Below are 72,089 nucleotides of genomic sequence, written 5' to 3'. Positions count from 1 at the left end.
AAGAAAGATGGAAGGATAGAAGCAAGTAAGAGAGTGGAGCAGATACATTGAATCCAATTGTGTTCCCATTGTTGAAACCAATTCTATAACCCACTCCATTTTCAACAGAGTTTTATGATTCTTAGCTTTATTCTCTGTACACCTTGTTAACTTATCTAATATGTATAATCAAGCTTGGTAGCATTGTTAGACAAAGATAAACCAAAAAGAGGACTCTCTCTCTCTCTCTCTCTCTCTCTCTCTCTCTCTCTCTCTCTCTCTCTCTCTCTCTAATAAAGGTAGAGCACTCCTAAGTTTGTTGAATAAGGGCTAGCACCTCATGAAAAATGACATCTATAAGAAACTCCCAAGCTTGGTATCAAAGAATGATTTGCAACATCTGTTTGTTCCAATCGCACAAATTTCGTGCGAGTCAAAGTATCTTATATATATTCGTGCTTGTTAGAATCTATCCGGAGATTGGGTCATGCATCACTTCTAGAAATGCAATAGACTATGCATGTAGGATGAGAGTATTAATAGTGTTCTACTTGAAAGATAAGATAGCCCTATGAGAATAGATGCGATGTTTCTTTGGGTGCAGCAGCGCGTAGGACGCATACTAGTTATAGCATACAGAGCTTGATATGGTGTAAAATTCTCCTAAAAACAAGGACCTTTTCATACTAGAGTTGAGAAGTAAAGCATGAGAGGAATAAGGAAGAATCTATTAGACATATGGTGTAGTAACAAGTCATGCCTTCAGAATCTATGTACAAATAGACATCATACTTTTCTAGCACTTTCTCATTACTTTCCTTTGTTGAAGAGGCACAAAGTATTGTTGGCCATATTTCTGGCAAATCTCACAATATGTGAGAGGATATATTTAATTAAAAGAGAACATTACAACAGCACCATGCTCCAAGCGAGCCATGGCTAAAAAAATACCATCAAAATCAAACATCTTGGCTTTTACAAGGAGCCACAACCTTCCATACATCATAAGTGGCCTCTACACAATGCTTGTGTTGTAGCCTCACCGAGTTGTCTTCCTTATGCACAACGGGGGTGCACAATCCTTCTGAGTAGATGAAAGTGAGGATGAGGGAAACACTCTTATGATATGAGAATTTTGAAATGATGCCTACTCAAAATACTGTCAATGGCTGTAATGGTGCATGTAGAAGCAAGTGTGTGAGAGAGAGATTTGGGGGGGGGGAGGAGAGGGGAGAAGAGAGAGAAGGAAAATGGAAAGAGAGACAGGAAGAGAAGTGGGGAGGAAAGGGGAAAATGTGACTAGGAGTGGGAGAGAGGAAGGAAAGAGATGAATAATAGAGATGCACCATTAAATTAATCTAGATTACACCTCCACAACATTCAGCATTCACAATCACTCTCCTCAATTACACACACACCAACATCCAAGAGATTAAGAAATTAACACTCCTTAAGATGGAATGGAGTGGAAAAACATTGCAATCGCACACAAAGCCAACAAAGCTACCCACACAAGCACATGAACAATCCTACCGCAACACTATACAAGCGGTAATTTAGTGTTGCATAGGGCATAACTAAGGCCCCACTAAGGCATACTACCAAGGAGAGGGGCTGAGTCCCTCTTGCGCAAGGTGGGGGGCTCTTTGTATAGCATCTCCCACTTTATTACATTTACGGCTGATTACAATTAAGGGCCAAAATGGGGGGATAGATTGAGATGCATCTAGGACCGCCGCCTTGACCTCCTTGATGCTTCACCTTGGCACTTGAATTGGTGATCTTTCACCACTTACTTGCAAAGATTGACCTTCAACCTTGAGTATCTTAGAAGATATTGGACATTTATCTCACTTTTTGTGGTAGAGAGGAGAGATGAACACGCCATGCTAGAGAAGTAGATGCATGGGTGTGAGGAAGAGTGAGACTTGGGAAGAATTGAAAAGATGGTGGATTTTTTGTGTTTTTGTGGCTGATTTTAATGGGATAATGTAGATCTTGTAATGGATTGTGGGGATGTACAATGATCTCATGTTATTATGCGATTTTAGGCATAGATAATGTATGGTTTATTAGTGCACTCACTCACAAGCAAGAGAAGAGGAAGAGGTGCAGCCATGGAAGCTTGAGAGGTCTGATTAGGAGTGGGAAATGAGAGAAATTTTTGCAAGGCTAAGTGTGTGTGAGAAAGATGGTAACTAGGGCAAAGTGAGAGAAGACTAGGTGATAGAAAAACACCAAAAATATGAGGTTCTTCCACCACAAATGGCTCCAAAGTGAGGTCCCACTTGGTTTCCACAAAAATTGAGGGTAGGTGGCAAGGGGAAGTCATGGAGGAGGGTCTAGGGGGTCTAGATATTATGGGGGAATCCTTTCTCTCAAAAACAATGGAAAAAATGATGAAAAAGGCTTGATTCTTCCCCATTTTCAATATGAGCCAAGAGCAGAATGGCCCACATCACATGGTCCATTGCTTGGACTTCTTCATTATGCCTTACATGAAGTGGGGCATATCAAAATGATCTCTATCTACATGATGTCATGAGGGCATCTTTTACGCATACTAGTAGGATATCATGTACACTACTAGTAGGAAATACACAAATGGCGGCCCCCATCACTTGACCATTCTAGATTCACTTATCCCATAGGAAAATAAATTTTTTATTTCCCCTCCATGAGTATTTTATTTCCAATCCCTCATTCTCTTGTAGATACTATGCTCCTAGCAAAACACTCGCTGGGTTGGTTCTCTTCTCGTGGGCGGAAGAAGAAAACTTTGAGGCTCCCCATTAAGCGCACCTTGTCATTGGTTCACACCCAAAGACTACCTTCTTGACAGTGTCCTCCCACAGCATCAATTGTATTCCAAGGGTGCACCCTATTTAACATAAACAAAACTTCGCCGGTCATTTCATCCGAAGCTCCTTGTATCATACTAGACATCCATACTAGCATCACACATAGTGCCTTATAGCTCCAAGATACAAGATAAAGGAAAAAAATAAAATACAATATGTTTTTCTTTATTTTCCTTCTACTATGTACAAGTGACGGGTTCTAGGGAGGTGGTGAAAGCATGCATCAAGAAGATACCTTCGGCATCAAGGAAAGAGGGCTTCCGCTTCTGAGAACTTCTATGTGTATCTTGAAAGTGAGGGGAGAGGGGGCTTTATATAAGCTCTCAAGCTAAGAGAGAGTGCTAAGAATAGTGAAAAGCAAGAAGAAAAGCTCGCACGTGTTTTTTTTAACAAGTGCACGCATCTTGATGCGTGATTTTGAGACTCTAATTTTAAGAGAAGCTTGTCTAATTTGAGAAACAAAAGAAAAGAAGCTTTAATCTTGACTTACTTCTTTAAAACTCTTTCTTTCCTAAAAATACTCCTTCCTTCCTTAAACTTAGCCAAAAATTTATCCTTCTTTCTTAAGGGTCAACTCTTATCTTCAATTATAGATTCTAACCTTAGCAACTTACTCTTTCCAAGTGAGTAAAGGGCAATAACTAATAGTCCTGGAGTTTGATTTTTGAACCGACCGTTCCGTTAAAACTCTCTATGACTTAACAAAAATGTGACCTCAAATAGTTTTGCAAAATACTAAAAGAGTTTTTATTGATAAATCTCGGGTATGTTACACTAACTTCCCTAACATTGGTAGGTCTAAGCATTATAGTAATCACCGTCACTTTCTCTATATTAGTAGCAATCCCATTCTTGGAAACAATGTGTCTGAGAATTTTTCCTTGCCTAAGCATAAATACATATTTTTTAGGATTTAAACAAGTCCTATATAGACAACATTTTTCAAAGACACTCTTGAGGTGCTCAAAATGGTATACTCATTTGGACGAGTGTACGCATAGGTCATCCATATAAAGCTCTAGGAAGTTTTACAAGTATTTCTTGAAATCGTGGCTTGTCAACCTTTAGAATGTTGTTGCATCATTTCTCAACCCAAAAGGCATGATTCTATATGTAAATATTTCCCATTCCTAGCAAAGGCCATTTTATGATGGTCCTTTGGGTCAATGGCTAGTTAGTTGTAGCCCACGAATCCATTTAGAAAGTTGTGAGCCTCCTTTCTAGACACTCTTTCTAGGATATGATCGGTGATAGGAAGAGGATAGTTGTCCCTTATAGCTGTTGCATTCACCTTTTTGAGATTAACACACACTCTTAGCTTTTTGTTTTTCTTTCGTACCACCAAGATTGGGGACATCCAATCAGTGTGCTTGATTTCATAGATGAATTCTTCTTCTTTGAGTTTTTCAATCTCTTCCTTGATATTTTTTGCAACAAAGGTCTCATTATAAGTATAGGGTCCCTGTCTGCTTGGCTTAGCATCATCTCACATGGGTATAGTATACTAACAGATGTGAGATTTATTCCTTTGAGATCTTTATAAGACCATGCAAAGACATCCCTATATTCTTTTAAGTTTCTAATGAGGATCTTCTCTTCTTCTTGAGACAGGTCAATGGCCATGTTTGTAGGTTTTGGTTCCTCCCTAGGTTCTACTAGGTCAATCCTCTTGGTGTGTTTAGGCCCTTCATAAGATTTTCTAGATTCCCTAGGCTATCACATGGGTTGTTCCATGATTATTCTTCTATCATGTAAAGTGTATTTCTTGTTATTCGATGGAACACTCATAGCCTCCTATTTGTTGCTTTTTGATCCATCTCAGTTGTCCAAACTTCTTTCAAGGTTCATTTCAATTCCCAATATTTGGCCCTTCTTTTTATTTTAGTCATCAAAGGTTCTTTTTCTTTGGCTAAGTCAATTTTTTGAGCTTTTTGTTTCATTTTAGATTGTCGTTTTGAGTTTCTCTCTTTATCTAAGATGGGGAATTTGTCGATGATTTTGTCTTTGATACAATCTTCCACATCAACCATCATCAAAAACTACGTTTCATGCATAAATTTGTTTCTCCTTCTTTTTGGAGTGTTTTTCTCTCTGTTATACACGAGCCACAAAATATTCAACACCCACTTTCCTAAAAGTAAGGCCTTTAGAACCTTCTCTTTATTCCTTAAGATATAAAACATAGAATTAGCATAACTTTCACATAGAATGTTCGATTTTAGAACCAATTATTTTAAACAAGTCCTTAATTATTAATACACTTAAGTATGATCCTATACTTAGAATAAGGGCCTTGAGTGGAAGCAAAATTTATTGATGAAATTTTAGGTACATTATAGACTCCCCAACTTAGATCTCGAGAACAAGGGACGAACTCTAAGGTGGCTTCATCCTCCCACATTGTATCTTCTTCAGGATAGTCCTGCCACTGAACAAGGTGTTCTTTGAGAATTCTATTTTGAGGTACTTTCTCTCCAAAATTCTAGAGGGTTGGAGCTCCAAGATGTTTTTGGTGGGCATAAAAAATTGTTCATCATCAAGGAGCTGGTTATCACTAAGTAAGTAGGGTATCAAAAAGCTTACCATAATAGCATGGGCTAAGCTTCTTGTAATTTTCCCAAGTAGAAGCTCCTTCACTTTGGGTGAATCCAAAGAAAAATTTTGTCTCCTTCCTTGAATCTTCTTACAGATCTCTTACCATCAACATACTGCTTTTAGCAATCTTGAGCTACTTGAATATCCTTTGATGGACTTTGTTTGGTTCTCCATCTCTTTGAGCATCCTCTTAGATGCATCAATTCTTTTGGTAGGATCTAAAAAATTGAGTGGGGAGATACATTATTGACCATATAAGGCATAAAATGGGGTCATACCAATGCTTTGATGGTGTGAAGCATTGTAAGCATACTCCACTAGAGGTAAAAAATTAAATCCAGTGCTTAGGCTCCCTACTGCAATAAGATTTGAGAATATCTTCAATGACTTGTGTGACTCGTTCCATTTGCCTATCTGATGGGGGATGGTATGCGGTACTAAAGTTTAATTATGTTCGAACAAAGTCCTTAGAGAGAGAGAGCTCCAAAAATTTCAAGTGAACTTCACATATCGATCGCTTACAATTTGTTAGGGCGATCCATGGAATCTAAAAATCTATTCAATAAATAGTCATGCAATATCGGAGGCGATCAAGTTTGTCTTGACTGAAATGAGGTGTGCAACCTTAGTAAGTAGGTCAACGACCACCATAAGTGAATTATATCCCCCTTGTACCATAGGCAATCCAATGACAAAGTCCATACTCATATACTCCCACTTCATTTGGAGACTGGAGTTTATCGAGGAGCTTAACTCTCTCTGCCTTGATCATGTGGCATGTCAAGCATTGACAGGCATAGCGTAGCACTTTTGCCTTTTGCCCCATCCAATAGAAGATTTTGCACATTGCATTGAGGGTCTTTGCATACCCTGGGTGTCTTGAAGTAGGACTATCATGGGTGTCAACCAAGATAGCCTTTTTAAAGTTAGGATCCTTTGGTACACATATCCTATCTCTATAATAGAGACAACAATCATCATATGAGAAGTGCTCCATTGAAGGTATATTCTTTGATTCTCCAATTTGAATGAGGGTAAGCTACCATTAATAGTCTAGATCAGCTAATGCAACTTCCTTAATCCTTTCAATGATGGGATTGTTTGGTATAGATATGAGACTCAAAAAAGGTTTTTGACTGAGTGAGTCTGCAACAAAGATTTCCTTTCTAGGGCAATAGATAATGTCAAAGTCATATCCTTGCAGAAGTTCTACCCGGTGCCTTTGTTGCATATTCAAGATTTCTTGTGGGAAGATCCACTTTAAGCTCTTATGGTCAATTATAAGTCGAAACTTCCTTCTCAATAAGTAATGCCTCCATAGTTTCAGAGCATGAATGACTGCCAATAGCTCGATGATCACATTAGTGAAGGCATCAAAGGTTTGGTTTAAATATAGTACCTTTAAGCAAGGTGCAATAGTGACATATTGCATAGGTTTGTCAAGACTTTCTTGGTGTTGTGGCTCCCAATTTATCCTCACCCCTTTCTTCAAAAGGTCGGTCAAAGGCAAAGTAATCACCGCATAATCTTTCATAAAGATTCTATACCAGCGTGTGATTCCCAAGAATCCTCTGAGCTCACTTACATTAGATGGTTGGGGCCATTCAACAATATCTTGAACTTTAACAGGGCCCATTGAGATGCCTTCTTGCAAAAGAATAAATCCCAAGTATTCAATTCTTGGAGAGAAGAATGAACACTTGCTCATCTTTGCATATAGCTTGTGTTGTCAAAGAATATCTAGCACCTTTCTCATGTGGGCTTCGTGTTCTTCCTCATTCCTTAAGTAGATTGGAATATCCTCAAAGACGACAAGGACAAATCGTCTAGGTAGTGCCTGAAGATCATCTTGCATCAATCTATTGATTGTAGCCGGTTCATTGGCTAGACCAAATGACAATACTATAAATTCAAAATGTCCATATCTTTGGAATATCTAATTTTTCATCTGGTAGTAACCACATCTTAGATCTAGTTTTTAGAAGACCCTTGGATTTGTGTGGCATGTCTAGCAATTCATTGATTCATGGTATAGGATAGTTGTTCTTAATGGTTACTTGGTTTAGTCCTCTATAGTCACTGCAGAGTCAAAGAGTTCCATCTTTCTTCTTTTGGAAGAGTATTGGTTCTCCCCAAATTGAATTGCTTGGTCTAATAAATCCTTGTTCTAAAAGTTAACAAAGTTGCTCCTTCAATTCCATGGCCTCTGGTAGAATCATTTCATAAGGTCTCTTTGATACACGTTCAGTTCTTGGGAGAATCTCTATCTCATGGTCAATTTCTTGACTAGGAGGAAGAGTGATGAGGTCTTTGGGAAAGACATTTGAACATTCATGAAGCCACAAGGGTTTTGTATTGCTTAATTCTAGATCAACCTTATCCAGTTTGACCATATGTTTTCCAGCTCTCATACCTTTGAGTAGATGGTTTGCTTTAACTAAATGAATCCTTGGAATCCCATTCCTCCCCTGCACTTCAACTTGCCTTGCCTAATTATATATAAAGCTCAAACTGCCTTAGCCACATTGGATGCTAGCTTGATTTCTAGATAACCATTCCATCCCAAGAATCCCATCATACATCCGAACTAGGAGGGTTCAAAAGAAAGTTGAGGTATTGTGTCCCCTAGTTCACAATTAAGGGTTCCCACATAATGTTGAGATACCATGGTTTCCCCATTAGCCAATTCTATTGTCATAGGTCTAGCTTGTTTTTTATTCAAGTTCAACTTTTGGAAGCATTTTGGGGATAGAAAGAATGTAGGATCAAGGTGGGTGCAAGAGAGTGGCATTCATGGTTGGTTGGTGTGTGTGTGCATGCGCACACATATATATATATACTTAAAGAGCTCTAGAGAGAGAGAGAGAGAGAGAGAGAGACTCAATGAGAACTTCAAAATGATAACTAAATTATGCTTAACTTGAACCTTACAATGAGTGTGTACAGTGCCTCTTATATAGGGACCTCATGGGTGACTTCATCAGATAATACATCATCCACTGTGTCAACATTCCTAGGTGGAAAGTGGCCACATGCTACCACATGGGATACACATGCCAAATGCCATGTAGGCATCCTATTAGACTAGAGAAGATTCACACAAAGAATCATAAGCGTAGGTCAAAGCCCATAAATCCCAACAATCCTCCCCTTGGGTTTGAGCTACGACAAATGGCACAATAAAACTCATAACACTCCAATCTAGGAGCACAATAATTTAACATCCCCAATCCAAGAGACACACTCCAATCGAGGAGCTAAAGAATATCTCCAATCCAGGAGACCACTGCAAGTCTCTAATCCAAGATCTTGCTACACACCTCTAGTCCAAGAGACAAAACAAAAAAATCTCCCCTCAAACCAATGTCTACAATTCTAAGATCAAGCTGAGTCCTTCGCTTGAAGCTATCTAAAAGGGTGTAATACTAGAATCAATTGGAACCACACGGATGTTAGTTATAATGAGAAGATATACTTATAAACCATTTGTAAATTACATAAGAGTATGAATCTAGTGCAAGTTTTATACATCCATTTATTTAGGAACATCTCCTACCGCTTACACGACCTTATGTAGGAAGGAAACCATGCTTCACACCCCACATCCAAGTGATCAAAAAAAGGGTATTTAAGGAGGAGTAATAAAAACATGGAGAGCGATTGAGGTAGAGAAAATTCCTCAAAAATAGTGGATTCTACTCCCTAATTATTAGAGCATGTACCCATAATACACCCACATACATGCATGATCAGCTAATTCTATATGTTCCTTTATGTGCTTATTTTTCACATGGTTTAGCTTAGGTAGATGAAAAGCTCAAAATTAACCCCATATACTTTTGAGGATATCAACAACAAAGAGGTTTAACTCAATGGTTAGTTACTACCCTGCAATTAAGTGCTCTCTGGTTTGAGCAGTACTAAGATGGGTGACCTCCCAGGAAGTTTTGCGCATAGCCAACGGTGCCAATGAAGCCTTCGTAGCCTCGTGTGCTAAGTATACAAAGGACTGTGGATTGATCGCTGCCTTGGAGGGAATTAGAATATGGAGCGAGCTTGTTGGAGTGGTGTCCTCTGCCCGTTGCATACCTCTCCTACTCTCTCCCTCCCTTGACCTCCATGTGTCTTTTTAACTTCTTTCCTCTCTCTCTCACCCATTTTCTCTCTCCCCCCTCCTTGCCTCTGTGTGTGTGTGTGTGTGCGCGTGCGTGTGTGTGTGTGCGCGCGAGCATCTTACCTAGTTGCATCCCTCTCCCACAGCTTTACTCATTGTTTCTTCCTTCATCCCTTTCTCTAGAAAGATCCGACTCCCATGATGTCTCCCTCGCTCCCTCCTTCCATTCCTCCCACGCTCTATCTCTCTAGCCATAGATAGATAGAGAGAGAGAGAGAGAGAGAGAGGGAGAGAGCAGGAGAGGCAATTAGGTTAAGCAAAACATTATGCTTCTGCAATTGAATTTTGCAAAAGCATTTGACACAGTACAATGGGACTTTATATCCAAAGTCTTAGCTAAAATGGGCTTTGGCTCTAAGATGAGCACATGTGTCTTTATGTTGGGTCATGAAGAACATTCTTATCAATGAAAAGCTTACCAATTCTATTCACATTGCTAGATCAATTAGGCAAGGATGCCCATTGAGTGCCCCTCCTCCCCCTCGCCCCCCCATGTTTCTTGTAACCACCCATTCATTGTTCACATATCTACATATCTTGTCTCATGAGCATCATCTGCAAGGGTCGCACATGGGCTATATACAAATGCTAGGCTAGGGTTTTTCTCTTAACACCTTTTTTCTTGTAAGTGGTCTATGTGAGGATTTAATATGAGCACTCTCGTGAAGCATAACATCAGTGTAGTTGTCCCTTGAAGAACGAGATAAATAAAGTGTGGGTCTTGAACCAACACCATAGAAAAGCTGGTTTACACTTCCTTGTTGTCCTAGAGGAGCCTCTTCAATCATCCCACTAGCTCTTTAAGCCAAATATATCCATATCCCCACTAGAATATCAATTCAATGAATGGCTTAGCACTAAGAATGTGAAAACCACAAGCCTTCCATACTTATATGCATACATACATATATATACATATATTTATACATACACACACACACACACACACACACACACACACATACACATATGTATATATATATATATATATATATATATATATATATATATATATATATATATATATATATACATATGTGTATGTGTGTGTGTGTGTGTGTGTGTGTGTGTGTGTGTGTTATCTCCCAGTTAGTATACTTGCAATGCACACCTGTTAGTTTTGCCACCACAATGTATGTTGCACAATTTGTAAGGCCCCCATATGAGGAGACGCCAATAGTGCACATATATTTGGTGGATTCTAGCTTTCATGCTGATGAGATCTTTATTTGAGATTGTGGATGGTACGAAGCAAATTTATGACCACCTTTTGGGGACAAAATATTAGCCAAAATACATTGGCTTGATGGTGGCCGGGAAGTGATAAAAAAATATAAGGAGGCCTTCTCTATGAGCCATTATAGACACATACACACATCCTTATTGAAGGATATCCAACCCCTTATATTCCTACTTGCTCTAGTTGTCTAAATCACCATCTAAACCCTATCTTGAGAGTGCATGGGTGGATGATTCCATCACTTTGTAATAGTGTGTTAATCTAAATTTTGAATTGCCACTAATCTACTTTGCATCGTATCTCTCTCTCTTCTCTCCTTGCTACAAGATCCTATTGTATTCCGCATTTCTTACACTCCTCACTAGTGATATCGCTAATGCGGAAATTCAATGAACATAGACCTGGGGTGGGGGGGCATGGGGTTGGAGGGGGTCAAAGAGAGAGAAGGTGGTGGGCAAGGTGAGGGTGAGAGAGAGAGAGAGAGAGAGGCGTTGGAAGGGATATTTTCTAATTTTAGCTGATTAAAAATACATCAAACCTTGGTTTTCACACACTGTGTGTGTGTGTGTGTGTGTATGAGAGAGAGAGAGAGAGAGAGAGAGAGAGAGAGAGAGAATTTATAAGCAAATCCCACTTTCCTTTCAACATTAAGGAAAGTGAGGCTGATCCGATTGGCTGTGAGATAGTGTATATAACTGACAAGGGGATAAGCTCAAGCAAATAAGGGTGAACATGATTTCCCTTTTTATCAAAGTACATGGTTTAGTAGTTGGGGGCAATAAGGGTGGTGAGAGAGAGAGAGAGAGAGAGAGAGAGAGAGAGAGAGAGAGAGAGAGACGTTTCATAGTATGGAGAGACATGGAGATGGATAAATGGAGACTATGCTCAATACATACGAAGAGAGAGAGAGAGAGAGAGAGAGAGAGAGAGAGAGAGAGAGAGAGAGAGAGAGAGAGAGAGAGAGAGGGAAGAGGGTGGGGGGAGGAGTGAGAAAGGAGGAAAACAGAAAGGAAAGGGAGGAAAGAGAAATAAATAGAGAGAGAGAGAGAGACCTACTAGGAAAACTAGGGGGAGAGATGTGGATTGATAGATAGAGACGATGCTACCTATGATAGGTATGTATAGAGATATGGGGGGGGAGAGGGAGAGAGAGGGGGGGGGGGGGGGGGGGGGAAGGAAAATAAAATCAAGAGAGATTGTGTGAGAGATGGAGAGGAAGAGGGGGGGGGAGAAAGAGAGAGAGAGAGAGGGGAGGGGGGGTTGAAGACTGAGAGAAGAGGGGGTTGGAAGTTAGTGGTGCAATGTGGAGGAGCAACAGGAGTTGCGATGGCTCAAAAATAGTGTCACTTGCCACCGGTGGTAGAGGCGGCAATGGGAAACATTTGGTGGTAGTGAGTTGTAGGAGAGGGGCGGGGGTGGGTGGGGGGGGGGGGGGGGGGGGGGGGGAGCTCATTTCACCAAGCTCGCTTACTATCCTTCCCCCTTGGAGGGAGTCAAGGACGAGGAAGTGAAGGGGCCAGTGCCGGGATGGCGTGCTCTCACTGTCGCGCGAAAATTTTGTTGCAAAGTTCTATTGCTCTTGCTCTTTGTCCATTTTGTGCTCACTCTCTACCTGTTTCTATAGGCTTCTAGGGTGGGCGCATGCTTTTTGGATCCTTGCCTCGCGTATTACTATTTTCGATCGCAAGTCTCTAGTGTCACTACATTTTGTATAGTCAATATGGGCAACCTCTGCTTTTCACGTCGGTCTCAGTTTTTGGAGTCCTTTCTTTCAGTTATCTAGGAGCCACAAAATAACTTTCTTAAAAGAAAGGCCTTCAGAACCTTCTCTTTATTCCTTAAGATATAACATAGAATTAACATAACTTGCGTGTATGATGACTTATTTTTTAATCGATTGTCTTGAACAAATCCCTAATTATTAATACACTTAAGAATGCTCCTAAACTTAAAATAAGAGCTTTGAGTGGAAGCAAAATTTATTGATAAAAATTCAAGTACATTACTGCCAATAGAGGATTTCATTCAACCCTTGCTATCATGTGCCAAAAACAATAACGTAAGCTCACATAACATTTATGACACACTATTACCTCTTTTTAATGGTGGAAACTTGAATGTACATTCCAATGAGGCAAATGTACAGTCTAAGGGGGTTTCCAAAAATGTCATGGATCAGTCTATTACTCATGTTGTAGATGTACTTGATATGAAAAGGGCTGAGAATAAATGCATCAGATTGTTATGTGATGGAGAGGGAAGAGCACTCTTTCTTTTGATAAACCACAAAATTCAAAAAATTGGATGGCTACAATGCAAATATAATATGATGCATTATAGAAAGTGAAACATGGACTTTATGTGACCTAGAAAAAATATCATTGATATGAAGTGGGTTTACAAGGTAAAAGTTAGGTTGAGAATGAGATTGATCACTACAAGGTGAGACTTGTTGCAAAAGGTTTTGTGCAATAGAAAGGCATTGACTATGAAGAGACTTTTGCTCCCAAAATGTTTTGAATTACAGAAAGGCATTCACTGTGAAGAGATTTTTGCTTTTGTAACAGTCCAAATGAAAGCACTTTGTATGTCAAATGCGAGGGTGATGTATATCTCATTGTCATTTTGTATGTAGATGATTTGTTGATTATTGGTCCGAATGAGACACACATTGTAGAATTCAAAGCTGAATTGAATGATACCTTCAAAATGAAAAAGTTGGGGCTTTTGCATCATTAATTGGTCATATACTTTAAGCAATGTGATGGAAAGTTTCATTCATGTATATCATGCTTGAGCAAGAAGCAACCTACTATGGCCACTTCCAATTCTGAGACTGAGTGCAGGGCGATATGATTGAGTATGTATGACTTAGACACCTTAAGACTGATTTGGGTATAGGACATGACACTGCCAACATCATCTACCTGACAAAGAGCGCATTGGCAATTGCAAGGAACCAGTCTTCCATGTTGCACAAAGCACATTGAGGTGCATTATAACTATTTCAGGGAAAGACTCTCAGCAAGATAGATGAACTTGAATTATGTGTCGACACAAGACAGCCTTGTAGATCTATTCATGAAGGCATTGCCACATGAGAAGTTAGACAACTTTTGGAAAGCTTTGGACTTGTTTCCCTTTGTGGATTGATCATGTCCTTAGGGCATGGCACTTCTCTATAAAATATGTATCATCTCTCATCCACCGCATCACTCATGAGGGGATTTGTTACCATATATGTGGTACGTGTGTGAACACACTTAGGATTCCCAGGACACTTTTTCCCTCACTAGGAGGGTTTTTCTCCCACGCATTGTATATACATCCATCAGTCTAGGGCTACCTTGTCATTTTGGTTGTGCACCATGTTAGGAAACAGGGCGTAGCTAAGTAGAAATTATAGTAGTTTACTTAATGGAGAGAGATAATTTTCACACATGAGAGATTAGAGAGAAAGAGAGAGAGAGAGCGAACACACAAGATATATGTGGTTCACCCAATGTGGGATATGCCCATGGGAAAGTGGCTACTCAATGGCTTTAGTACTTCAAACCAGAAACAGGTTACAAGGGGATTGTGCCCTTAATGGAACTCCCGCCTTGCTTCACTCTCACCACCTCACACACACCTTGTTTTATCAACTTCACAATGCACCACAATGCATTTTGTGTGTAGAAGAAGCCTCCTTTTATAGGCCAAAAGGGCTGCCCTCTCTCACGAGAGGCAATCATGTGTAGCATCCTTGTGTAGACAAGTCAGTTGGACTCTCCAATGCGCCCATGTGTGGCCGCCCTTGAGAAGACAAGTCCGCCTAGAAATCGGCCACTGGCCATTGAATTTGACCATTGGCCATTGACTTTTGACCACGGGCCACTGATCATTGACTACCGGCTACCGGCCAACAGACCAGCCATTTTTTGATCACTTTCAACCATAATATTCCAAAAAAAAAAGGAATATTTTGGTGAGGTGTGAATATTTGGTTTTTCGGCGAGTGATTTTTCTTATGCACGATGGTTTCTCCTCATAATGGGGGCCTTACAAATGTGCATTTTCAAAACTAAAAATTACAAGGAGTAAATCAAGCTCCATACTTAACACACCAAGCAATAGACTCTCTGTACTAAGGAGATCACCATGGCAAATGTAGTGGTAGCGACAACGGCCTTAGTTCTAGATTCCTAGCTAGGTGGTGATTGCCATAACATGCTTCAGCAAGAGAGAGAGACATGTGAGTGTTGGAATTAGGGTTGCAGAGAGACACACACGGCTTGGAGAAGACGAAGGAAGCTCAAGGCACACAATAGAGAGTGTGTTACTTAGTGTGCAATGGAAAGATAGATAGCCCTGATGGGCGTATATACAATGCTCGGGGGAAAAAACCTCCTAAAGAGGGAAAAAATGCCCCGGCGGTCCTAGTGTGTTCGAACACACACATCACTACCACATGTATATGGTAACAAATCCCCCCTGGAGTGATGTGGTGAACGAGAGCTGGCACAGGAGTAAAGGAAAGTGCCATGCCCTGAGGACATGATCAGTCCACAAAGGGGAGTAAGCCCAAAGCTTTGCGGAAAGCCTCAAGCTTCTCACGAGACAATGCCTTTGTGAAAAGATCTACAAGGTTGTCCTGTATTGGCACATAAGCCAAGCTAATCATCTCCTGCTAAGAGCCTGTCCCTGACATAATGGTAATGCACCTCAATGTGCTTTGTGCAAGCATGAAAAACTGGGTTCCTCGCAACTGCCAATGCGCTCTGACTGTCAGTGTAGATAGTGTTGGCAGTGTCCTGTCCAACACCCAAATCACCAATAAAACGTCTAAGCCATACACGCTAAACCGTAGTTGTGAAGACTGCCCTGTACTCAGCCTCACAACTCGAAGTGGCCACAGTAGGTTGCTTCTTGCTCAACCATGATATACATGAAATGCCAAGCATGAAACAAAAACCACTTGTAGACACTCGCGTGTCAAAACAACCAGCCCAATCTGAGTCCGAAAAAGCATGTAAGTCTGGCGGCAATGATCCCCCCTTGGGATAAAACAAGCCAAGGTGTAAAGTGCCACTAAGGTAGCGGAAAATCCTCTTGACAGCCTGCTAATGCTTAGACCCTGGGCTATGCATAAATCTCTTGACTTGTGAGACTGCAAACTGAATATCCGGCCTCGTGTTGCATACATAAATGAGGTAGCCAACAAGAGTTTGGTAAAGAGTGACATCAGCAGGATCACCAGCATCATGTAGACTCGACTTCAAACCTGTTTCCATGGGAGTGGCAATAGGTTTGCAATCCTCAAGTCCAAACTTACATAGCAATGTCTCTATGTAACTTTTGTGACACAAGGCAATACCACCATCACACTACTTAAACTGTATACCCAAGTAATGATGCAACAGCCCCAAATCTTTCATCTTGAAAGTAGCATTCAAATCAGCCTTAAATTCAGCAATATGTCTCTCATTTGGTCCAGTGATCAGCAAATCATCAACATAAAGAACCACAATGAGAAGTACATCACCCTCACGCTTTACATACAATGTGCTTTCTATTGGACTGTTACGAAAGCCTTGTTTGACCAAATGAGTATCAGCTTTCTCATACCAAGCACGAGGAGATTGCTTCAACCCATACAAAGCCTTGTTACATTTGCACACTTTGTCCTCTTGTCCTTTTATGACAAAACCGCGAGGCTGCGTTACATAAACTTCCTCAAATATGTCACCATTCAAGAAAGCAGTAACAATGTCTGATTGATGTACATCCCAACCAAAATGAGCTGCCAATGCACATAGAAAACGCACAGTAGTCATACGACAAGTGGGAGCAAAAGTCTCTTTATAATCTATGCCTTTTTGCTGTGCATAACCCTTTGCAACAAGTCGAGCCTTATGGCGATCAATCTGACCATCCGGCTTGCGTTTCAACTTGTAAACCCACTTCGTACCAATGGCCTTTTTGCCGGGAGGCAAATCACATAAAGTCCATGTGTCATTTTCTATAAGTGCATCATATTCTGATTGCATGGCAACCATCCAATTTTTTGAATTATGTGCTTCATCAAAAGATAGAGGCTCCTCAACATCATGTCAGCTAGACACAGCCAAAGTATAACAATCTGATGCATAAGATGCATGGCGAGAGCCTGAACGAGTACGACTAGACAAAGGTGCATCCAATTTACTGTCACGCGCAAAGTGTGCACCAGCCATTTTGGCATACCTCTAGCCTGCTCATTTTCAGCCCTTTCCTCATCAAGTACATCATGTACATCTGCATTAGTAATAGGCTGATCTAAAACATTTTCAGAAACCCCCATAGGCTGTACATTTGCCTCATTGGAACTTACATTTGTATTTCCACCACTGAAAAGAGGCAACAAAGTGTCATAAATGTCCTGTGAGCTTACAATACTGTCTCTAGTACATGACAACAAGGGCTGAACAGAATCTTCCACAAACACTACATCCCGAGAAACCAGAATACGTTTTGTTTGCGGATGATACAACCTGTAAGCTTTGCTTTCAGCACTATAACCAACAAGAATACATTTGACAGCCTTATCATTCAATTTTCTACGCTGCACTTGTGGCACCAAAGCATATGCCAAACAACCAAAAACACGCATGTGCTCAATAGAAGGCTTTCTATCAAGCCATGATTCATATAGAGTAATAGACTGCAAAGCTTTCGTAGGACACCTGTTAAGTACATAGGTGGCACACATGATGGCCTCAAGCCAAAAAGAATGCGGCAAAGCTTGACTTTTGACCATATATCGTGCCATTTCCATTAGTGACCTGTTTTTCCTCTCAACAACACCATTTTGCTGACGTGTATAAGGCACTGTACATTGGTGTTTTATCCCACGACTAGCCAGAAATGCATTAAATTCATGAGACATATACTCCCCCCCTTGATCGGAACGGAGGGTGCCCATAGTACATTTCGAGACATTTTCAGCCATAGCCAGAAATTGTTTGAAGCACATAAAAACTTAGGACTTCTCTTTAAGTGGAAATACCCATGCATGCCTGGAGTAATCATCAATGAAAGTCACGAAGTAAAGGTAACTGCCCAAGGACGGAGTTTGCATGGGCCCACAAACATCACTATGCACAAGCTGCAACCTGCATGTGGCCCGAACTGAACCATCCTTTGGAAACTTAGAACGCTGCATCTTGCCCAAAATACAGCCTTCACAAACATGTTTGACAGGTGCTTCAAGAGGTGGCAAAGAAGCAACCATATCAGATTTCTGTAAACGCAGCAAACTAGCAAAATTCAGATCACCAAAACGTGCATGCCAAAGTTTTGCATCTGAAATGGCCCTTGAATCTGCAATAACATTTGCAAAATTTTGTCCACACTTGTCATACAAAGTGAGCTATATAGCCCACGGCACAAAAGGCCAAATGCAACAATTTCATCACCAAAACTGAGATCATGAACTGTACATCTGTCATCCACAAATTTGACTACAAGTCCAAGTCTAGCAAGTGCGGATACAGACAAGAGATTCTTCTTGATCCCAGGTACATAAAGTGCATCAAAAAGTGTGAAAGAACTGCCATAAGCAACAATAAGCACAATCTTTCCAACTCCCTGAACTGGATAAGAGGCATTGTTGGCACAAGTGACTGAATTCCCATGAGGGAGAGACTCGAGAGAGGTAAACAATTCACGATGTGAGGTAATGTGCTTAGTAGCACCTCTGTCGAAATACCACACATGTGAATCTGCAGCAACTGACAACATGCATAATGGACAGCAGGATTGTAAGTGCACTTTGCACTAAAAGCCCATTCTGCATCAACATCAGCATTACAGTCTCCTTGCACAGAAGACTCAACAATGGCTGCATTTGTAGTGGAACCAGCATTTGCAGTGGAACCACCCTCTTTCTTCTTAGCCTCTTTGGCCTTCAACTTAGGACGCTGCTTGATCAAGTGATCATTAGCTTTACAATAATGGCAATGCATCTTCTTTTTGCCCTTATCACCAGAATTGCTAGACGAAGTGCTGCCAGCAGAAGCATTAGGAACAAAATTTTTGCCACTCGCAGCAGAACCATAAGAAGTGGCTGCATTACTGTTACCACCCTTTCTTTGAGAAGCAATAAAAGCCTGTTCAACGCCTAGTCCTGTTTTTTCTAGAAAGTGACTCTTGCAACAGCAATGTGCATAATACATCAAACTTGAAAACTTCAGGATTTCCTTGGGTCATAAGTTTCCAAGTACTAGCAAAAGTCTGGTAAGAATCTGGTAAGGCATCAAGAACAGTCTGCAGAAGGGAACTGTCTGAAATGACTTCACCTGCAGAAATAAGTTGCTCATTGGTATCCTTGACACTAGCAAGGAAAGTGTCCATATCATCTTCCTCATGCATAATCTTCGATTCCATCTCTTTACGCAGCAAAGCAATTTTAGCCTCATTGTGACTTGCATAAAGACCAGCTAGAATATCCCAAGCCTGTTTTGCAGATTTTGCTAAACGGATGTGAGGAACAATGGTGCGCTTCACAGACAACGCAATCAATGCATAGCCTGTGCATCCTTTACATCCCAACGAGCTTGTTATGTGGTAGGCAAAACAACTCTAACAACAACAATCCTTGTAGCAAGACCTACAACATCCTCAACATCACCTACATCCTCAGAACCAGGACGTACATCAATGCCCTGCACAATGTTCCAGACGCCCTTTGACACAAGAACATGTTGCATCATATAAGCCCACATAGGGTAATTGTCCCCATCCAACCTGTCCTCAGCAGCAAACATCTTGAACACATCTGTGTTGTTGTTGTCAGCCATGGTAAATGTTGCACCTGATGTGAAAACTGCCCGAAAATAGGAGAAACGGAGCGAGAACAACACGTGCTATATAGCACAAACCGTAGAAGACTGTAAGGCACCTGTTATGTAGAAAATGGCACTGACAGAAATTCTGCACAAAATGACGAAATAGCCTGTGCAATACTGCTTGTAGTGGAAACGGAGGCCAAAATGAGCCCAAATCAAAAATCTGTATTAGTCGATCTGTGAACGCTCGCCAAAGCTCAGTGAAATCAAAGAAAGTGAGCAGGCGTGTACTGGAGCAGCTGGCGACTAAGCCCGGGAGGACGCAACCTGCTTTGATACCAATTGTTGGAATTAGGGTTGCAGAGAGACACACACAGCTTGGAGAAGACAAAGGAAGCTCAAGGCACACAATAGAGAGTGTGTTACTTAGTGTGCAATGGAAAGATATATAGCCCTAGAGTGATGGGCGTATATACAATGCTTGGGGGAAAAAACCTCCTAAAGAGGGAAAAAATGCCCCGGCGGTCCTAGTGTGTTCACACACATCACTACCACATGTATATGGTAACAGTGAGTAGCAAAGAGAGGCAATTGGAGCTCTGAATACTTGATTTGGACTCGTGTGTCAAAGTTCAAGGCCCATTACATCTGGCAACGAACTAACATGAAGTATAGTTTTATGGATGTGCTGCAAAGAATCCACTATTATCGACCCAATTATGGATGAGGTGTGTTCCAAAGCTCATTAGCTTTTAAAATTTTGGACATGATGTGCTCACAATTCACTACTCAGGTGTGTTCCAAAGTTCATTACCTTTTAAAATTTTGGACATGATGTGTTCACAATTCACTAATGGGGATTCTTGGACGTAGTGTGCTCTACAATTCAACTTTCTATGAGGCAACCGATTCCCAAGATGACATTCTTTTCAGATGGCCAAGGTGATGGCTACAAATTTGAGGTGTATCTACTGGTAAACATACTATTGGGTGTTCATGGTAGCTTCTTCATCAACTTGGTCTTCCTACATATGTCCACTACGAGTTGCAAAGAGGGTGTTAAAATTTATGCATTCCCCAATGTGGTCCCATGATTTATTTTGTCTAGTAGCTGTTATTTTACTTATTGACATGATTTTAGTTGGGGAAATTTGTTGAAGGGGGTAAATAAGGTCCCCCAAGTGTATAAGCACACCTCTCTCCCCATTGTAAAGTCATATAATTCATTGAAAAGTTGGTTGGTTCCGAGAAAATTCTCTTTTTTTGTCTTGATCATTCTCTCCCTAATCCTATGCTTCCACATCATCAACTTTGACATAATCAAAGTCTGATGCATGATGAAATAACCACTCAAGGGTTAATCAATTCTTTTGGGAGGTTAGAGGGATTGTCCAAGGACTAAAAGGCAAAAAGATATCAATAGAGCCAAACAAAAAATTCTATGAATTGGACTTAGTGTTCACAACACAACACTTGAAAAATTCCACCTCATCTATCCAAGATTCCCTTTTCAACTCCATTGAGTGACTCAAGCCAAGTATGGAATCCACTTACTACTCTCTAAAGACAACATTCCCTATCACATTTTTTAATTGATGCATGCCATGAAAATCCACACACGAAGATGATGGAATCTTTCAAGATGCAAGGGTAGCTTATCAAACTGCAAGGTAGGAGAACTAGAAATAGTGTCCAAACTAAGGATGAAAGATGAACATACCATTACATTGTAGAGGGCACACAATGGAATCACGACAACAAAGAGTTTGTGTTGTGTGGTCACTTGTAAAATGATACAAGCCAGTACATGTTTGAATATTTTCATCCATGGAAATGCCAAGAAAGATGGCTCCAAAGGCAACAAAAGAAGACCCGATGTAACCACTAAGAAGTATATGAAAAGGTGAGCACATCCAATGATCAAGGCATATATTAGTGGCCGTTCCAATTACTAGCCTACCATGCACTTAATCACACACGTTTGTCATGAGAGGGCAAATAAACAAAGGGGAATTCATACTTAAGAGAAAACATAGTAGCCTTAACTTACATTATCGTTAAAGTGTGTACAAGAGGCTTCCTTTACAACTACAGAGCTCTATGTCCCTTACTATAATATGCATGATAAGTAATATACATAGATAAGGCTGTTTGGTTATATTACGTGTTATAGTAGGAGACGATATGAAATAATAGGGGGAGGCAAAGAAAGAGAGGAAGCAAGAGATGAAGGAGGATAGGAGGAAATCCTTTTGTAGTTGGGTTCAAATACTACAAAGAGAAGACATGTTGATTTGGGAAATGGGAGGAAGGGAAGGGTGAGGAGGTAAGGCACTACAAGAGAAGAGGGAAACCTTTTGTGGTTGGGGTTCAACTGCTACAAAGAGAAGACATGTTGATTTGGGAGATGGGAGGAGGGGGTATGGAGGCAAGGGAAGGGTGGGGAGGTAAGGAACTACAAGAGAAGGGGTTGATAGACTACAAAGAGGCAAGGAAAGAGCGAGAGATACTATAAAGAGAAGAGGGTGAATAAATACAAAGAGGTAAAAGAAGGGTTGGGGAGGAGTGAAACCCTTTCAAAAGAGAACCTATTGTTAAAGGGGTATGGAGGGGGAGGAGGGAGGGGGGGGGGGGGGGGGGGGGGGGGGGGGAGGGGGCAATGGGAGGGATGGCCTGGTACGAGGGGGGAATCTAGTTGCAACATGAGAAAGGAGGGAGGGAGAAAAAGAAATTGATTAAAACTCACTTCAAAACCATTATTCAAGAATGGGTCCTTGTGATGACTAGAAGGGAGTCGCCTCATCTAGACTGGGAACGAAAGCCTCACCAAAGAAAAGGGAGTGATACGTTCATTTCTTTGAAAGTAGGGGAGACAGCCTCTCAATACTTGAGTTGGCAAATGACATTGATGGGCAACAGGATGAAGGTTTTTGAACTCTTGTACCTTCCCACAAGGGTTAATAATAAGCAATGTTTGTCATCCATACAATATTAGATCCCATCTCCACTACTAGGGAAGAGTCGATCATGCCATAAAGTTAGAAATCACAAAAATAGGGGTTTATGGTGGGAAAAAAACAGCATAGGCAACTAACAAAAGCCAAGGGCATGAACAGATGGGCAAGTGTTAGTTAGAATGGATAATTAAGAATGTCATTCATAATGAAAAGGGAACAAAATGCTTCTATTAACTTGAAAAGTGTGCACAAAGTGTCCTCTTATATAGGTATACAATCGGGTGACATGAACTATTCCATGGGATTTGACATCATCCAAAGCATCATCATTCTAGGAGGGTAAAGCAAATGGTTATCACATGATGCATAGTGATTGGGATGAACTATTCCATGGGATTTGACATCATCCAAAGCATCATCATTCTAGGAGGGTAAAGCAAATTGTTATCACATGATGCATAGTGATTGGGATGCAAAATTTGTTAGAAGGAATCCACACTCAAAGCCAAAAGCTAGCTTATGCCAAAAATCCTCCCTTGAAGGCTAAGCTTTAGGGTTACAAAGATTTGTAGAGATTGTATCTCCTTGCTAGTTGAAACATGACACAATTTTTGGCGAGCATTTTTTGGTGAGCGCTTTTTTGGAATCTAGTGAGCAGATTCATTCTTTCTCTCACTCAACCTTGGATAGTTGAGGATCCACCCTTTTTCTCTCTCTCCTCTCCTCCATCCCCCGAACCCTTGGATATTTGAGGATCCACTCTTTTTCTCTCTCCTAGATTTCTTTCCTTGGCGAGCACACATACACAAAGAACAAAACGAATCCGAATCATTAAACATACACACACTCTTTCAAATAATTAACACAACTCAATCAAAGATTATGCTCCCTTGAGCAATAACGGTCTATCTCTCCCTTCTCTTGTAAAGCTCTCTCTCTCTCTCTCTCTCTCTCTCTCTCTCTCTCTCTCTCTCTCTCTCTCTCTCTCTCTCTCCATAAAAAAGATATATTGGCTCTAATAAATGAAAAGAGGCTATGCATACTAAAAGCCCCCCAAAAATTGAAATCAGATAAAACCACTCAAGAATACCCGTGCACTCCTAGAATCTTGATGGTTACACCGCTCCCCAACTCTTGTCACATTAAAATAAACCAACTAGGAGGGGAGCCCAAAAGACATAAGCCTAGCTATAAAAAGGGGAAAGGGTTTGTTCATATTTTCGCACACACACACACAACCAAAGGTTGACATTACAAGGGACAAGTTCTGCCCACTCAGTTCCCATGGAGTCACCCTCACAGGTCTAAGATTGATTCTTTTGGTTTTTTATTAAGTGGACATCTATAACATGTAAGATTTTTCTATGACACCTAGCTTCCACCATGGACTAATTTTATGTTTTTTTATGGTGATGGTGACAGGTAACAAGGATCCATTTTACTTAACGATCTTACAATTGGAATCTCTTCTTCCAAAGCTGCCACCATTATTTTTACTCTCACCTCTCTCAAACTTGTTGGAATTTTTTGGCATTAATATTATTTATAAAAGCTCTTGGCTGAGGGTGTTCAAAAATTATGAGTCTCCATTGTATCTATTTCAATTTTTAGAAGGTTGGAAAGTCAGGTGGGCAAAACTTTACCACCTACTCTCTCTTTGGTGGCCAGAGTTGGATGTTAACTTCTTCTGAAAGGCTGGAGTTAATAAACCAACCTCTCGCCTGTAAAACAAAGGGCCTTTAAAGGAACCCCAATGCCCTCTCTTCTATTTTATTGATTATTTTTTTGTTACTCAAATAAGGAAGTATTGACTCGTGCCACCTCTCTTTACTCTAGCACCCAAGTGGTTGGGACCTAACCCTAGTGCAAAAAGGTTACAAAAGCTTTACTCCAACCTTATCTTCCATTGTGCAGGGGCTCCTTCTCTGCATCTCGGATCCCGCCTTCCACCACACTCTAGTGGAAGCGGACCAAAAAGCAACGGGGGAAGATGACCTATTGGTCATCACATCCTTAGACATGGCGTCTTGGTTCAAGTTATCAACCGGCTCAAAAACATTCAAAGAAACCTCTCTGCCATCGCTGAGAATGACTCCAAGGAGCAGAAGGAGTGGCTTGACTCAAGCCCTAGACTTATGTGCAGGTTTATGGAAGGGCATGGGCACAAATTGAGAAATGACCCCCTGGTCAGGCAGCGTAAGAAACATGTGCTCAATGGTTTTACAGAGGTCCTCAATTCTATGCTTGTGGCCAGGAAAAGTCTGCTGCTGCCGATGGATCTGGACGAAGAGGAGCAATCCATTGCTGATAAGCCTTTTTCTATGTCAACCCCTACAAGAAACCTCTGCACCAAGCCATTTGAAACCTACACAGACCCTTTCATCTCCAACCGCCTACTTGAGGGGTACTTGGAAGAAGTGCAACACAGGGCGTGGCTATTTGGAAACTTCACTCTACTAGCCCCCTTTTCGGAAGGCTTGCTTCTCACCCTCCTAAACGAGGTGGACAAGGGTGCTGTCAAGCTTGGTCTGCAACAAATAGCAAACACAAACACCTCAAACATCATAGAGAATATGATAATGGCCACCCCCTTCTTATGTCGTTCTTCGAAAGCCGAAGATGCATCACTTCTTTCGGGTGTACTGTGAGTGTGAAAGGCATAATATTCACATCACGAAGGGACACCAACTATACAACACAGGTATGGAAGGTTCACATACCTTTCATTAAGTGCAGATGTGAGTTAGCAGGCCAATCTAAGCAATGTAGGGACAACAATGTGCTATGGTTTGACCACGCACTTTGGCTCATTGTACATAACTTACCCACCTTCTTCCCAGCAGAAACCCTCAAGAAATCTACTATAGCTTTCCTCAGCTGGGTGGCTAAAGAAGTACTTGGGAAGCCATCAAGGCTCTTCTTCTACACATGATGTACCGAGAGAATATGAAAGAAGCTCTCACACATTCAATCCTATTCAATCAAACTCCCCCTGGTTTTAACTCAGCATGTGAGCTAGATGGTTTTTTACAGGTTGCTATTCAACCTAACAAAGGTGCACAAGAGCAAAGGGCTCACAAGAAGACTCGTGGGGATCACACACCCACTCATAGGGGTTGTGGATGCAAAAATACACACCAATGCCCTCTCATTTCAACAACAGGAACAAGATGGAGCATGGCATCACCAACCGACTCCTTGGCGAGTAGCCGCTCACCCCATCCTCCTCCCACTTATCCTTCTTATCTCACTCAGGCTTCTGTAAACCCCACTGCAAGAACCAAATCAGCTTTAACCAAAATTGTATGGCAAGTGCTAAATCCCTTCTCTATGACTAATTGCAGGTAATCTGGGATCTCCATGGACAACTATGTCTCCCCCAGCATAGTAAGAAAGCTGGGTTTTTTGTCATGATCCATTTTGTAAACCCTTTTTGGATTTAAGAAGCGTTGCAAGTTTTTTCAAACTTTTGTTTTTTGGTCTTGGCATCTTAACCTCCCCTCTCTGGGATTCATGTGTACCTACTTGGAGCTTTGACTCCCCACTCAAGGTAATATTCTATGTAATGGCAAGGAGGTATTCACCTCATCCACAACCACTCAATGTAATTGTCATGAGCATGGATCGGATGGCTTAGAACATATCATCACCACAAACTTGAATGGTTTTATGAGTCAAGATATGGTCAAGTTATGCAATAATGGCCTAGGGCATAACCCTAAAAAATCCCCCAACTTATCAAGAATTACACCGAGTACTCTTGTTACTCCTTGAGAAAGAATGCATCATTCTACCCCCAAACTTGGACACTTCTCTACTAGTATCACTTTTTTTGGCATATTGTAAAAACAACTTGCCCACCAAGAAAGTGCATAAAAAACACCATGTTTTAGATACTAAGGTGCATGATTTACGCAAAAATTCTTCACTACATGTGTAGATAAGGCTCCTAACAATTCAATGCTAATTTGCAAGCATTATATCTCCTCTCAAGCCAAAGAAAGACTCCGAGGTAAAGACTTCTCATCATAGCCACAAAACATTATGGAGGTCACACACAACATCTCCATGTTTCTAAAACCAATTACCACTCTGATAAACTTGAATTTACTTTATCTCATAGCCGTCTACAAACTACACAAGAAGGCTTTTAAATGGATAACTTGAGGAGCATCTTGTTGCTATTCAGAAGTCTCCCTTCCTATGGCATGTATACTAAAAACTTGCATACCTACACTCAAATCACGAGCCCGGAAAATTAATCAAAACGCTCTACTATGTCACAACATCCACATACAATCTTGGTGGATTGTTGAGTTTGCTATGAATGCATCATAAACCTCCCCGAAAAAGCCACACACCTTTGTTCGGGGGATATCAAGAGATGTTATGAAAACATCCCACATGAAGGAGTACAAGGGCTTATTCAAACACTTAGTGGGCTCATTAGATATGTGTTCTCCACAACACAAAGAGAATCCATTTCTTTCAAAAAATTCCCCTCCCAATGTAGTGAGGGGACTTGGACCTCATATAGGTACAAAAATGAGTTATCTTTAATATCAGGAAGTGATTACGCTCAACACATGGCTGATCAGCAATGTCTTTATCCAATGCCAAGGAGAAGTCTACAAACAAACAAATGGCATCCCCATGGGTTTAGCATGCTCCCCTCTATGGTGCAATCTCTACCTTCATGCCTTGGAATACAACTACATTAGCACAACCTTAAATCATCCAACTCCACAAGACATTTTGTCCAAACTTGGAACCCCATACAGATATTTTGATGATAGATTCCTTGTGGATTCAAAGGACCCGGCCTACTTCATAAAGCAACACAGAATTTACCCACCTTGCTTACCCATAGAAGCCATTAGTGGAACGAGCACCAAGTTCCTTAATCTCTCACTCATCATATGCAATGGCATGCTACATAAGAGAAATGTGCAAAAGGATGTACTGGAAGGATGCCACCCCATTAGATATCTAAAGAGGTCTAGCAATTGACCCTCAGAATGGGCACATAAGGTCATCATCTCACAAATGAAACCCATAATTTTTTGTAACACCCTACCCACAGATGCAACCAAATATATAAATCTACTGATTGATGTCTTTTGTCTTAACGGGTTTGAAAGAGCTAAGCTTTGGAGACATGTGAGGAACTCTGAAAAAAATGTCAGAAAACCCCTGTATGTGCAAACCTACGCAAGTACTAGACCTTGTAAAAATTAGAGGGCACTAGGACCCCTTTGGAGGCATAGTGCCCTCAATAAGGGAAAACATAACCACTCAATCCTAGTGTGGGTGGAGGAGGGTCTCTCTCTCTCTCTTCCCCCCTATAAAAAAGATATCTAGGCTCTAATAACTGAAAAGAGGCTATGCATACTAAAAGCCCCCCAAAAATTGAAATGAGATAAAACCACCCAAGAATACCCTGGCACTCCTGGAATCCTGATGGTTACACCACTCCCCCACTCTTGTCACATTAAAATAAACCAACTAGGAGGGGAGCCCAAAAGACATAAGCCTACCTATAAAAGGGGAAAGGACATGTTCGTTTTTTTGCACACACACACAACCCAAGGCTGACATTACAAGGGACAAGTTCTACCCACTCACTCCCCATGGAGTCACCCTCACAGGTCTAAGATTGATTCTTTTTGTTTTTTTATTAAATGGACATCTAAAACATGTAAGATTTTTCTATGACACCTGTCTTCTACCATGGACTAATTTTATGTTTTTTTATGGTGATGGTGACAGGTAACAAGGATCTCTTTTACTTAACGATCTTACAATTGGAATCTCTTCTTTCAAAGCTGCCACCATTATTTTTACTCTCACCTCTCTCAAACTTGTTGTAATTTTTTGGCATTAATATTATTTATAAAAGCTCTTGGCTGAGGGTGTTCAAAAATTACGAGTCTCCATTGTATCTATTTTAATTTTTAGAAGGTTGGAAAGTCACTTTGGCAAAACTTTACCACCTACTCTCTCTCTCTCTCTCTCTCTCTCTCTCTCTCTCTCTCTCCACACGTAGTCCAAGTGGCATGGCCATGTGGACTACCAGCCACCCGTAGTCCACGTGGTCCAAAATAAAATTTTTAAAAATTGGACTACAGGGCCCCTTTTTTGGGCCACGTGGACTGCAGGTGGTCGGTAGTCCACTTGACCATGCCACTTAGACTACGGGTGGGTGGAGAGAGAGAGAGAGAGAGAGAGAGAGAGAGAGAGAGAGAGAGAGAGAGAAGGGTGGAGGTGGAGGGAGAAGAGAGAGAAAAGGGGGAATGGAGAGAGAGAGAGAGAGAGAGAGAGAGAGAGAGAGGGGTGGAGGGGGAAGAGAGAGAAAAAAGGGAGAATGTAGGGAGGGGGAGAGAGAGAGTGAGTGAGAGGATGGAGGGGCAAGAGAAAGAGAGAAAAGGGGGATGGAGGAGGGAGAGAGAGAGAGAGAGAGAGAGAGAGAGAGAGAGAGAGAGAGAGATGGAAAAAGGAGCTTGTGGAGAGGGGAGAGAGAGAAAATGGAGTGTACATGTCCTTGTTTGTGTGTGTGTGTGTTTGTGTGTGTGTGTGTGAGAGAGAGAGAGAGGAGAGGAAACTTTGCAAGAGATAGAGGGAGAGAGAGACCTTTATTGCTCAAGGATCATAATTATTGATCGAGGTGTGTTTGGTCCTTGTGCATGTGTGCTCGTCACGGAAAGAAATCTATGAGAGAGAGAGAGAGAGAGAGAGAGAGAGAGAGAGAGAGAAAGAGAGAGAGAAAAAAGAGTGGATCCTCAACTATCAAGGGTTGAGAGAGAGAAATATTTTTTTTTTAAATCTGCTCATCGAAGTCCAAGAAGCGCTCGCCAAAAAACATTCCCCGTTGAGACATTTGTAAAGAGGCTGTTTGGATATTGCTTGAGATGTGCCCAAGAGAATTTGTCCAAATTTATAGCCATTATGAAGTAATTCTTTAGGCACTAGCTCTGTAGAAATGTGCACTAGTTAAAGGAACGGTAGGGAAAAGATTGAAGGAGAAATCCCAATGGAGTAACCCTAAAGTATTTTAGTCTTGGTGGCTTAAAGAGTAGATATGGGGAATCTCTTGTTTAGGAGGCCCCAAAAACTCTATGGGTGATGAGCACAACCTCAATGAATTTTGCACCCAATAGAAGATTGTCCAAGACTGTCATAGAGTAGGTTAAGCATAATTGAAAGTACGATACACTAATGGATGCAAATGGCTATCGAAATCATTTCTTCTTAAGATGAAGAACAAATAGTGTTGGAAGCTTGAAAATTTTTTAGCTCGATTTCTCACAAGAGTTGCAACAATAGAGATGCATGACATATCCTACTTTTTTTTAGGAAAAGGCTACTGTGATTAAAGTAACTTTCTTGATGCACCAATTAAAACCTTGACAAAACGTGGATGTATTTTGTGGTGAAACTTTGGTCAATATATGCATTGAGTTTTTCTCAAAGTCTTCGTGCTTCACTCATCTACTCACACAACATTGAATATCTATTACTATGTCCAATACAATTCGCACTTAGGGTTCTATTAGAATCACTTCAACAAAGTGGTCATGGAGAGTTCCTCTACCGAATCAATGCAATGTATGTTGTAATCATCTCATCCATATAGCATTACTCGACCCCTATCATTGTAAAGAGAGTAGACATTATCTCCTGTTAGGAAATATGACGTAACTAAATAGATATTTGAGTAGATTACTTAATGGAGAGAGATAGATTTCACACACAAGAGATTATAGAGTAGAGAGAGAAAGAGAGTACACACGATATACGTGGTTCATCCAATGTGGACTACGTCCATGGGAAAGCAGCCATTCAATGGCTTTAGTACTTCAAAACAAAAAGTAGTTTACAAAGGGATTATACCCTAAATAGAACTCTCGTCTTGCTTCACTCTCACCACCTCACACCCACCTTGTTGCATCAACTTCACACTATATAATGTGTGTAGAAATGGCCTCCTTTTATAGGCCAAAAGGGCTGCCCTCTCTCATGAGAGGTAGCCATGTGTAGCCGCCCTTGTGTAGATAAGTTCAAATCGGACCCTCCAATCCGTCCATGTGTAGCCGTCCTTGAGAAGACAAGTTTACTTTAGAATTCGGCCACCGGCCACCAGCTATTGACTTCCGACCACCGGCCATCGACCATTGACTACCGGCCATCGGCCAATCGACCGGTCGTTTTCTGACCACTTTCCGACCGTCGTCCGGTCATAATATTTCGAAAAAAGGGAATATTTTGACGAAAGAGAATATCCCCTAAAGTTGTCCCTGAATTTTGGCCGTGATTTTTTTTTTCGACGAGTGATTTTCTTTCACGCACGATGGCTTCTCCTCATAATGGGAGCCTTACAAATGTGCGTTTTTACCACAAAAAATTACAAAGGATAAATCAAGCTCCATACTTAACATCTCCATCTAATGAAGACCGTCATTGTTATATATGCACAAAACCATCATTTGCAAGTATTGAATATCAACACATAGCTGATTTGGAAGAAAAAAGTTATACACAAAGAAAAGAAGACAATCCAAGGTGCTTATGTGGTTGTATCTTCTAAGAAGGGCGCTACCATTGTGGTAGACATATTCATTTGGAAAACCATTGCTACCTTCTCCACTCGTGTGAGCATTGTAGTAAGAATAGTCATGCCTCATTGATATTGCAAAGATAAGAAGAACAAGAAGGGCAAATTCAATTTAGTAGAAGAAAAGGAAGCAATACCACATTTTGCTATGAGTCAGATCTGGGTATACTTTGAGACTCTTTGCTTTGAAGGGAGCACATTTTCTGTTTGTCATTTGGTTTTGGCATTTATACTTGGTCGCTTCGATTTATATTTGGTATATACCCTTTAAGAGGGAGCATTTTGTATGACGAACCTCACTTTTTGTCACTCCCACTTTGCAAGTTTTTTTGTTTAAGTGATGCTTGAAAGAAGGAGTCGTTGAGTAAGCATAGATTATCCTACTTTTACACATTTGCGATAAGCCTACATCTATGGTGTGTCAACCTAGAAGCTTCTTTGGATTGTGTAAGCGCTTGAGCTAGAGCCTATAAAAGCAAGTTTTTGTGGCTCTATTTAAAGCATTCAATAAGTAGAACTTCTCTTTGCATTAACCTTAAGAGTCTCTCTCCCCCCCCCCCCTCCTCCTCTCTCTCTCTCTCTCTCTCTCTCTCTCTCTCTCTCTCTCTATTTTGTCATACTTTAATCGTGAATGGGTCCATGTGCTACTCACCATAATTCCCAACAACAAGATGAGGCACTTGTAGAGGGAAGAGACAAAGGATCGTGGTATGCACGGGTGACACAAGGGCTCACATAGCTTGGACCAGACATAGCTTGGACTATCTACTAATATTTTGTTGTGACAAGGATGCCCCATTTATCCATCTCTCTTAAAAAAAATTACCTTTTGTCAAGTAAATAAAATTGTGAGGATCCCATAAGATTCTTCTCAAATCAAAACTTCAAAAAAATGTTGAGGGAGGTGGGCTCACTCCTCTTTGAAAAGGCCTTCTTGTGAGAAGGGCTTTATAAATGACTCTTAGTGCCACCTCTGGTTCCTTTCTTTTTTTAATATAGCAAGAATTGCAAGAAGCCTAACCACTATCCCACTCCTCTCTAACCAAACCGTCCATACATGGTCTTTGAAAAGAAAGAGGAAAAGTATACAAGGTGAGGGTCCCTGAAAGATGGCATTTATCAAATCGCCATATAGTTGCCAAGGGAGCACAACTACCTATACCACACCCCAAGCAATTCCTAATGGAGGCTTCTACACAGATGATGATGGTTAATTTAGAGTTTAGTCATTAGTAATACATCGATAACAAGTAGGACTCTTCTCTGTCTTCCACCAATTAATACTAACAATTTCATGTTGTGTTTTTTTATGATGGTGGCAGGTAACAGGGAGCCCTTTTTCTAATGCTTTTGCTCAAATTCAAGATCACCACTCTCTCTGCTCTGGCTCTATATTCTTTTTTTTTGGGTGATATAAAATGCTTCAAGATTGGTATCGGGTCTTAGCAATTTGTTTATGGTCGTCGCAAGTTTACTCTGAAGGAGTAATGAGTTTTTAAAATTATAATGTAACCTACTCTCACATATAGGATTAATTTTTGTAACTTTGGACAAGCCCATCTGTACTTCAAGGCTCGAAAGGGATGTTTTTTTTTTAAAACTTGGAAAACCTATAGATGGATAATTTAAGAGATAAATTGATCATATTATGAAGACTTTTACACCAAATTCTCTAAATTTGTAGGTTTTCTCACCTTTAAATTTAAAGTTTAGAGGTAAATTTCAAATTTTACAGGTGGGATTACACTAGACCTAGTTTTTTACCATGACTTTCTAGGATCGTTTTGGGGAATACTAGAAGGAGAGTTGGCCACGTCATGAATTGAGTTGAAGGTGTTTTTGCTTGAGCTTTTTAACAGTAGGAAAAAGTAGCAGGAGCGCAACAGACCCGAGCAGGAGCGGGAGAAGCAGCAAGGCACGTTGTATCAAATTCTGCCTATCATGTTAAAAAGCGAAGGCTACATCATCTTGGCTTAGTTAAATGTATTGCATAGTAGTAACATTAATAAGTGAAACATAACAACATTTGACGTATTGTATCAATTTCTACCTATCATGTTAAAAAAAGAAGGATACAATCTTTTGGCCCGACTGAATGTATTCGCACAACAGTAAATATGTGCAACATCTACATAGTCACTCTCATGTTGAAGGTGCACTATATCAAATTCTACCTATCATGGTAAAAAGAGAAGGATACATTTCTTTGACTCAATATGATGCAAGAGGAAAAAGAGAAAAATAAAATTTTCTGACTCAGTTTGATGTATCTACATAAGAGAAAAAATCAATAGTTGTCCAGTGTCATAAATGTCATGTGAGCTTACATTACTGTCTCTAGTACATGACAACAAGGGCTGAACAAAATCTTCCACAAACACTACATCCCGTGAAACCAGAATACGCTTTGTTTGTGGATGATACAACCAGTAACCTTTGCTTTCAGCAGTATAACCAACAAAAATGCATTTGACAGCCTTATCATGCAATTTTCTGCGCTGTGTTTGTGGCACCAAAGCATATGCCAAACAGCCAAAAACACGCATGTGCTCAATAGAAGTCTTTCTATCATGCCATGCTTCATATGGAGTAATAGACTGCAAAGCTTTCGTAGGACACTTGTTTAGTACATAAGTGGCACACATGATGGCCTCAAGCCAAAAAGAATGCGGTAAAGCTTGACTTTTGACCATACATCGTGCCATTTCCGTTAGTGACCTGTTTTTCCTCTCAGCAACACCATTTTGCTAAGGTGTATAAGGCACTATACATTGGTGTTTTATCCCACGACTAGCCAGAAATGCATTAAATTCATGAGACATATACTCCCCCCCTTGATCGGAACGGAGGGTGCCCATAGTACATTTCGAGACATTTTCAGCCATAGCCAGAAATTGTTTGAAGCACATAAAAACTTCGGACTTCACTTTAAGTGGAAATACCCATGCATGCCTGGAGTAATCATCAATGAAAGTCACGAAGTAAAGGTAACTGCCCAAGGACGGAGTTTGCATGGGCCCACAAACATCACTATGCACAAGCTGCAACCTGCATGTGGCCCTAACTGAACCATCCTTTGGAAACTTAGAACGCTACATCTTACCCAAAATACAGCCTTCACAAACATGTTTGACAGGTGCGTCAAGAGGCGGGAAAGAAGCAACCATATCAGATTTCTGCAAATGCAGCAAACTTGCAAAATTCAGATGACCAAAACATGCATCCCAAAGTTTTGCATCTGAAATAACCCTTGAATCTGCAATCGCATTTGCAAAATTTTATCCACACTTGTCATACAAAGTGAGCTTATACAGCCCACGGCACAAAAGCCCAGATGCAACAATTTCATCACCAAAACTGAGATCATGAACTATACATTTGTCATCCACAAATTTGACTACAAGTCCAAGTCTAGCAAGTGCAAATACAGACAAAAGATTCTTCTTGATCCTAGGTACATAAAGTGCATCAACAAGTGTGAAAGAATTGCCTTGTAGTAGTAAGTCCAATCTTTCCAACCCCCTGAACCGGATAAGAGGCATTGTTGGCACAAGTGACTGAATTCCCATGAGGGAGAGACTCGAGAGAGGTGAACAATTCACGATGTGAGGTAATGTGCTTTGTAGAACCACTGTCGAAATACCACACATTTGAATCTGCAGCAACTGACAAGCATGCATCATGGACACAGGATTGTAAGTGCACTCTGCACTAAAATCCCATTCTGCATCAACATCAGCAACATAGTCTCCTTTCACAGAAAACTCAACAATGGCTGTATTTGTAGTGGAACCAACATTGCAGTGGAACCACCCTCTTTCTTCTTAGCCTCTTTGGCCTTTAACTTAGGACACTGCTTGATCAAGTGATCATTAGCTTTACAATAATGGCAACACATCTTCTTTTTGCCCTTATCACCAGAATTGCCAGACGAAGTGCTGCCAGCAGAAGCATTGGGAACAAAAGTTTTGCCGCTCGCAGCAGAGCCATAAGAAGTGGCTGCATTGCTGTTACCACCCTTTCTTTGAGAGGCAGTAAAAGCCTGTTCAACAGCACGCTATCTAGTCCTATTTTTTTTGGAAAATGACTCTTGCAACAGCAATGTGCATAATGCATCAAAATTGACAACTTCAGAATTTCCTTGGGTCATAAGTCTCCAAGTACTAGCAAAAGTCTGGTAAGGCATCAAGAACAGTTTGCACAAGGGAACTGTCTAAAATGACTTCACCTGCAGAAATAAGTTGCTCATTGATATCCTTGACACCAACAAGGAAAGTGTCCATACCATCTTTCTCATGCATAATCTTCGATTCCAGCTCTTTACGCAGCAAAGTAATTTTAGCCTTATTGCAACTTGCATAAAGACCAACCAAAATATCCCAAGCCTGTTTTGTCGATTTTGCTGAACGAATGTGAGGAACAATGGTGCGCTTCACGGACAATGCAATCAATGCATGAGTCTGTGCATCCTTTACATCCCAATGAGATTGTTCCGCCGTAGGCAAAACAACTCTAATAGCAACAATCCTTGCAGCAAGACCTGCAACATCCTCAACATTGCCTGCATCCTCAGAACCAGGACGTACATCAATGCCCTGCACAATATTCTAGACGCCCTTTGACACAAGAACATGTTGCATCATGTAAGCCCACATAGGGTAATTGTCCCCATCCAACCTGTCCTCAACAACAAACATCTTGAACACAGATGTGTTGTTGTCAGCCATGGTAAATGCTGCACCTGATGTGAAAACTGCCAAAAAAAAGGAGAAACGAAGCGGAACAACACGTGCTATATAGCACAAACCGTAGAAGACTGTAAGACACCTATTATGCAGAAAACGACACTGACAGAAATTCTGCACAAAATGACAAAATAGCATGTGTAGTTTTGTTGGTAGTGGAAACGGAGGCCGAAATGAGCCCGAATCAGAAATTTGAGTAGACTAAGCTCTACGAGCTTGCCCGAAATTTTTGTCGACCTGCGAACGCTCGCCAAAGCTCACTGAAATCGAAAAAAGTGAGCAGGCGTGTGCCGGAGGAGCTGGCGACTAAGCCCGGGAGGAGGCAACCTGCTATGATACCAATTGTTGGAATAAGGGTTGCAGAGAAACACACACAGCTTGGAGAATACCAAGGAAGCTCAAGGCACACAATAGAGAGTGTGTTACTTAGTGCGTAATGGAAAGATAGATAGCCCTAGAGTGATGGGCGTATATACAATGCATGAGGGAAAAAATGCCCCGACAGTCCTAGTGTGTTCACACACACCACTATCACATGTATACGGTAACAATCATTTAGGCTAGTGTGGTGATGTTACGATGGCATTGGTGAGAGTCACAATGGCTACGTGCAGGGGCATGGCGGGTCTATAGTGGACTCATATCACTTTTTTTGTCACCGAGAGAAGCCACCGCTGGTATTCATGAGGCTATCTCTTGTAATGAGCACAAGGTGGAGTGCACTCCAGTCGACTGGCTCACTAGTTGATGTGGCATACACTTTTTTGCTTGCTGCTTACCGAAAAAGTCCACAGTCTATCTCTTCCAGCTAGCTGACGCAAAATTGGACCAATGAATGCATTGCAACACAACTCCTCTTGTCGTGATCTCGTTCTCCCGCCAACGATGGTGTGTTCCCTGCCTCATATTCTCCGGTTGGGCTATCCATGTGCTCAATCACCTCGATTTTAGCCAACCAGCAGGTAACTTCATAAACTCGCCAAATCGACGATCTTCCTCTCCAGCCTTTAAGACCCCTGGGCGGTGGGATCCACGACTGTTAGCTGTGATGGACGACCCAACAAAAATGGGTGCCCGTCTTGCAGTCACGAGAATCGAACCCAACACCTCCCACTTGCAAGGGTGATAGCCTAATCACCTCGCCCACGAGCATCATGTGACATGGGTGGCAAACATAATGTTTATAACTAAACTTGGACGACCACCTTCCTTGTCCTTGTTTACTTTTTGCTGGTCGGACGGTGCCATGCATCTCGTGATCCCGCCTACAGTTTCCCACTGTGGATCCCATGGCCGGGGCTTCATTAAAGACCCCGTGTTAGTGCTAAGGGTGTATCTAGTTTCGAGAGCTGCGAGTCTACTTGTGAAAGGAAGGCCTCGTCAGATCCACCATGGCATTGACGGGTTACGAGTTCTCAAAATGGGATGAAGCATGACAAGACCTTGTAATTGTTTTGGGTTGATCAATATAATTCACTCACAATTCTGAGTTTTGCAAAAAAAAAAAAAAAAAAAAAAAACAACAAAAAAAAGAGTTTTCAAAATGGGATGAAGCATGCATTCGAGGCTTGGGGGTGGAGCGGAGGAAATATGCCTACCTTTGTGGCTCTGCTATGTTTCAACTGCAACATGATGCAGGTGCACGGAAGAAGAAGAAGGAGAAGAAGAAGAGAGAGAGAGAGAGAGAGAGAGAGAGAGAGGCCCTGCTTGAGCTCTTGTTTTCTCTGTTTGTAGGTGAAACATGCGAAGGAGTCCAGCAACAAGTGGACCTGCAGTCTGTGTAACGAGAAGCAGTCAGTTAGGAAGGTTTTTGCAACCTCCGTAGCTGCTAAAGACATCCGAAAGTTTGTCCAGGAGTACAACTTATCCCGCAATAGAGCACAGGACCGAGCTCTTGCAGAGTTGGTGGTCTATGTGGAAAAACAAGGAAATGATGATTTTGCCCATGATGATCATCTGTGTTGTAGTGAAAGTAGTCGAGCATGTCGTGACATCCTTTCTTATAATTGTAATTGCCAGGAGGTGATTGTGGGAAGCAAATGGGATGAATACCTCCCTCAGGTTTGTTACATGACTACTATCTTTTCACATCTGTGTCTTTGTGTGCATGAGAGAGAAGAAGAAGAAGATAATTTTAACGTTGCAGGAAACTATCCCGAGAGAGAGAGAGAGAGAGAGAGAGAGAGAGAGAGAGAGAGATTTATCTCTGTCCAGCTGTGCCCCCCCCCCCCCCCCCCCCCAAAAAAAAAAAAACACACCCACACTCTTCCCTTTCTGTCGCCTGTGGTGTTTTGTTGTTTCTTTCTTCACGCAGGTATGTTTTTGCAGTTTTATTGTTTTTGGTTTTTTAGCGTGCCTCTATTGTGTGTGTTGGGGTTGGCGGATGTGGTGCTGGAGGGTTGGGTCATGGGCGCTCAGCCTCGTCTTTGACTTTGCCCTATTTCGTACTGATGTTTTTGCAGGTTGAAGAGCACCATAGCTTTGCTGATTGCTCCTAGGGATGGCTTGAGGCTGTCTCCCTTGGGGAGTCTTCGTTGATGTAGAGAGGTTGTGCGGTGGCGATGTACCCTCTCTCGGAGTGCGCCCTTTGGCCTTGAACCAAAGTCTTACATTGGAGGACTCTTTGGTGGAGTTTTCGGCTTTCTCTTCGCAAGTGTGGCGGTGGTGTCTTTTTGCCGAAGCTCTCTTTTAGAGCCTTACTTTACTCCCTTGTCTCCAGCTTTTGATTTATCACCCTTCTTTACCATGATTTCTTTAGACTGTTTTATTGAATGCTGGCTCCACATTTTTCCACGTAAGATCGTAGAAGAGGACAGGGTGTTCAAAGCTCAACTGCGTAGCTGCATGGAAATGTTTCAATAGTTGGCTAACATTCCTAGGATGCAGGAGTTCTTACAAGCTCCTACACAGGATCTTAAGGCTTCGACACAGGGTTTTCAGGCTCCGACGCACGGCATGACTAAGCCGTTGCAGGAAAAGAAGATTTCCAGTGCAGAGACGACTCGTGATGCTCGAGGAAAGCCCATGTGATTGAGCAAGCCAGCGGTGTCCATTAACCCCAAGCAATTTGCCTTAGCTTGACACTACTACGGTATCGCGTGTCCAGGAGCCACTCTTATTTTTGGAATCTAGCCTTCATCTCGCAGCTTGCGCCACGTGTAAAGGGGACTCCCTTCCGCCATATTATGTTAAGTAGATGAACCGTTTGTGAATGGTCAAGGGAGTAATGAATAGGCTATGCGTCAGACCCTTCTGTTACCTACTACATATCTTGATTATTTTGGAGGTGGTTCAGTGTTTCAAGCTATGGCTGGACCTTCCTCAGGCTATATGCCAGGGAATGTGTTTGAGACAATGCAAACAGGCATGGGTAACCTATGTATGGGAACATAGGTGTCCAACCAAGGGTGCCTATGGTCAATTTCGATTGTCTGGAACGCAATTTGGTATGGCTGGTTTTTCCCAGCCATATGTCCAAAATGTCTATGACAGGTAAAACAGGTGATGCGAGTGCTGGAATGGTCAATCCTGGAGCACCACTGTTACGGAGCACCACTGTTACGGTACATGTTTATGGCAATGTGACTCCTTTGAGTCACCTAAAGATTACAAGGAAGGTGGGCAAGCAGTGAAGTTTGAAACTTTCAGGGGAAGTGAGGATCCACTGAAGGCTTTGACCTTCATACAATGGTTTTATGCAGCTTATGCGAGAGAAAACTTCACAGAGTCTTCGAAGATACGCAAGGCTACCACTTTCTTGAAAGGGAATGCGCTTCAATGGTGGACCGCATTGTTGAATCAGGGTTAAGTCCCAACAACGTGGGTCCAATTCAAACAACTTTTTGCACGTGCATGGCTTACAAATGTCACACACTTTTGAAGTGGATGTGATGATAGAGTGGCATGAAGCGAATGCTAAATAGTGTGCGAATCAGGAAGAGTACAACAAACAATTTTGGGCCGCACTGTTGTCACAAACTGATGACGTGGTATGACCAACTACTGAACAACTGCCGAGGGTCAAAAGGGACACCTAATAAGTTGTCTCAACTTATGGATAATTGTCGAGGGGCTCAGAGGGACACTAGGCATTAAAAATTTGCGAATGGAGTGCTGACGTGGTCGGTTGTACGGACGTCCGCGAATTACGCTATTGACGTAGCATCGATACAAATTTCCGCAAATTGCATTGGTGGATTTGGGCGCTAGCTTTTGGCACCAAATGCTTTTTGATCTGAAGCTTTTGATGTTTATTGCTTTTCGAAGGCCAAGGGCCTTTAAATAAGACCCTAGGCTCTCTCTCGAGCTGACAAGCCGTTGAGTAGAGGAGAGCCAGAGCAATTGTACTTGCTCAATTGTTAATACAAAAAAAAAAAAAACGAAGGGGCGCTAGTCTTTGGGGCCAATCTCTCTTGGCACGGAGCTACGCTAGGCCGTGTCGACTCAATTAAACTGTGATTGAATTTTGTGAAGCGTTTTGAGTAAATCTCTCTCTCTCTCTCTCTCTCTCTCTCTCTCTCTCTCTCTCTCTCGTGTCGCGGTAGGTTTCAGACTTGGGGTATCCTAGTTTGTTACAGTGGTATCAGAGCTTAGTCGATTTCTCTTCTACTAGGAAATTTGATCTCTTTTTCTCGCAACACACATGGATTGAGGCAAGAATCAAACGACTTCTCTTGCCACCTCAGAAACGAGAGGCGGTATGAAAAATTCGAGTGGATTAGCAGAGCACGAGTACGGGTCACCCCGGCCTACGCAATATCAACTCATGGAGATGCAACGTCAACAACATGTTAATGAGTACGCAAAGCAGATTCTCCAGTTTGCTAAGGATCCACAATATGCCAAATTTTTGACCCGACACCCGATGGATGAAGTGCATACTCATTGGCAGAAAGCCATTGAGTCACCAATAAAACCGGCAATTAAGAAACCTCCTACTCAAAGGATGTTCATTGAAGAAGAACTTATTGACGTTATCAAAAACCGAATCAATCAACTTCTAGACGCGAAGAAGCCATCGAAGAAGCGCAACAAGGGGACTGACTACCTTGGTTACTTGGGCCGTCAATCTTCTTTGGCAACTGCACGGAAACAAAAGAAGCATGTATGCCTCGAAGGACTACTTAGTTCTTCTTCTTCTTTTGATAGTCCTTCTAGCTCTTCCTCTTCCGACTCGAGCAAGGAGGATAGAAAGGGCAAGAAGCGAAGCAAGAATCAAAATTTTGGAAAGAACAAGAGAAAGGCAAAGAAGGTGAGATTCCGACCAGTTTTTGATAGTTCTACTGAGGAGTCATCCTCTGACAGTTCGGACTCCGACGACCACATGTTTTATGCAAAGAAGAAACACTTTTATAGAGCCAAGCAGTAAGATTTTCTCGAAGACAAGGGCAAAAAGACCAAGAAGTGAAAGAAAGTGGACAGTTAGTGATATTCGAATCCTTTTCCGGATTCCGAGATGCCCCCAAGGCTTTAGCTTTCATTCAGCAGTTTGATATAGCATTCTCTAGAGGGTGCTACTCAAAGCACTCCAAGATCATGAGGGCAACATCGTTCTTGAAAGGAAATGCACGAACATGGTGGTCCACTCTTCTTTTCAGGAGAGAAGCCCCAACTAATTGGTTAAAATTCAAACGGCTCTTTATTTCTTCTTGGTTGACTCGGGAGTACAAGCGAGATGTAAGAACAACTTGTAACCATCTTCGGATGACCAAGGGTGACACTTTGGATGCTTACTGTGAAAATTTTTGGGATTCTTTTCTATCGAACTCTTCTTTTAAGAAGGTCACTTTCAAAGAGAAAATCGAGCGGTTTTGCTGTGGACTTTGCAAAGAGATCCAAGGTTATTGCCTTGAGTAGAAGTCCGAGTCCACATAGCAACTGATGGGACATGCTAAGCGGGGATTCTCGATACATTCGGGTAACTTGACCTACCCCACCGATAAAGTTTCGACACCACGGACGTGACAGAACTCGACAAATGACAATAGAAAGAAGAAGAAATTCCAAAAAAAGGACACACGACCTCGATTGACCGAGGAACAGAGATCAGACTATCTCAAAGAGGGAAGTGTTTTGGTTACGGGGAACATGGACATATCGGCAAAGTGCCCCAAAATGGCCCAACAAGGACAATCGGAAGATAGACGGAGAGCTCCAAAGCAGCTGAAGAATGTGGCAAAAAAGGCAAGATGAAAGCAGGATTAGTATCGGATTGTATGGGGACTGACCCGTGTCACCAGCGTGTGACTACTATCTATCCTTTTTGTTGATTTCTTTCTTATTATTTATTTACTTTCACTTTTTGGAAACACCCCTCGGGAAATCTAACTGCCATGCATTGCATAGCTAGTGTGGAACTGTTCAGAGGGAGTCCAGGCCTGAGGACAAGAGAGCACTAAGGTTGGACGAGGACTATGGTTAGCCAAAGTGGGGTCATTGACTAGCCAAAGTGGAATCCTTTGCTACAGAGGCTACATTTCAGTTTTGGGTGTGGCTGCAGTGTACAAAGGGGGTCAGATGACCTAGAAAGATACAATGGCAGCATCTCCTAAAATTTAGGGAACTGCTATTTTGGGACCTGAAAATGTGTTCACGTCATTACCTCCGGTATGACTAGGGGAACATTTTACAACTCTACCGCGAAGTCAACTGGGAAACCGGTCAGGAGATTTTTAGGCGGCAACTCCGAAACGGGAAATGGCTTGTAAATGTGCCAAGTGGCACATTTCTGTGCAGTTTCCTCATGCAAGAGAAGGGGGCGCTAATTTTAGAGAGGAGAAGGCTCATTTTCATGCTGTCATAGGTTGAGAGCTTCAATGGAGTGCTTCCTTTCCCTCTTATGTACAGTGCGGTGCCAGGAGTGATGCCCTGCACGCTATGCATTGCTCTCTCTCTCCCCTATGGCAGTATGTTATGCCCCACTAGTGGGCTTTTCATTTGACCAATGTACAGTTATGTGGGTTCATGCGTGATTGCAGAGGCAAGAGCCTCTTGCACAGGTACCGGATTAGCTAGCGGCTAATCCCCCGTAGGTACAGGTGAATTCGGAGAGGTTTCACGTCAGAAATCTCGTCCGATTCAAAGGGCAAGTAGCCTTACATGTGCGGGAGCTCGAGGGCTTGCTACGGATGTGACCGGCATGCAAAACGGAGCCCGAAACAGTGAATTACAGCCTGCTGTGTATTTTTGCAGGTTTAGGGTTTTGGCCCTAAACGGACCCTAATACCCCCAGGAGGTTCGGGGACGCGAGGGGACCGCTGTACAGGTGATGTGGCGCATTTTCGGGGCTGAAAACAGAGAATTCAGCATGCTGCAGATTCTCGCCAGGTTTTGCAAAGTGCCCGTATGCGTCGGGAAAGTCATTCAATGCGTGGGAATACTGACTGTGAACGGTCCTAGTACAATTATGTTGCCGAAATCAGGCCGGAACAGTTGAAATTCAGCCAAGCTTGTGCGGGGCAGCTTGTAGGGAACCACAACATTTATTCCCTCTTTTAAACAATAAAGAAATACCGAAAAGGGCGCCTAAGTTAGGGGCCAATCTGGTGTCGGTCTTCTCATACAGGTGCATTCTAGCAGCCTGTATCCCTTTCCCCTTTGTTGTGTCTTGAAAGTACAGGTAAAGTGGGCGACAAATTAAATGGGTGAAAGCAAATAAGGTTTAAGTCTAAGGTCTACCGCCCTTTTTGAAAGTACAGGCCGGTTTCAACCCGAGTCAGATGGACGAAAGTACAAAACTTTGCCACGCATGGGGCAAAGTAAAAGATCAGGAAGCCCTTATCTTCTTTGATGGAGGAGCCAAGGCCAACTTTATTTCACCTGAATTGGCGGCTCGACTTGGAATTACGTCCGACAAGATGGGGCCACCGTCGGAGGCAGTTCTAGCGGCACTCGGATGAGATGTTGCCATTACACCTGTCATTGGCAAACTTCGTTTGCATTGTCAGGGGTATTTAGGGCACGAGGACTTTTACATCATGCCTCTTGAAGGGTGTGACGTCCTCCTAGGGGAATGGTTGACTATCGGGCCAAGAAGCGACTTTGACAAATGAGAAGGGCATGTCACAAACTGCTGACGTGTCAAAGCCCTAAAGAATGGAGCCAACTTACAAATGCCGGCCGAGGGGCCTAAATACCCTAAGAAGAACAAGTAACAGAAGAAGAAGTCCTACCAACTTATGGGGACCCTGTCCGATAGGGCCCCAAGTGACATAAAGGATTAAAATAAAGCATGACCCACACACACACACACATCCGAAAATTGTGCTGACATGATGACGTGGCATAATTGTACGGATTTTCGCGTTTCACGTTGACGATGCTGACGTGGCAGATTTTTGCAAAACGTGCTGACAATGTTGACGTGGCAGTGGTACGGAATTCTGTCATTTACGTTGGCAGCTTTTTGGCATTGCTTTTGGACCAGAAGCTTTTGAGTTTGAAGGCTTTTCATGTAAACTGCTTTTCACAGGCCAAGGGCCTTTAAATATGTGCTAAGGGCTCATTCTCTAAGGGCTCATTCTTTGGCATGCTTTCTGGAGAAGGTGCAGAGTCTGGAGTACCGGCTTGTACTGTGTTGATGCAATATAAAGAAATATCGAAAGGGGCGTCAAGGTTTGGGGCCAATACTCTCTGGGGTGGAATTCCATCTTCTCTAATGACTCCTCAACCTGGTCCATAATCTCTTTCTGCTATGCCGCACTAACCCTGTAGGGAGGTCTATTTGGTGCGCTACACCCTGGCACCAAATCTATCCGATGGTCCTCAGGTCTCTCTGGCGGCAATTGCGACGGTAATGAATCAGAAAAACAGTCACTAAACTTTTGCAAAAATGCTGACCTTTCTTTATCTAACACATATAAATTTGATTAATCACTATCTGAGACATCACGTGCAAAAATCAAGTACACAGAAAGATGATTCTTTATTACAGAAGTGATAGCAGAAGCAGATACAATAGGGACTGACTCTCCTCTAAGCTTTACATCCAAGATGTGAGTTTTGCCCCTATGCTGTACAATGATCTGCTGTTGTAGGCATCCAAGACTCCATGCACTCGGAACATCCACGGGATCCCCAACAAGGCGTCACAACCTTCCAGCGGCATGATATAGAACTCTTCTGTGTCCACATACGACTGAATATGCAGACGCAGCTTTCCAATGATGGGAGTAACACACTCTGAGTGGCCAGGACATGCCAACCCTGCCTCTGCTGTGTATCCCATCTCTTCAACTCTGATGCCCAGCTTCATAGCTAACTCTGGTGAGATGAAGTTGGCTTTGGCACCTGGATCAAAGAAGATGAGTGCCGTCTGATCCCTAACTTTACCCCATGCCTTGCATAACTTACTAGCATCTGTGCTGGGCCTGTCACCCACCGTGTCTGGCACTAAACCTGGCGTGGGTTTAGGCTTCTTGCCTTTTTGGTCTTCTTTATCCTCTGAGTCAGCTGGACTTTTCCTTTGTGGACAATTGATAGAAAAGTGACCAGGCTGCTCGCATATAAAGCATTTGTTCTCAGCCATTAGGACCTTCTTTTCCTCAAGCGACTTGCGCACAAAAGGCTTCCCTTTCTGTTTGTTTGCCTGCGCTCCAGAAGTCTCGGTTGAATCCTGGTCTTTGATGGCCTTTTCTGACCCTTGTGACGCATCAGGAACCGTTTTCACAAAGGGCTTCTTTGCTGAATTTTTCTTTTGCTGCCCTCCTTTGTCGCTGCTCGGAAATCCACTGTCCTCTCCTTTCAACAAGGCAAGACCAGTGTTCGCAACTTCCATAAGCTGAGTGAGGGTAGCCACTCTGTTCTTTGTACAGTAATCGTGAAGCCCTTTAGGCAACCCACAAAGTACTTCTCTATCTGCTCTGTCAATGGCACAAATCTGTAGGAGGTCAGTGAGAGTAACGCTTTACAAAACCTCCTATTGTACTCCAGCAAGCTCTTGCACGAAGCTGAAGTAAGCTGGTGCCAATCTGTCATGACGTCGGCTTCAAATTCATTTGACAGCCAAGCAGACGCAAACATTTGCTTGAAGTAAACCCAAGTGGCGGGTGGCTGTCCTTGCATTAACAATGTCGTCCACCATGTAAGCGCATTGTCCTTTAAGAAAGTGACAGCTTTCCTGACTTTCGAGGCCTCTGTAAAATTCCCTCCCGCATAAGCTGTATCAAACTGCTGGAGGAAGGTAAGAGCCTGTAGGCTTTGGCTTTCACCCGAAATTCTTTACTTTAGACACACACACACACATAGCACTTTGCAAAGGAAACCTGCGACGGGAATTAACACTTAATCGCACACATGGCTTGGAAGCTAGAATGCTCCGAGCATACGTCGACAACCTGTAGGCCCCAAAATTGGCGCCCCTTTCGGTATTTCTTTATTCTTTGAGAGGGTAAATTACAAAGAAGAGTCCCGGGAATCCTTCACTTGTATCCCGCAAGATACTACCTGATTTGGTCAAATTTCGGCAGCATAACAGTCCCAAAACTTGCACGAAATCAATTCCCCTGCTAGAACTCACTTCTACTGGCGTATACCCTCTGATTCCTACCCAAAAACCATAGTTACCCGGAACGCGGAACGGGAACGGCGACGGGATCCCCCGCGGAACGGGGGAACGGTGAGGGGTCCGGAACGGGAACGGCGCGGAACGGGAGGCATAAAAACACCCAAATAATGCAATTTTAAGCTCTGTGTGATTCAAATATAGTAGTGTCAGAGTCCTTTGACTCTAATACTCACAGAAAACTTGATTTGAAGACCATTCAACCTTACTATGGCCAACGTATGTCGTATAGGCTTGAGAGCTTGAGGGGGGAGGGACGCGGAGAGAGAGAGAGAGAGAGCTTAAAAGTGGGAGACTCGACTCTCGAGAGAGCTTGAGAGAGAGGGGGAGAGGGAGAGAGCCTTGCCGACTAACAAGGCTAGAGCTTGAGAGTCAAGACTCGAGACTCGAGAGGGTAGAGCTTGAGCTTTCACCCTTGAGAGCTTGTGTGCACTGTGAAGGTAAGGGGTGGGGGGAAGGGCATTTAAGAAGGGGGAGCCTCACAAGATAAAGCTCAAAAATCTGAAAATCTGCCATTCCCAGCTGTTCCGGGCCGTTCCGAGCCGTTCCGGGCTGGCCGTTCCGGTACCAAAAACCCCTGCGGAACGTCTGGCCGTTCCGGGCCATGAAGACCCTCCGGAACGCCGTTCCGGCGTTCCCAACCCATAGGGAGGCGTTCCCCGGTAACACTGCCAAAAACAGTAAATTCAGCACGCTGTATTTACTAGTTTTTGCCCTGTTTTCAGCCCCAAACAGTCCCCTAGATGTCCTCTGCCAGTGGGGCACGATTCTTAATGGTCCTGGCGTTCAAATGGCTGAAAAACAGTCAATTTACAGCGCATACACAGCGCTGATTTTGCACCTGTACGGTGAGGTTATGACCCTCACCGGTGCCTGCTATGGAGTAGTAGACAGCTGCCCCTGTTCCTGCTCAAGGAGGCTCTTGCCTCAGCACAAAAAGCATGAAACCACACAGCTATACATCAGTCAAATGAGGAGCCCTCTTGTGGGGCATCACATAACTGCACGTAGGGGAAAGAGAGAGCAGTGTGTAGCGTGCAAGGCATCACTCCTAGCACCACAGTGTACATAAGAGGGAAAGGAAGCACTCCATAGCTCTTAACCTGTGACAAAATGCAAATGAAGCCCTCTCCCAGCTTAAAATTCAGCGCATTTTTTCCTGTAGGAGGCAAGTCCATGAAAAACTGACACTTGCGCATTTACAAGCATTTGCCCGTTGCGGGTTTGCCGCTTAAAAATATATCTCAACCGACGCGTTAGTTGACTTCGTGGCAGAGTTGTAAAGTGTTCCCCTAGTCATACCAGAGGTAATGACGCGAACACATTTCACGGCCCAAATTAGCAGTTTCCTAAATTTTAGGAAATGATTCCGTTGGGCTCCCTGTGGTCATCTGACCATCTATCCTCATTGGGACCGCATCCAAAAGTGCAATGTGGCCAAACTGTCAGATACTTTCTGTTGGTAGTCACACCTTGACTTTAGGCCTTTATTGAGTTCACTTCCTAGTATCCACTTGCTAAGTGCGACAGGGAAACCTATATGATCTTGCTCTGAGCCTAGACATCCTCTCCATACGAATTCCAGTGCCGACCACTACCCATCTGCGGGTGAAACTACCATTCACATTGGCCATACAATGTCCGACCGTTTGCTACTTCAAGAAGAGGGTCTCAAAAATAAAACAAAACCCATTGGAAAGAAACCAGCAACTAAAGTTAGCAGTTGCCACGTCCTCGTGACATAGTTAACAGTTGCCATGTCCCCGTGACAAGTCCTAACTTAACCATCCTTTGGTAACTTAGAACGCTGTATTTTACCCAAAATACAGCCTTTACAAACATGTTTGACAGGTGCTTTAAGAGGCGGCAAAGAATCAACCATATCAGATTTCTGCAAACGCAGCATACTGGCAAAATTCAGATGCCCAAAACGTGCATGCCACAATTTTGCATCTGAAATAGCCCTTGAATCTACAACTGCATTTGCAAAATTTTGTACCCTGCTTCTTAGCCTCTTTGGCCTTCAACTTAGGACCCTGCTTGATCAAGTGATCATTAGCTTTACAATAATGGCAACGCATCTTCTTTTTGCCCTTATCACCAGAATTTCCAGACGAATTGCTGCCAGCAGAAGCATTAGGAACAAGTGATTTTCCACTCGTAGAAGAACCATAAAAAGTGGTTTTATTGCTGTTACCACCCTTTCTTTGAGCAGTAATAAAAGCTTGTTCAATTGCACGTTGTCTAGTCCTATTTTTTCTGGAAAGTGACTCTTGCAACAACAATGTGCATAATGCATCAAACTTGACAACTTCAGGATTTCCTTGGGTCGTAAGTGTCAAAGTACTAGCAAAAGTCTCGTAAGGCATCAAGAACAGTCTGCACAAGGGAACTGTTTGAAATGACTTCACCTGCAGAAATAAGTTGCTCATTGATATCCTTGACACCAACAAGGAAAGTGTCCATATCATCTTCCTCATGCATAATCTTCGACTCCAGCTCTTTACGCAGCAATGTAATTTTTGCTTCATGGCGGCTTGGATAAAGACCAGTCAGAATATCCCAAAGCCTGTTTTGCAGATTTCGCTGAACGAATATGAGGAGTAATGGTGCGCTTCACAGACAATGCAATCAACGCATGAGCCTACGCGTCCTTTCATCCCAACGAGCTTGTTTTTTCGTAGGCAAAACAATTCTAACAGCAGGTATCCTTGCAGGCAGCAAGACCTGCAACATCCTCAACATTGCCTACATCCTCAGAACCAGGACGTACTTAATGCTCTGCACAATATTCCAGACACCCTTTGATACAAGAACATGTTGCATCATGTAAGCCCACATAGGGTAATTGTCCCCGATGCCCCTGCGGTCCTAAGTGTGTTCACACACATCACTACCACATGTATATGGTAATAGTTTCCGAAGAAGTTGTCCCTCGAACCTCCTTCACTGTCTTCCTGGAGTTCCCTCTCTAGCTTTGGATTTCAGGAGCCACCTTTAGCAAGTGGATTGGTTTCTACCTTGGTCGATAGCTCCTTGTTAGTTCCAGTGCAATGCTCTGTTACGCATCTTATGGCATTCTCTTGTAGTTTCTTGGTGATGTCGGTTGCGTCTTTTCTCTTATCTTCGTCACCGATAGCTCTCTTCCTTTTGTCTTTCCATTGCCTGTTGCTGTCAGGTTCTACCAACTGGCGGGTAATGCTCGACGTTCGAGCTCTTGCTTTTGCAGATGTTCCTTGTCCTTTTCATCGATGGTGGCTTCTGATAGTTCTGGCTTTTGATTCGCATTAGAGGAGTTTGCTCTTGGTGGAAGTGCCTATATTTTAGAGGGATACTATCATCCTCTCTCCACTTAGCTTGCCAAGGCACTTTTTACTCTCTTTAGGAGAGGTTTTTAAACTGCCATGTGGCTAGTTATTTCCAGTTTTTGCAGTTTCCAGATTATTACCTTTGGGCCTTGCTTTGTAATCAGTGATGTACTTGCCCTCAGAATTGGCACCATTTGGGCGTTTTGAGGGACTTTTCAAGTAATAGAAATCAGCTTCCTTTTTGAGAGAGAGAGAGAGAGAGAGAGAGAGAGTAGCTGTAGGGGGCTAAGTGCACGAAAGAAACTCATTTTTTTAATTGCATCCAAAGGGTAGGGCTCCTCCAGCTTATAGAGCATGCCGTTTGTTAAGGCACGTGCGTATGTATCTTTGCTGATTCCTTCACAATGGCTTTTAACTGCAGGACGACGGAGTCTATTCTGAAGTTGCAGAATATGGTACGCATGATGCTGAATTTGTGACAGTCGTTCCTGAAACACATGCCAGAATATCAAAAGGTAGAATTCCAAGTGCATCTAATAAGGCCACCTCACAACATGGAGTGCAGCAGAAACAGAGGAGGATGGCTGGCAAACCTTCAAGCAGGCCCTTGGAAAGCATCCGAGAGTGTCAAGATGCAGCTCACAAAGAGAACGGTTTGCGATATGCATGCACTCAGAAAGTATCATTAAGCTCATCATCTCAATTGCCCAATCTTGCAAGCATTACCAATGGATCTGCATACAAAGTGCCTCAACAAATTGCTGTGCAGAACATGCCCATGCAAGCAAGTGCTGCTGGTGTGCAGCTGAGAGAGAGAGAGTATATGCCACCAACTTTAAGGAAGCCAAAAGCCCTCACAGAGGTGAAGAGGCCTGCTTCAGCATACACACCTTATTTGGGTGAAGAAGGCCAGAAGTATGTTTCCAAGTGGGCAAAGTATATGGACTCAGATGGGGAGGTAACGCACAGCAAAGAGGCCATGTGGAACTATGTCGGTGATTCAAGCATCTGGTCGCAGCGTGCAGCAGCAGCGAGCAACACACACCACTTGGATGGCACGTTGGTGAAGACTGAGCTAGATTAGTTCTATAAAAGCATTGCAATCCATTCAGCCCAATGCGGCTGTGCAGCCCCGCGGGAGTTTGTAAATGGGGAAAACAAGAAATGAACTGTTTGGTTCACACGCACCTCCACAGATGGCTTGGTCAAGTTGAATGGAGTTAGGTAGCGTGTTTGTTATTTGCGTGTGGCCATTGCATTTTATCATCTCTCAGAGGGCCTTAATCGTGGAGGCGTGTTGCCCTTACATAGCTCAATGCATGAGAGGTGTCCACCTCCTTGCGAGAGCCAGTTCCTGAGAGTCCTGACGAGCGTCTAGTCTAGGGCGTCGTTTCTTATTAGAATACGCAGCAAGATAATGCACACCGCTCTTCACAATAGTTTGTGTGTGTGTATTTTTCAATGGATCGTAGTCTGAAGCTCAAGCTCTCGGCTCTTTTCAGGGCATCTCCCGAAAACTCATGTGTCATTGCTTCTCTTAAATAATGCATGTCGTCCACTCCACGCGGTTGTTTAGTGATTCACTTACCTTCTTCATATCGTTTCTTAAAATGGGTGTAGTTATGTAGGAGGAGGGCTAGCATCCACACGCTTGCTTTAATATAGGTTGTAGGATTTTTCGATTGAATCTTAGTAGTTCTTGCATATGCATTACAAGGACTTTGAGGGTTTGCAGGGTTCTTGTCACAACTTGGTGATGTGGCACGACGCCTACAGTACCAAAGTAGAAAGATGCAGAGCCAATTTGATTTGGAGCCAAGTATGTGCAACAAAACCCGTAATCTACATAACAAAACTTTTTGACGACTCTTTTGAAAGTGTTGAGTTTTGGAGCTTTTGGGGCATTAGCTTCTAAAGTAGATGATTTTAGAGCTTTTGAGGTCTTGTAAAGCAAGAGAGGAGATTATGGCTAAGTCCACTCGTGAGAGCACAACCATTCAAAGAGACATGTTGCATAGGAGAACTCCCCCTTGGGATGAGTGATGGAATGCCAAGAGGTAAGGAATGGTTGAGAGGATGCATTGAGAAGAATGAACGTGGGTGTAGAAATAGCCTCAAGACCTATTTCTCCATATGAAACTTGGATAACCAATCTACCATACTTGGGTTGGCGAGGTGGGACAATACTCTTGTGAAGTATGACATAGGATGAGATGAGGGAAGTAGCAATGATCCTGGGATTTATGAATGACAGGATACATTTTAGACCTTGATTGAAAAAGCTTTAAGGTTAAGTGCACTTAAATATTGGAGTTTAAAGCATTTTTTTGATTGGAACAATGACCCTTGGCATTATGTTTTTCACAAAATTCAATACTTTTTTAAAAATAGTGTTGATTGGCTTTTTTATTTTACCAACACTGCATCAGGCCGGGCACCCGGGACCAGCGTTTGCTTTGACATACCGCCAAGGGCGTTTAGTGGGGGTTGAACCCACCACTTTGGTGATGCAAGTCCAACCCTCTTCCAACTAAGCCAGCCCTTGGGTACAAAACGCAATACTATCCAATTGCTTATATCTTAACACTCGTCCTGTAATTGGACACTCAAGTGTTTCGAGACATTAAAGTGTCATGTTTTCCTACCAAGTTTTGACAATTTATTTGCCAAGACCTTTTTACATCTTGCTTCTACCATAGGTTGGTTACGAAGGAAAGAAAACATTGGATTTTTCTTCCATGTCAAAATCTAACCTCTATGGAGAGAATTATGGAAAGCTCTTAAGTCCTAAATTTTAGTAAAATTTCAAGCTATTTTGCCAAAAAAGCATAAAATTCTTATATCTTTTTGTAGAAATGGCTTGTTTTTTAATGTTTGTAAAAGCAAAGTGTTCGTATAGTCCTCTCACGAAATTGGGATTATTCTAGTGCAGTTTGACAACTACAAATGACTTTATATGTTGAAACCAAAAAACCAAGTATTTTTTCGGCTACCTAACTCAGTTAAATCTCATTGCTTAAATTTTATCTTAAATTTTATATTGTATAAAACCTTTTGAAAATTTCAGTCTTTCACAATAACATTGAAACCAAGGTTTTAGGTGTCCCAATTGTGTCCTTACCACATACTTTTGACACATTTAGTTAATCTATGTGGAAAGTTTGAAGTTATATATATATGAGGTTTTGAATGCTTATGTCTTAAGATTTAAAATGTCAGATTTTTCTCATACACAGTTTTGAATATTTGAAATGATCCAATAATTGTTGCTTACCAAAGCACTTCTACTTGGCACCTTGAGTCCTCAATGAAGTGGGTAAGCAATGTCTCACTTTTTAAAACTCACAAATACATCAAAAACATATTGTTCTTTGTATACAATGATATGCTTGAAATGGCTATATCAAACACATAGAACTTCCCATTGTTTTATATACTCTCAAGTAAATTTTTTTGCACATGAAACTTACAATTATCTATAGCACAATCATGGAAAAGTCATGTACAATTTGTTGCATGGTCTCTTCAAATTTTCTTGAGCTTATAAAGTCAATTTCTTCAAAGCATTAATAGCAACCTTACACGGGTCCACTTGACGAGTAGAATTCTTGATTATGATAGCTTCGAAGATGCAAGGTCATATTTTTAAAATATTATCTAGCTAACATATTTTAGCATATCAAGAGGGTTTTCTTGAATACACCATTTGATGTAAGCAACATTTAATCTAAATTTTTGAAAAAAGGACACTGTAGTGTCTTGTTTTGGTACCAAACTAGTGTTAAAGAAATACTATCACCCTCCAAAAAGCTCTTAAGGCCTTAGTAGAGCATGCAACTCTTTGGAGCAATTGTCGACTGGAGGATAAAGCTTGTCAATTGGGCAAGTTAATGATGGCGAACCTTATTGACCTACATAAGGTGTTAGTAAAGCATGAAACTCTTGGGAGCCATTGGTTAAAGCTTGTGGATTAGAGCCACATGGCAATTAACTTTTTCTTTTGTTTTGAGCTATGTAAGGCATGGGAACAATTTTGAAGCATTGTATAATGTCAATAAGAGCCACATGGCATGTTAATGAATGAAGGCAATTGTTTTCCCTTAAAGATGAGTACTTGCATTCAATATTAACACCATTAGGGCGTTCAAAGGGATTTTTTAAGTAAGACAATACAGGTTCCTTTTGTGTGTGTGTGTGTGTGTGTGTGTGTGTGTGTGTGTGTGAGAGAGAGAGAGAGAGAGAGAGAGAGAGAGAGAGAGAGAGACCATTGTGTATTGTTACTTTGTTCATGTAATTGTTGGTATAACGGTAAGATTGTGACCCCTCAACCTACGGGTTGTGGGTTCAAATTCCCGTTGAGTCACCTCTAGATGGACACCTTGTGCTCACCTGGTGTTCACATTAATAGGGCTCTTGCCCTTGGACACTCGAGTGCATCCTTCTCCTCGGGTGGGTCATCCGAGGAGGAGGTTCCTAGCTAGTTGCTACGAGTTCTCTCCGTCATTCCAAGCAAGTGGTGCATCAATTAGGTGATGCCTACACATGGCTCTTGCGTGATGGTACGCGGCCCTTGCACGACCATGTTTCATGGCTAATATTTGGAAGGGATAAGCACCTCCCCGTGCAGACCCTTTGATGCGTTGAATTTTTTTCTTGAAAAAAAATCTAAGCATTGTCTTATGCATATGTAGTCTATTGAGAGTTTGGACATTTGTTATTCCTATTTTTATAAGAGGGCAACGTTGAGCTGGTGGGAACAAAATTGTCGTACAGTTTCGAGTGGGTGCGAGGTGGGGGTAAAGTGAAGATGCCATAAAGGGGGACATTGAGTAGTGGATGAGACACTCTTTGTGTCATCCTCTTGTGTATGCGGTTGTGACTATTCATCTTGTTTTGCTTTTTGGCCCTCTAAATTAGAGACAAGGCATGAAAGTCCTACTTGGATGTAGATCATTCATGCGGATGGCCAAGCCTAAATTGTAACCTATCTCTGACACTATATTATAATATCTCTCTCTCTCTCTCTCTCTCTCTCTCTCTCTCTCTTTGGTGCATGTGCATACACACAAAGGGTTGACCGACCCACTGTTGGTGGTTCCCACTCTAGCATTGCCTTCCTTTGCTTGCGTTTCCTCAATCTGATTCTTCCTCTATTATGAAGATGGTGACCAATTTGAATGTAAACAAGTTAAACAAGGTGAAGACATTCCTACAACAACAAACGATGACCTGGAACCCAACTTACTAGGTGATGTCGTTGCTCTTGAAACTCCAAGAAAAGTAGGACCTACAACATGGTTTGAGGTCAATTTTTTGCCCTTTTAATGTGTAGAGAGAGCAAGAGAGTGCTTCTAACCAATTAGAGGAGGGCGTTCGTTACAAAACCCTTGTTTAGTATAGGTTTTGAATTTCTAAAATGGTTTCTTTTTTAATGTAAAAATTTCACCTCAACAATGTCACTTTTGACTACAAAAAGTGGGTTTGAATCTTCCTTCTTTCCCCTCTTCCCTTTTTTTTCCTCTTTTTCACTCATATTCTTCACACTCCCTTGAAATCTTATAAGCGGGTTTCCTTCTTTCCCCTCTTCTCCCTCTTCCCTTTTTTTCCTCTTTTTCACTCATCTTCTTTACATTTCCTTGAAATCTTATCTATCGAGGTATCCACCAATCCAATAGACCTAGTATATAAAATGAATTGGTGATCACCTACAAAACACTTGACAAGCAAAAGAAGTGGAGTTTAACAACAATAACCAAGGGAGGATGGATGATCATGTTGCATAGCATAAGAAAGCAAGCTCCAACAAGAACTCATTTTTTGTCATGTTGGAAATGAAGAGTGAGAAGATTTTAGGCTTAGTGTAAGCAAGGAGCTCCCATTGGGAAAAGTTTGGATTCAAATTTGGGCCTTGCAAGAAATACATGTCAGCATAGAGAGAGATGTTAAAAGTGATATTTCTTCATTTTTATCAAAAGCAAAAGTGTATTAAAAAAGGCTTAAAGTTTTATCATGGTGTACTTCATTGAATACAAAAGAAAAAGTGCTCATAATTTAGCGTCGCGTATCTCAAAAGATTTCTTGTGCAAGGACTAATTGGCAACGAGGAGTTATGATAAAAAAACGCAGTAAGACACTTGTGAAAGTTTTTCTTTCTTTTATGTTACACTTTTGGTGCAACGTTTGAGATTAGGAGCAAGGGAAATACATGACCATCGCAACGTGAAGCACCATAGAAAATAAGCATGTAGCATTGTCCATGGCTACCAAAGAATCCAATAATGTGGTAAGCAACAACTCTTTTTTGCTCTTTGTTTTTTTGTGTTTGTATCTTGTGTCTTTCTATTTCTGCATAGTGTTCTCTACTTGTGATACATTACATAGAATGGATTTTAATAACATCACATATGCATCCAAGATACCCAATTTTATTTACCAAATCTCATTGCTTACTTGAATTTTTTTTATTATGGGTTTGCAAGATTTCTTACAAGAAAAAAGTTATCACAGTCCAACCATTTCTCAGAGCTTGGATTTACTCTTTCTTCTAGTCTCTCTCTTTTTCTTCATATTTGAATTTGCAAATATTTTCTTATATGGACCTGTCTATACCATTACAACTAATCACCTTAAATAGCAGCAACAACCATTGCTCCAACTTTACAAACCATAAAATGAGATATAAAATCTCGACTAAAAAAGTGTTTTAAAATATGTGAAGATGTATAACTTTACAAAAAGTTAAAAGTTGTAATATAAAATATGTTGATATGCCATTCCAAATTCAATTCCCAATTTTATTTTTATTTACTAAATTAAATCTTCATGGTCACTAGCAATGATTGAGTTAGTATGCACAAGAAAATCTTTACACACTTGCCATCCTTTTTAAGAGCATAATGATTACCATAGAAGAGATCTAACAATCCTTTAATACCATAACCTTGGCACCTATTTTGACTCTTGCAATGCTTTAAGAAACTTGCATTCAAATTGATGGCCACATCACAACTAGAAGACGAAGGATCTTTTTTCTTACTTAAAAATGTACCTGTTTAAACGCTAGTAAGGGTATCTATCAAGTGCCGTATTTATGTGTTTAAAAAAAGAATTGATTAGATGAATTAATAATTAGGGCATGAAAAGTAAAATTGAAGAGTATGTGGTGTTAGATTGATGTCTTTGAAAAAAAAAGACTAATTAGTTGGAACACCAACAAATGTTTGGATCTCTAGTTTTACAAGTCTTCAAAATCACAATAAAAGTGCTCAAATGAGAAAAATGACTCTACCGCTGAATTTAGAACATCAAAAAACATTAACATAGGACTTTCAATCACTCCAATCCGAACTCTAAAGCTCAAGTTATGACCCGAAAAAAGTATCCCAAAACTTGTCTCGTGACCAAAGCGGGAGGGCGGCCCCCTTTGTGACGAGACAAGTTTTGGGACACTTTTCCCGAGGTTGATACTTAAGAGTTAGGGCTTGGATAGAGGTGATTTAAAGCCCCATGTTAATATTTTTTGATGTTTTGCATGCAATAATGGGGTCATTTTTTTCATTTGAGTATTTTTAATGGGAGTTTGAAGACCCGTAAAGTTGGAACATTTACTAGTGTTCCAACTAATCCCTTTCAACCTATGAAATATATTTGCAACGAAATATATTTGCAACGACGAATCTTGACCAATCCATGATGTTGTTCTCACATCCTAAGGATATAAAATAATAAGAAATTTATGACCCAAAAAGAGTGCCACAATGCTAGAAGAGGGAGGGGAGGAGGTGGTGGTCCCCCCCCTCCTCCCCCCCCCCCCCCCCCCCCCAAAAAAAACAACTCAACATTGTGGTGTGACCACTGCTTTGTGTTACTATAGGTTAAGTTATAACTTGAGCTCTAGGGCTAGGTAGCAAGTATGTTTTTACAATCTCAAACAAGCTATGTATAAATTCGAAGCAAAGATCGTGCAGGTGGCAAAGCAATTAGATTGCAAAAAATGTTTCTTACATTAAAAGGCAATGAGCACATGGAAATTTTAGAACAAAGAGCAAAAAATAGTAGAAAGAACATATACACCTATTTCAGCTTATGAGCCAATGTGCTAATCCAAACACATTAAACACATTAGTTTTCAAATATGTGTCAATCTGATAATGTTTCAAGATATTAAAAAAGGCAAAGGGTTGGAACCTTCAAAACATCATTTTCAGCCCTCCAAATGGGTTTTTTTATAACCCATGCAAGACAAGCCAGAGATGAAATTGAAATAAAGAAAAAGCCTTTGAAAGACACGAAATTCGAGAAAGAGTCAAACTAAGTTATGCTTTTAAAAAAAGATGCATGTAGATTAACATAATTTAAGATACAGAAGTAGTTTTCTTTCACTATTGACAAGGTGAAGATTCACATAATTTCAATATTTAGACTTTTTGTAGTCTCCTTTGTGCTATTCTCTGAAAAGAAAGAAAATGAGATAGAAATGAAAAAGGTTAGAACCTCCCTTATGGTGACTCATCTCCCAACAATTTTCTCTGTTTAGAACTAAAAGGCATGCAGGGGTTGGTTAACGACCATATTATGGAGGTTCAAAGAGGGAAGATCCATGGCTTGAGCTTGCACACACAAGGGAGAGGAGAGAGAATATGTGCAAGAGTTTACATCAAATAAAGGATTCAATTTATTCTTAGCATAAGCTTCATAAGCATAGAGAGTTTGTACAAGACTTGTGCTCTTTATATAAGAGTCTCTCTCTCTCTCTCTCACACACACACACACACACAAAAGATAGGTGTTGGCTAGATTATTTAGGTATTTTCCAACAAGGTTGTACACATGGCTTATCCGTCGACATGGGTTACATATCACACACTAGGTGTACACACACATGTACAGGCTATTCATACACATATATACAAACTAATGAGGAGATGGTTTAGAGGTTGGGTGCAACAAGACCCACACTCCAACAAGCCTCCCCTTGTAGTCTCACAATCACAACTCTGCCCTCACACACTCACACACACACACACACACACACACACACACACACACACACATGGGTGTAGGCACACAATCACAAGCCTTCCCTTAAACACAAGTAGGTGGAGGAACACACACACACACACACACACACACACACACACACACACACACACACACACACAGTCCTCCCCTGATCACAAAGAGGGTGAATTTACAAAGAGTGCTACATGGGTATGAATCATAGGATATCATCATCATAAGTTAAGCCAACCATATTGTTGTTTTGGTCATCAGAGCCTTCAGTAGCAACAAGGTTGATTTTTGTCTTACTCTTATCCTTGTAGTGGTTGTTGTTGCTAGTAGAGTTGTTGTTGTTTTTGTCTCTCAGGCAATTGAACTTTGTGGCATGGTTGTTCTTGCCACAAAGTTCATAGCAATCCTTTGAAAGATGATTTGTTCTGTCACAGTGTGTGCACTTTAGATTTTTTTGTAGTTGCGGTTGGATGAGACAACAAAAGCACCATCTCTTTGTGGTTGATGACCATTAAGTTCTTTTTTTCTCTTGAAGAGAGTTTATTACATCTTCATTTTAGGAACTGGGTCTTTCTCTTTAGGCACAATGATGACTTTACCAAAATCTGTATCGGGCACAGCTTTAAGAAGCACATAAATTTGATCTTCATTGTCTATTGGACATTTGGTGTATGTTAACTATGTGGTGCAAATACTTTTTAGCCTATTGACAAGACAAGAGACATCTTATTTGAGTTCCATAAGCAATCGGTGGAGTTGCATCTTTAATGCAATTTTGGAATGCTTGGCAATAACAACATAATGTTGTTCTAAGGTTTTCCATGCTTCATGTGTAGTGATGCATTCATATAAATAATGCATAAAATTGTCATCAATTGATGTGAGAAAAATGCCAAGAGCTTGCTAGTCTTTAGTTGAAAATTGCGCTATGATTTTCTTGGTCTCTAGTGTGTCACCCTCAGCTGGTGGCTTAACGACATACCATAACTACTATCATATTAGGTAGCCCTTGGGTTTTTTCTTACCAGTTTTGAAATCCTTTACCATCAAATTTGTCTATATTTTTATCTCCCCCCATGGTGGTTGCTCCCCAAAGTGATGTGAGAGATGGGTCTCACCAAAAATGCGGCAATGTGTAGTCCTCTTGTACAAGGGCACAATAAAAAGCAAAAGAAAATGGTTTTTTTATTTATTTTGGGGATTTTATTTTTGCCTTTGTGTACAACAAGTGCCTAGATTATTAGGCTCAAGAAGATTGAAAAAAAAATCATTAGAAAAAATTATTATTTATTTATTCTTAAAGCCATACCACTCTTTTTCACCATGCTCATGTCGAGGGTGTGGAATGTCTTCCAAGTTTGTTAAAAAAGATGCGGTGTGTGAATGTTGGCTTTGAGATTCTTCGCATTATTTTCTAGTGTGCACGAGAATCGACTTCTCAAACGAGAATTTGGATTCTCTGTAAAAAAACAGAGGCGATGTGGAGCACTTGAAGCAGATGTGTAGAGGCTTTAAAATAATTCCCATGTAGCAAAAATGGGAGTGCCGTGCACTACCCACAAGATAGAGGCTTTAGTCAACTTTATGAAAATAAAGCTTTGGAAGGAAAACTTAATGGCATCCCACTTAGTATATTGTACAAGCTAGTATGTGAACTCAAGTGAGTGAGAAAAGAATCTATACTAATAGATAAAAGGGGAGGGGATCCCCCCTCCACGTGGCGACTTCTGCTTCATCCGGCTACTCCAGGAGTATTCCGATCTGTGTGCCCTGCAGTCCTCGGCCACACAACGGCATAGCTATACACACACTTGTCGGTGCTCCAAGCTACAGGCTACACACACACACACACACACACTTGCTGGTGCGCACACACATTAAACACGCATGTACGGAGAAAGCAAGCTACAATCGACGCAGGAGACTACTCTCTCTCTCTCCATAGCAGAACCTGGAGGGTCTGCGGGAGTGCGACAACAGAAACACAGAGAGGGAGACGTCCGACGCAAGAGACTACTCTCTCTCTCTCTCTCTCTCTCTCTCTCTCTCTAGCCGAACCTGGAGGGTCTGCGGGAGTGCGACAGCAGAAACACAGAGAAGGAGACGTTCTGCGCCAAGGCGAAACACAGAGAGGGAGACGTTCTGCGCCAAGGCGATAGCATAGACGGAGAGAGGGAGATAGAGAGCGCGCAAAAGGTGTTGCTCCTGGTGGTTGGCTCCAGAGTCGAGTGTCCACGTCCTGCCTCATCTGCAACACCTGCACGCCCTCACTGCTGTCTAGCTGATCAGCCGTCATGGTGGCGATGGCCATTCTCTGCACAGCAGAAGAGCGCACACACATCGCAAACCTCTATCGACACCATTGGCAAGCTCATTCAATGCAGCGTGTCAACACGTGCGCGCGTGTAAGAGCCAAGCTGCCCCACTCACCGGCTCTACCTCAGTGAGTGCGCGCACACACGCAAACACAGCTGTGGAGGGGAAGGAGGGTGTAGGAGAGCGCTGAGAGAGAGAGAGAGAGAGAGAGAGAGAGAGAGAGACTCAATCAGTAGAAGGTCGTACTTATGGTGACTGTGTGTGTGGGGGAGTCATTGTAGACTCTTGGTCGTCAGTGCTCCTCGAGTCGAGAGAGAGAGAGAGAGAGCGGCACGATGGCCAAAACGCCAAAGAGTCGATAACACGACGCCTTTAGGACTGTTGAAGAGAGAGAGAGACATGTGTCGGGTCCCCGGATTTCCTCACTTGGCTTGAGAGAGGTGAGATAGTTGCGAGTTGCACACAACGGAAATTGTGCAGATTGTCAGGCTGTCCCCGGATTTCCTCACTTGGCTCGAGAGAGGTGAGATAGCCCAGTGTTGCACACAATGGCAATTGTGCAGATTGTTAGGGGGAAGGGATTCCGGTTCCCCCCGCCCCCCAACACGTGTCGATACCTCTGCACTCAACGAGACAGAAAAATCCTGTGGGGTGGCCGCCAGTAGTACTAAACATAAAATAGCACGTGCCCTTTACGCGTTTGGCAATTTGGCATATCCCAGGCTCCAGCTTAAAACGGGGGGGAGAGAGAGACAAAATGTACGGCTATTGTCAGACATGCTTCTAGAGGTAAATTTCAAAATTTGTAGGTGGGATTACACTAAACCCAGGTTTTTTTTTAGCACTGTGAATCACAGGTGCCACCTTGCCAGGAACTCAAGGAGCATTGCATTTGATGAGCCTTGCTTATAGGTCTTAGGCGGGTGTTATGGGTGAGAGAGAGAGAGAGAGAGAGAGAGAGAGAGAGAGAGAGAAAGAGAGACTCAATCAGTAGAAGGCCGTACTTATGGTGATTGTGTGTGTGGGAGTCATTGTAGACTCTTGGTCGTCAGTGCTCCTCGAGTCGAGAGAGAGAGCGCGGCGCGACGGCCCAAACGCCAAAGAGTCGATAATACAACGCCTTTAGGACTGTTGAAGAGAGAGAGAGACATGTGTCGGGTCCCCGGATTTCCTCACTTGGCTCGAGAGAGGTGAGATAGCCGCGAGTTGCACACAACGGCAATTGTGCAGATTGTCAGGCTATCCCCGGATTTCCTCACTTGGCTCGAGAGAGGTGAGATAGCCGCGAGTTGCACACAACGGCAATTGTGCAGATTGTTAGGGGGAAGGGATTCCGGTCCCCCCCCCCCCCCCCCCCCCCAACACGTGTCGATACCTCTGCACTCAACGAGACAAAAAAAGCCTGTGAGGTGGCCGCCAGTAGTACTAAACATAAAATAGCACGTGCCCTTTACACGGTTGGCAATTTGGCATATCCCAGGCTCTAGCTTAAAACGGGGGGAGAGAGAGAGAGAGTGACAAAATGTACGGCTTTTGTCAGACATGCTTTGGAAATTTTGAGGAAGTCAATCTCCACGTCCTGTGTGTGTGTGCGTGCGCGCGCGCGCGTGAGAGAGAGAGAGAGAGAGAGAGAGAGAGAGAGAGAGAGAGAGAGAGAGAGAGAGAGAGAGAGAGAGAGAGAGAGAGAGAGAGAGAGAGAGAGAGAGAGAGAGAGAGAGAGATTCTTTGTTCATGCATCTCCATCGCAGGTGAGAGCCTGCGTTTTGTTGTTTCATGTGTCGCGAGAGAGAGAGAGAGAGAGAGAGAGAGAGAGAGAGAGAGAGAGAGAGAGAGAGAGAGAGAGAGAGAGAGAGAGAGAGAGAGCACTATACGATAAGGTTGTGTATGTGTGTGAGAGAGAGCTATCAACAACTATCATGTGTGTGTGTAGAAGTTGGCTCAGTACAACAACGCTCCATAATGCTCTCTGTGTGTGTGTGTATGGAAATAGGCCTGCAGGCTCGGCCATGGAAAAACCATGCTACCACCGCAGGATATGTGTGTGTGAGTGTGCCCATTATCCGGCTGCACCTGCAAGGAGACTTCCAGTTGCACACGTGCTACATGTTTCAGCTACGCCAATTGTAGTTGTGTGTGTGCACACAGCTACATAGATAGATATTAGAGAGAGAGAGAGAGAGAGAGAGAGAGAGAGAGAGAGAGAGAGAGAGAGAGAGAGAGAGAGAGAGAGAGAGAGAGAGAGAGAGAGAGCCCCAACTGCGCCTAACTGACACACACACACACACACACACACACACACACACACACACACAGAAGAAGAAGAAGAAGAAGAAGAAGAAGAAGAAGAAGAACACACATTGCCGCATCGTGTTCGGGAAAAATGAGTCTCAGCTTAATATCCTGCCATTTTCAATTTCAAAAATGCCGATCGAGGACAAGGGGAAAAGAAAAAATTCCGTCCCAAAATAAAGAAAACTAAACTTTTTGAAATCTTCTCTTGGCAAATTCAAGCAAAGCAATTTTCTATGTTTGGAAAAAAAATTCCCGAATTCACCGAGAGAGAGAGAGAGAGAGAGAGAGAGAGAGAGAGAGAGAGAGAGAGAGAGAGAGAGAGAGAGAGAGAGAGATGTACGGGTCGGGACAATGGCACGACCTCAGGCTCGGGCTCCTGGGGTCAATCGTTGCAGCGTCGTAGCAGGTTGTGGGGGCGCCAGCTATGGCGTGGTGAACCAGGGTAGGCCAACAAATCAGTGGCAACAAGCTAAGGTGCACGAGAGAGAGAGAGAGAGAGAGAGAGAGAGAGAGAGAGAGAGAGAGAGAGAGAGAGAGAGAGAGAGAGAGAGAGAGAGAGAGAGAGAGAGAGGCTGTCCCAGTTGTGCGCGAACGCCGAGAACCAGGAAGATGGTTAGTCGTAGTGGGCGAGAGAGAGAGAGAGAGAGAGAGAGAGAGAGAGAGAGAGAGAGAGAGAGAGAGAGAGAAGAAGAAGAAGAAGAAGAAGAACAGACACTGCTACGCCGTGTTCGGGAAAAAATGTGTCTGAGCTTAATATCCTGTCGTTTTTAAATTAAAAAATACCGGTTGAGGACAAGGGTAAAAGGAAAAATTCCGTCCCAAAATAAAGAAAAGTAAACTTTTTGAAATCTCCTCTTGGCAAATTCAAGCAAAGGATTTTTGTATGTTTGAGAAAATGATTTTTCTCGAATTGACACACACAGAGAGAGACAAAGAGAGAGATGTACGGGCCCGGGCAATCTCACGGCCTCACGCCCGGGCTCTTGGGATCAACCGTCGCAGCATCGTAGCAGGTTGTGGGGGTGCCAGTTATGGCGTGGTGAACCAGGGTAGGCCAACGAATCTACGGAAACGAGACAAGGTGCACAAACCACAGAGACAGAGAGAGAGAGAGAGAGAGAGAGAGAGAGAGAGAGAGAGAGAGAGAGAGAGAGAGAGAGAAGAAGAAGAAGAAGAAGAAGAAGAACACACATTGGCTGTGCTCGGGAAAAATGTGTCTCAGCTTAATATCATGTCGTTTTCAATTTCAAATATGTCGGTGGGAAAAGGAAAAATTCCATCCCAAAATAAAGAAAGTAACCCAACTTTTTGAAATCTCCTCTTGGCAAATTCAAGCAAAGAAATTTTGTACGTTTCGAAAAAATGATTTTTCCCAAACTCTCTCTCTCTCTCACACACACACACACACACACACACACACACACACACACACACACACACACACACAGAGTCGTGTGTTGAGTGGTGTGCAGGTTGAAGCACACACACACTCACACACCCTGAGAGAGTGGGTGGGTAGGTACTTTAGAGAGAGAAGACATTTTGAGGCAAGAGAGAGAGAGAGAGAGAGAGAGAGAGAGAGAGAGAGAGAGAGGAAAAATCCACATAGCACTGCTGGAGGCAGCGCCGCCGCCGAAGGCGGCGCCGTTGTACTAGTAAGGGCATAAAGTTGGAGTGAAAATAAGAAGAAGAGCAGACAACATCCATTGCTAAGAAGATGCCTTTGTGCGAGTAGGAGCATGGAGAGACTAGTGTAGAACATTAATTGTTTTTTATCTAAAAAGAAACTAGTGTGTCTTCCGATTTTTTGTCAATTAAGGTGCTGAAATTGAGACACTTATTGGGCTGCAATTGCATGAATAATCAGTGAAATAGGAGCAAATTGGTACTCTATGTAAGTTATAGAAGATTTCTATGCCTATGGAGGACTCTGCTGGTTCTATTACCTATTGTAGTGGCTGGCTAAAGACCCAACTATGGAGGCACAAAGAGGGAAGACTATGGCTTGAGCTTGCACACACAAGAGAGAAGAGAGAGACTCCATGGCTTGAGCTTTCACACACAAGAGAGAGGAGAAAGAATATGTACATGAATTTACATCAAATAAAGGCTTCAATTCATTCTTTTCATAAGCTTCATGAGCATAGAGAGTTTGTACATGGCTTGTGCTCTTTATATAAGAGACACACACACACACACACACACCACTTTCTTCCATGGCTTACCTATAGCTTACCTTGAAACCTCTGTTCTCAAACTTATAAAATTAAATTAAGTCTTACCCTAGTAGATGATTTTTTAGCTCTCCTTTGGAACATAGCCTCGGCTTGCACTATCTCTAATTCTGTTAAAACCTATGGCTAAACTCACCACTCAATCCTACTACATGGTCCTTCCAACTCTTCTACTCATACCCTCTAAAGAACCTCCCTTTTAAATTCTATATTGAACCCCATATAGATTGAATTTAATCCTCTCTCCATCCATTTACCTTTTGGTTACCTAAACTAACATAACCTAATTACTTAAACTAGCTACCGGGGATGTTGTTTACCCTGTATTCTTTGGAAGCTCTGACAATTCAACCTTATCCCTAATCTCAATGTAGAAACACATATTGGGTTTATGGTGTACACCCGCCTGATTACTAATTGTGGGACCTCCATATATATTGACTTTATTCCTCTCTCCATCCATTAACCTTTTGGTTACCTAAATTAACATCGTGAACCTAATTACTTAAACTAGCTACGGGGGATGGTGTTTACCCTGTATTCTTTGGAAGCTTTGACAATTCAACCTTATCCCTAGTCTCAATATAGAAACACATATTGGGTTTATACACCCGCCTGATTACTAATTGTGGGACCTCTCCCTTAGGCTCTCTTTAACTTTAAGCTGATAGGTCTAGTGAAAATACACCCTCCAACTTATTTTTTTTGGAAATTATTACCCCCTGGCCGAGGTGGGTACTGGCCTTTTAATTTCATGCCCCCCGAGCAGGAAGTGCCTATCTGAAGAGCTAGTGCCAAGCCTATCTGGTCCTCCATTCTCTATCTCTTTCTTCCCTGTGCATCTGCCATACACCCCTTTTAGCTAGACCGCACAGCTATTGGCCTTTGAACCGATCTTGTAAGCTTAACTTGGGGGATATTCTACGCACAACGGACATGAACCACCTCCAGTTTCCACCACTACATATTAAGGTGAGGGTTGAATCTTCCCCTCACTTAGCCTTGAATCTTGTTTTGTCTTGCATTCTGTTGAGTGAGGGTTGTGGTGTGTCTGTCGGCTTGTTGTCTTCACTATGGAGATTATAGAGAAGTGTGAGAACTCTCAAGTTGGTGCCGATATTTATTTTCATGGTTTTGCTACTCTAAGCTAATACTATTTCAAAAAATTGAACTTCTGTGAGGATCTAGTGGCTGTGGCTGATCTACTTCACTTTTTTTATTAGCATTATGATTAGTATGGTGCGTTGGTTATTGTTTTTCTAAAAAGGGACGTGCTGCTTATTATTTTTCTAAAAAGGTTGTGATAAAACACTTGTGATCATTGCAAAATGGTTATATTCCATGAGATTGCTTGAGCAATGTTTGGATCCTTCTTATTGATGCTAATTTATTGGGTTTTTTTTTTTATAAAGGGATGGTTCATATTTTTTGGTTGATATGGAGTTTGTCTTGCTTAGTCTTTGGATTGTGACTGAGTGCATAAACTTGGTGCTTCTTTTTGAGACCAACACGACTAATTCATCTCCAAATAAGCATAGAATTTTGCTCATCACTTGTTTGTCGTAGGACATATCAGTAATACCTTTATACTCCCAACCAATAATCTAAGGGTTAGCATACCTACCTGGCTTGTAATAATTAGGAATAATTTAACCTCTATTGGTTACCTTTATAAACTTTTTTTCTGCACTAGAGATGGCATATGGCTACAGTCGGTTACTACTTCCTTTCGGAACTTTTGTATCATTGATGGTATTTGGATGCACTATATGCATACAAATCCTTGGAATGAACAAACTAATTGTGTAGTGGATGAATGGGATAAAACTCCCTTGACTATGTTTTATGAAACAACATAGTAACTCTATGTGGTAACAAGGGGAAGCTAGTCGTTGTAACTTCTACTAGGCCACACCTCTAAGCTTTTTTTCATAGTACATACTTTTCCTATCGGATAACACTGTTCACTCATGAAATTTTTACTGACACTATTAGAGCACCCTCATTGCTAAGATTGGTGAACCTTTTTTATGGTAAAGTAGCCAAATACTTTTATGGAGCTTTATGGACAGTCAATATATTGTGTTGAGTTTTACCAAGAAATGATTAATCAGTCAATTTCATTAGGACATGGAAGTGATTTTTTTTTTTTGACTAAAGATATATTCAAACAATAGAAGTGATTATACTTTGACCTTGGATTTTAGCAAGTACATTTTTTAAAACTTAAAAAGGTTTGACAAAATAAAAAGTTTTCATGGGGGTAAAACACTTGGATTAGAAGGGGTGATGGCCTTTTGATTAGAATTTAATCTATTTAACTTCTATTTAATATGTATATTTTTTTCTTTTAAAAAGGGGGGTTACTACCTATTTTTATAAACTATTATAACGATTTTCCACTAAAATAGAAGGGGTGATGGCCTGCTAATCTCAAGTTTAAAACAAAATTAGAAAAAAAAAAAAACACAAACACATTTTACATTTGTTAAGTAGGGGTAATGAGTTCAATGTTTTTTTTTTTTGGGCTAAAAATCGCCAATTTGGCGAATCTTGAAATTTTTGAGCTTTTTTTTGGCTCTCATTGGTGTACACCTTAAGATGTTTTTCGCCAGGCTTTGCTATAAGGTTTTGTATCTTGGGGTAGCTAGTCGCCAAAGATATGTCCACTGAAGGACTTGATGGCAGGGGAGATTGAGGGCCAAGTAGGTTTGATGAAACACATCACATTATGACATGGGACCCAAAATATTAAAGCCTGCGTGTGGTTGTAAAGTTTTGTTATATGGAGTTTTAATGGGCTCCTATCATCATAATTACTTTTCTTTTCACTCTTCTAACTTTTCTATGATTGACCTATGCATGATTAACTATATTTTATGTAGGAGGTATGAGATCTTCACACTTCCTCATTTAGTTTTCATCTAGATTTCAAAGACTAAGCTTACCCTACTCAACAAGATGTTGTCTCCTAGCAAAACCCTAATACATATAAGGTTCATTGTGACATTGATACTTATTTGAAAAGTCTAGGTGGCACTACTTAAATCACTTCTTTCTAGTATATAAAAAGTTGTAAGAGATGTTCTTTTTATCCTTACATGTGATATTGAAAAAAATGATCAGTTAAGGTCTAAATTAAATTTTTTGTTGAAAAAATAATAAATTTAAATTTAAAATATTTTTCTCGCCAAATTCATAAATTTAGATTCATTTTCTCGCCAAAAACTTGAGTAATATTTTAAGGTCAGTGTTCAAAAAAAAAACTCTTGATTTACACTATGACAACCTCTCAATTTTGTAAGAAAGGATACTTATTGTACTTCACTCTTCATGGATGGTAGGTATAAGTTTAAAAAAATGGTTTTAAGTAGGACATGGATAATAAATGATAGGTTCAATTAACAAATCTGTTGTCTTGTTTATATGGATGCAGGTGAGGACTCTATCTTTACTTAAGATCCTTTTTTTGGCTTAACTGCTGTCCATCACTGTTGAACTTAGCCTCTTTCACTTTAGAATCAATTGTTCTTGACTATCCTTTGTACAAAACACTAGAATGATACCTCATTCTCATTATGATGTACAAAAATGAATAAAAGACTGAGTTACTTTTGTGGTAATCCTTGTCGCTTTGTCTAAAGCTAGATGTTTTTTGAATTGTTATGTTTTTTTGTGTCTAAGTATTAGTTTAAAAATAGCAACACACACATATGTCACTTTTATGTATGACTTATTGTTTTGAGAATGGATACTTGTTGATATTTAACACTACATGGATGGTAGGTATAAGTTAAAAAGGTCTTAAGTAGGATATGGATACCAATTGATAGGTTTGTTGATACATGTAATACATATTCAAACCTAACAAATCTGTTGTCTTGTTTATATGGATGTAGGTGAGGACTCTACGCTACTTAGGATCTTTTTGGCTAAGCTATTGTTCATCATTGTCGAACATGGCATCTTTCACTTCAGAATTAGTTGTTCTTGACTATATTATGCACAAAATACTAGAATAATACCTCATTCTCACTATTTAACACTACATGGATGGTATGTATAAGTTAAAAAGGTTTTAAGTAGAACATGGATACCAACTGATAGGTTTGCATGTTGACACATGTAATACGTATTCAAGGCTAACAATTCTGTTGTCTTGTTTATATGGGTGAGTGTGAGGACTCTACGTTACTTAGGATCTTTTTGGCTAAGCTATTGTCCATTACTGTAGAACATGGCATCTTTCACTTTAGAATAAGTTGTTCTTGACTATCTTATGTACAAAAACACTACAATGATACCTCATTCTCACTATGATGTACAAAAATGAATCAAAGACTTAGTTATTTTTGTGCTAATCATTGTCTTTTGTCTAAAGCCAGATGTTTTTTGAACTATTAAGTTCTTTTGTGTATAAGTCTAAAAATAGCACCACACACACATACGCGCAAGATATATGTCAACAAGATTATTTAGATATTTACCAACGAGTTTGTACATATGGCTTATTCGTTTGCATGGCTTACACATCACGCACTAGGTGCGCGTGCGTGCACACACACACACACACACACACACATACACACACACACACGTAGAGGTTGTTTACATGCATATACACAAACTAAAGAAGAAATGGTTCACACCTTGTGTGAACAAGACCTGCACTCCAACAAGGCCCAATTTTCAGTCCAAACTTTTCCTAATGGATCTTCCTTTGCACCAACCAAACTGTAAGTGCCTCATTTCTTTCACTTGTATTTTAAATGTTTTGCATTAAAGAAGAGGTTTCATTTCTTTACTTGTGTGAATCATAGTCTTGCTTTTTACACCCCATCTTATAGCTTATAGGTCCCAAGAAGAAATAGAAACAAGGCTATATACAAAGAGGTATTAAAGGGCATTGTCCATTTGGTCCCTAGCTAGAGCTATCCACACTCTTGACTATAAGAAACATCTTTTGCCTGCAAGAGATATTTTGTACCAAATATCGTGATATGAATGAAACTTACGTCTTTTGGTGCAAATGATTTCTAAGCAAGTACTCTATATAGGAACTTCCATTTTCTAGTCTTTGTTTTTTTTTCATTGATTTTAGTGTCTTGCCACTAGTTTAAAAAAACATACGATGGCCCACTAAAGGGTAGTAATATTATGTAGTAAATAGTAAATAGTTCAACATGGTGCTCCTTTTCCTCACACCTTGTCAACAAGATGAATAAGAATGAAGGGGAGAAAGGTGATGAGCAAAAAAGGAAGGAAGGGGAGAAGCCTCAAGAAGAAGAACACGAGGACGAGGAAAAAGAGGAGGATTAAGCTTTGAAATTTCAAGGTCCCACACTAGTTGGCAAACTTTTTAGGTCCTACAAGTGTAGGCTTGGAAGATGGCATGGACTATGCTTTAGGACTGGCCGTGCTACTATCAACCAAACTAGAATGATTGAATGAGAAAAAAATGTATCCAGATGTTGTTAATACTGTGATGGAACTGAAATATTGTATTGAGAGTTGGAGTGATAGTAGAAAACTCTTGTCTCATTAAGAGAAAAGGAAGAATGTGAAGTGAGAGTCTTCACTAAATACGTAATTTGCATTCATCTTTAGTCCTAAAATGTTTTGGGTTTACAAAAATTAATCTTGCAACACCTTTTTTCTCAGAAATTCAAAGTTTTCTTGGTGTCTTAGGAATCTCTCTAGGAGTTGCTTGTGGTTTTTCCTAGGGATCTTTTAGAAGTTGGTTGTTTCCCTCTTTGGACTCGTACTTGGGGTGACAGCCTCCTTCTTCCTCCCCCTTTGCATTTGTCTCTCTCCTTGGATTTTCCTCTCCCGTCTCTTTCTTTGGCTCTTCCCTTGGATCTATATATTTGAGTCTTGCCTTGTCTTTGAGCCTTCTTTGTAGGAGATAACTTGGTGTCCTCTCCCTTTGTTGGCCTCTTCTTGGGGTCTTGAGACAACTTTATTTTCAAGAAAGAAACACAAATAAAGCTTAGAATGATCAAATGTCTATGGTTAAATAGTAGGAGGAGTAGATGACACTTATAGATTTTCCATTTCATGGGCTCCATCAAGAGATTTTATTAGGTAATGAGTTTCCCCAGTGGTATCAATGGCTAAAAGGCTCCAATGAGAGCTGTGCCGAGTTTGTGAGCAAGAAAGAGAATTTCTATATAGAAGGCCTTTCTTTGTGAGCTCATTAGCTCTCATGATAAGGAACTCATAAGGCACATCATATTTGCTGAAGTCTAAATAGTTCACACCATGTGTGATATTAGAAGTATTGAAGAGAACTTTGCAGACACTCTTATTATGTTACCCTATTGAGGCTTTCTTCACAAAAAGTAAAACTAAAAGGTGCCAACTTTTAGAAACTCAAAAAAGCCAATTATTTTTGTGG

The 72,089-nt window shown here is 41.6% G+C and overlaps 1 protein-coding gene across 1 annotated transcript; it reads left to right on the top strand.

Moving 5' to 3' along the window:
* The first annotated feature begins 37,481 nt into the window (after positions 1-37,481).
* Positions 37,482-51,077, top strand: LOC147418686 (uncharacterized). The gene is made up of 3 exons (XM_086506154.1): positions 37,482-37,607; positions 37,704-38,030; positions 50,260-51,077. Exons 1-3 carry the CDS (start codon positions 37,518-37,520, stop codon positions 50,920-50,922), a joined length of 1,080 nt encoding a protein of 359 aa, XP_086362280.1. The 5' UTR covers positions 37,482-37,517; the 3' UTR covers positions 50,923-51,077.
* Positions 51,078-72,089: the final 21,012 nt, after the last annotated feature.

Source organism: Adiantum capillus-veneris, chromosome 29 (assembly GCF_014529385.1).
Source record: "Adiantum capillus-veneris isolate H3 chromosome 29, ASM1452938v2, whole genome shotgun sequence".
Classification (NCBI taxonomy): domain Eukaryota; kingdom Viridiplantae; phylum Streptophyta; class Polypodiopsida; order Polypodiales; family Pteridaceae; genus Adiantum; species Adiantum capillus-veneris.
The sequence above is the reverse complement of the archived record's forward strand: the minus strand, read 5'-3'. Positions and strand labels throughout refer to the sequence as shown.

Coding starts and splice junctions, on each gene's coding strand:
- LOC147418686 (XM_086506154.1), top strand. CDS start 37,518: ATGAAGCATGCATTCGAGGCTTGGGGGTGGAGCGGAGGAAATATGCCT. Junction 37,608..37,703: donor TCAACTGCAACATGATGCAG/GTGCACGGAAGA, acceptor CTCTGTTTGTAG/GTGAAACATGCGAAGGAGTC. Junction 38,031..50,259: donor GGGATGAATACCTCCCTCAG/GTTTGTTACATG, acceptor TTTTAACTGCAG/GACGACGGAGTCTATTCTGA.